This window comes from Wolffia australiana, chromosome 6 (assembly GCF_029677425.1).
Source record: "Wolffia australiana isolate 7733 chromosome 6, ASM2967742v1".
In the NCBI taxonomy this organism is placed as follows: domain Eukaryota; kingdom Viridiplantae; phylum Streptophyta; class Magnoliopsida; order Alismatales; family Araceae; genus Wolffia; species Wolffia australiana.
In genome coordinates this window covers 6,509,805-6,577,455 of record NC_135840.1, presented here as the reverse complement: position 1 = coordinate 6,577,455, position 67,651 = coordinate 6,509,805, and the positions used below count along the sequence as shown (strand labels likewise).

The window sequence follows — 67,651 nt, the reverse complement described above, 5'->3', positions numbered from 1 at the left end:
TGCATATAATACGATAAACACCTTTCATGATACAGACATTTGTGTTTTTTATCTATAATTAATGCATTAAAATCACATATCTACTTTTTTATAACTTCATATAAATTGTGTTTTCAGCATCATCTGTCTTACACATTGATTACGGTTCACTAGACTTTTCAGCTTTCAATTTGTCCCCCATCTCGTTGCCACTAGATGATTCTTGGACATTGTTAAGCACAAGCATATATAACATAATGTTTGGATATGTTGGCATAATGCATATGTTTAATATGACTTCATATTGATCTCAATATCATCAAAATTGAGATGTCACATACCGGTAATGGTGCTCAAAATGAATGAATTATTGTATGAGCTGGGTTCTAGAGGCATAGATCTAGATGAAGAAATCAAAATGACTCGTAGCGGAAGACAAATGGAGTTGAACGACATCATTAAAATCATTAAACAAAGTACATGTGCACAGATCACATCCATGATTTATTGGGTCCCTGAGCGAGACGAGTCGAGTTGTTCAAGTGTGCAGCCTCTAGAAATATCCGTGCGGTCCTCGGCAAATTGGATTTCCTCCTTCTCGTTGACGAGATGTGTTCAATCTCTTTCGGCATCTTTAAGCTATCCCGATCTCATTGGGATTGTAGAAGAGTCATGGCGAGAAGGGAGAAGGAGGGGAAGGCCCTTGAAAAATTCTGGCCTATGTGAATTTCATTCACTGCCATCCCCTATTTATACTAAATGGGTGTTTTTCAAAAAATTCCTCAAAACTTAAGTATATCTTCTAACGTCCAATAATCAATGTGTGTGACCCTCTAGGCACATGTATTAGTCTAGTTAACGACTCAAGCGGCCCAATAACCTTTATTGGTCTTCAAAATTAATTAAATATATCATCATATAAATTAATTACTATCGAATCAAGTTAACCCAATCGATAGGTTGAGTCTCCAACACGTGGGGAGCCAAGCGACACCTCGTGCTCTAAAAGATACAAATGAGTTTGTATCGACTCACTCATGGAACCTGTTCGTCATCAGTTATCGTGTACGTATAGTCTCTCATTCACTTGACGCTCCTAGGATGACTTAGGGTATGGTCAACTGTCAAACCCTAATCGGTCATCCGAGTTAATATTGATGCGTTTAGAAATCATCATAAAACTCTTCTCCGATATTTCACTGCATTGGCCAAGAACTTCATCGCATCATCTTCCTTGAGAGTGGACAATCCCATCTTAACCACTCAATCATTTTTGTGAACTTCTTGATGCACCCGAACTAAGACCATTTGGAATCCCATGATTAGAGACTCATTGGCCATAATCAAAGTACAACCGTCTATCCATAAGACGTCTTTGGTGTCTCAGGTCTAAGGACCACTTACACAACCGTGACGTGAATAAACCTGATTGATAGTTTGATATAATATCATTCAGGGATTCGTACGGATCAATTCAGTGAACTCTTTCCACTAAAGAGAACCCACTATCTATCCTTAGTGTCTCCACACTAATGGCTATGGGAACGGCCATACTCATCATGTGTGTGAGGCTAAAAAATGATATTATATCTGGATACTTTAATGTCCTTCTCGAGTATCATTTGAATATGAATATTTAGAAAAATGCTTAAAGACCAGTGATCTACGTATAATGATCTCATCATAAATCACTAAGTTCGATTATGTATTCATGCACTTTATTATAAGCATCACACGTGCACTATAATGAATATGTTCTATTAATGAACATGGAATGAGATATGTAATGTGTGATTGACTTGCCAAACACATACATTTCCATCACTATGCTCTATGGATATGTTCGAATTAAATCTTACATCTTGATTTATTTGATTTCAACCTACTCCTGAGCGTCAGTTTTGAATTTTAAATTCTCAAGTTATGATGGGATCCATGGTCCCGATTGACTATTTCCAAGGTGTACGACCTTTCAATGTATCCATGAAAGCATTGGAGCATCAAATCTCTTCATTGTGCTGCCATAAATTTGATTTTTTGCCATCTAATCTCATTAAAAGCAACACTTCAGAAAAAGGAAGAGCAATGGAAAGAGGGGAGGGCATTTGAATTTGTTAGGCTGAGTTCTCAAACCATGGGGTACCAAGCTACACCGAGCATTCTGAAAGATATAGAATATGTCGATTCTTACATGGAACGTTTTTCATTGTTAGTTATTTTGTACATCCTTTCATTTGTGTGACATTCCCAAATGACTTAGGGTGTGATTAATCATCAAACCATAATTCATCATTCTACTTACTACTTATGCCCAATGGAAATCATTGTATAACATCTTCTATAATATTTCCACTACCCTAGATAAGGATTTCCCCTACGTCTCCTTCATTGAGTCAATTTCCTCTTCTATTGAGGGCATACAAGCCCTTCTATATCACGTAATTATGTTCGTAGACTTGTTGATGCATTTGAGCCAAGACTGATTTGACTCTCGTGGTTAGAGACTCGTAGGTCATAGTCAAAAAACAACCTTCCATCCACAATGAATATTTGGTGTCTCAAATCTAAAGACCACTCACTCAATAGTGACATGAACCAACCTGATTGATACTTCGGCATAACATCATTCAGGGATCTATACATTTCAATTCAGCAACTATATACATCCTTAGTATGATACCTGAAAAGCACCAACTACATGTCTTTAATGACTCTATGCTAATGGTTTGGAGATCAGATGTACGCATCATATGATGACTCAAAAATGCAATTAATTCTGGATATTTTGATATCTTTCTCAAGCATCATTTAAATAAGGGCATTGCATCAAATATAAGTAAATAATGTATTACATTTTTTCATAATTCACTTATTCATAATGTATTCATGAACTTTATTTATAATCATCGCAGATGTATTATATTTTTATATTTTATCAATATAAAAATGGACATTAAACAATATGTGGAATGTGTAATTGGATTGTAAAACACATATATTTTAAATTTTTTTACGACTATAGTTTATTAATGATTATATTGAACGGGATGTGGAATGTATATAAAAAAATATAATACATAGAACACGATCATATATTACTATCAATTCTAAATTTTCGACATATTCTATATCGTTACACGCCACTTATATATTCATTTTTATATTTCATAGTCATTGTTATACCATTATTGACATTTTCAAGAACACGAGTTATTTTTAAGAGCCTCGCATTTTTTTTGGTTGAAACATGTCTTAGTAGGAAGTATACCATTTTTGGTTATTTTTCATAAATTTTGTGAGAATACATGCCTTATATTCAATGCAACTATCACACATGGTGTCTGCTCAAGCCCGAACAATAGCACTACATGTGACAATGATCATATATTAATATTAATTATAGAGTTAGTATCAACTTATGTTGACATAATTTTTATATTGTCAACTTAGGTTCAATAATCCCACCATAATCAAATCTCAGTGGCTTTAAAACTCAACAATAACATAGTTTTTGTTGGATACATGAAATTAAATGCAAACATACGTACATGAAATATATAGTTATTTGAAATTTACTTCCTTTAATCATGAGGTGAAAAAATCCTCATTTTATTCATGGGCATTCCAGTTATTAAGAATAATTATATCCCAATGTATTCTAATAATTGTTAGGTCATAATCCTCGAGATTTCAGTATAATATTCTATCATGATCAAGTCTGCACTGCACTTTTTGAGACATAAATAGCCTTTGAAATATAAATAATGAGCTATTTGAAAACCTATTAAACGATGCTACAAATATTTAATTTAATTCAACATCCAACGTAATGCAATGCATGAGTTACCCAATGTTCTAGACGAGTTTCTTAATTTAATGAAAAGAAGTGATTTTTTTTTTCCAAAATTTGAACGTATACTTATTTTTTATAGTTGAATCTGATCTCCAAAATATGTTATCGACACATCTTGATGCCCTCAAAAAGCACTTCCCTTACTGTAATAAAAAAAGGAGGATGATAGGGCTGTGAAAAATGAATGACTCTATAAAGTTTAAACAAGCCAAGTTAACTGTAATATTTTAGACCAAGAGAATGGAGTATGGATCATCTTACTTTAGGGTCCAGGTATCATCCAAATCTAAATTCAGATAATATTAAGGGGTTTATCAAGTCCTAAATACATGATTTGACTTGTTCAGCGTACTGTCAAACCAAGTAGCCTTTTAATATATCTAAGGCTCCTATTTTATCTTCACATATAATCAGTCAACTACTTGAATAAGGGCCTAGTGCGCTCTGATCACAACCCATACTGAGGCATGCATCACTTTGAATATTCATTAAAACACACATTAAAAGCATTGTACTCAAAATGCCCTTAAAACTTTATCTTCACAAATAACAAGATAGTGAGCACAGTCACTATAAAAGTAGTTTCAAGAGACTAATGTCACACAATTACTTATACTATTCTGCACTAATAATGAATCATACATTTGTTGTAGTTCACTTATAAATAAATTTTCTTGAAAAAATTGTCCATAATTCTTAGTAAGTAAAAACATCAAATAATCAGTTACAAACACTCGTGTGCTACTTAGGATTTTGTCACTTTCAATAAATCACACAACACATGATAATGGACTTCCCTCATTTCTGTAAGAATATCTCTCACAGACTGGTATATATTGATGCCAGATTTAAGCATATTTCCAAAAATTAAAAGAAGAGATCATTGATCGGAATCATCTTAGCTGGGGAAAATTTAGGATGCCACCAAAAAAATGCATCATAATTCTGGTAAGTGATCTGAAGCCATCGGCGACCCCCAAACAGCGAGGAATTCTGGTAAGTGATCAAAATTTCAGTATGCTTAATTGATAAAGATAGGACATGAAAGAAATATTTAGGAATCATCTCTTTTATCCACCTCCTAAAAATCGAACTAACTCGATTTCAAGCAAAAGGCAGAGTTTTAAAAAACATAGCCATTGAGGCATTTCAACAAACATTTAGTGTGCATGTGTTTTAAACGATCTTTAAACGACCACTTTAAATATTTTTAAACCAATTAAAAATTCATAAAAATATATAATAAAATCTAGGAAGATAAACTTCCTATTCTACATACATACTTTAATAAAATTACATAAAAAATCGATTTCGTTCCTTATAAAAAAATACATATAAATCCATTTTGTTCTCTTAGGCATTTCATCGAACCCTTTGCTTTCCATATTTGACCCTGCATTTTCTCGTATCGACTTCTAAAAATTCCCTAAAAATTTACTAAAATCATTAATCAACCTCTAATACTATATATAATTGGAAGTCCAAATAAAATACATAGGGGAATTCTCTTCACAAAAACATAGATAAAATTCATAATATTCATCATTCTTTTAAATACCTTTTAGTATTATCCTATCAGATCCTTCCTTTGTTTACTCTCCTACTCACTAGTTGAATTCTATCTCTAAGAGCCAATCCCTATGGAGACGACCTTACTCAACACTATACATATCTTAGTAAGATTACAAATTAAAAAAATTTATTTGATTGAAGCAAAAATAACAACGACAAAATTACACCCCATTTTCGCCTTTGTTATTTAGAAATGAGTTATAGGGGTTTAAAGTCAGACATTGAGGGATCGGGGGTAAACTTAGGATGTGGAAAGATTGATCTCTAGATATTTATCAGATTTTTTTTTGAACTCATTCTGAGATAATAGTTGTGTGAAATTGTGTTACAAAACCGTTCTAGGTGGAATCGTTGTATTTTGTGCATGTTTGAAAATGATATTTGAGTTTTAAGCATCAAAGGTCAAACACGAATCAATAATTTCATCCAAAGAAAACCGTGGAGTGATGGAGGACCATCCAGTCGATCACGCCCTGATCCGTCGCCAGCCACATCGTGAAGCCCGAGTGGACGTGAATAAGTTCCACTACCAAGCTTGAGAAGCAACATCATCTTTTTGCTTAGCGTCGTGTATCTTTTCGTTCTTTTTTTCATTCGTCGTCTTTGGATTATCGGGAGGCCCCTCCTGCGTGAGTACCGGCCTTCCCTCGTACGTGTTTATTTTAATTGTGTTTAAGTGTCATCTTTAGGGGGAGGAAATCCATGTTAGGCTTCTTCTCCCCCAAAAGAACACTTTTAAGGGGAAAGCCCAATAGGCCTTCTCCTTAAAAGGGGGCCCAACTGAGCCTCCACAACTGCCACTTCACCTCTATAAAATAGAGGGAGGAGTGGACGTGGAGGCCAAGACTTGTCCAATTGGGGGAAAGAAACCAGATCTCGTTTCCAGTTTTAATTGGCAGTTATCATTCTTTGTTCTCGTTGTAGAAGAAAGCGTTCTATTTCCATCGTGGTCGTCGGTCATCCCAATTTGGTAGTACTGGACTTCTCCAGAATCTCAGATATATCAGTATTTCTGATCGATCCTCGACCTTCTACCGCGTTTTGGAGGTCAGCCCCCAGAATGTGGGAACTGCTCTCCGCTATCTCATCCACGACGGTGTGTTGTGGTCATTCCACCGTGAAGTGGTTAAGGAGCTATTTTCCAGTCGCCGGTGTTGATCTGATTTGAACTCCAAGCATATTGCCGCATCTCCTGCCCATTTGCCCATTTTCTTCTATCGTTGACGCAATCAACTATCACCGACGATGACGGTGATTGCTCGGCTCATGAAAGTGAATCAAGACCACGCTCTCCTCTTGCCTCGCTTGTGAACGTGAGTCAAGTTTATTGCCGTTTTCTCCTCGCCCAGCAATCCTCAATTCCGTCTATAATTCTCAACGCCGCGGGAACAACGTCGAAGTTGCTCTCCAATTCCCAAGGATTACCTCAGATGTTCGACAAATCCTCGTCTCAATGTTCTGAGTTATCCACCTCGACTGATCCGAGCCCTCAGGTCACTGTATCTTCTCCCCTTCATTCATCGTGTTGATTATTTCTCTCAGTGCCGATTTCTAGATTGCTCATCGCCTATGAGTGAATTTGCATGCGAAAGTGAGGACTAGCCACCTTACTGTGTTAGAGAATTCCTTTGACGGTATCTGATCAGCTCGTACCCGTCGACGGTGTGGACCTCAATGGACGAAGAACGTCCCCCACCACGTTGGCTCCCTCGATCTGGTTACGCGGGTCATTGGGAGTTTGGTCGTGACTAAACCCGTCTTGTGTCGTCCAATTGATTTGCGTCTCAATTTATCGACGACCAACGTATTTCTCGTTAAAACTTTTTCAAATCATATATGTAAATTCTTATCATTTCATTGCATTTAGATTCTACCTTAAGCACGTAACACGAAGTGTCGATCCCGACCATCCTACTACATCAAGGAGAAGAGGACTGAAGAAAAAACAACTACAAACAAGGAGGTATTATTGAAGGGATGCCATAGTTATATTTATGAATCTTTGTCTCTTAATTAATAAAATTTTGAGATAAAAGTATTATTGTTGAAATACATATAATTGGTCCTTGTCTCGAATACTATTTTAAGTAGCCATCAATACTAAGTGCTGTTGATGTGAAGACATTATTCAGAAATATATTGTTATTGCTAGATCTTTGTGATCACTCGGGTTAAGGATTTGGGGGCCATAAGAAGACGGATTTGGGGGCCAAATTGAAGTAGATAAAGCAACATCATTCTGTGGAAGCCTTTGAGGGTTGAGGACAACAAAACTCAATCGACTTTTTCTTTTTCTTGGTATCCTAGTTCAGCCCTATTTCCAAGTGATTTGCTTGGGGGGCATTCACACAAACTCGGTTGGGGCGCATCATCACCTAGGGACGGATACCCCAAAACAACATTAAGGATTAGCCTAAGTTGTCTAAAAAAAAAATTTTGTCTCCCATTTTCCCTACCTCATTTCTTAGGTAGAAAAATCCTAGTTAATTAAAAATACAAATATAATATAAATAGAGAACCTAATTCATTCACCTTCCCCCACCTAAAGTAACAATTTGCAACTATTCTTATCACTTACAAGATCAACCTAATTAGTTGATCCCGTTTTAATTCAGACGTGATGACATAGTAGAGCAAGTTCAATTTAGAAAGCTTAAAGGCCAACTACTTGGTACTGGGTCAAATTAAGGAAATCTTAAACTAACTCCAATTATTCCTAAGTCGAGAGAAGTAGAGTTAATTAATGACAGCAAAAGAGTTAGAAAAATGCTGCTCTTATTTCATAGGTGATTAGATTTTAAAAATTGTAATTATCCGGTAGAATTGAACTGAACAAAACAAGCAGTTATCGACTTAAGCAATTGATCTCAAAGCTCTTATGTTCTAATGTGCTAGCTAAATGAATGGGTTAACGATAAAAGTTGGATAGCATTTATGAGATCAGTTGATAGGGTCACTATTGGCATTTCTAAAAGAATATCCACAAAAAAGATTTACAAATCCACATATTTAAGATAATATTTGTTTCTTCCTGAATTTATCATCAAGGAAACTCACCCCTCCATCTAGAAACATTATTAGTTGGCACAAATAACAGTACACTAAGATAATAATACTAATACCATACTATAACTATAACTAACATTTGGCAAAAATAAACTTCGCAAATAAACAACAATCACATCTTAAATAAATTACATCAAGTTATGCAAGAGTGATAGCAAGTGTCTTACACCAATCATAATTATATTCGTCACATATAAAGGCAATATATCAATTTATATATATATATAAAATAATTCTTTCTTTCAATATCTTCCACTTACGAAGTTAAATACATTTATAAAGCTCCATATATTTATATCAACACGAGACATTGGAAAATAGAACCGCTCTCCTCTATCGTCCACTCGTCGGCTAGAGGTCGACGAACGCGATCGATTGCTGGGAAGAGCTTCAACCAATGGTTAGAGAGGGCGTTGATCGTCGTATACAAGGCAGAAATCTTGGTTTTTGAGGTACTGAAGTCGGAATTCAAGCTCGAGGATGCCTCTCCTGTTCGTTCCTTCGGTGTTGCCCGCGATTCCCGCCAAATTCAAACCATATCTGCATCGTTCTTCGCGGAAATCTTTCCAATTGGATGGGCAGAGCAATCATCGTTGGCGTCGGCGAAGGGGGTTGGCGAGGGTGTCCTTCAATGGAGAGGAATTGGACGCCTTCACGAAGTACTCTGGTTATCTCTTTGAGGGCGGCAGATCCGAGGCGGACTTTCTGGAAGAGTACGACCCGGAGGTCATCGGTTCTATCTACCGGCGGAAGCCGATTTTGGTGCTCCGTAGGTTGTTGCAGATTGGGACTATGATGGGGAATTGGTTTGGTGTTAGATTCATCGATGGTCTCTTGGAGCGGTCCGATGAGACTTTCAAGGTATATACATACATACATGAATGATCGCCGTGCCCTTCATCAATAATTTTCGGCATTGTCTTCTATGAAAGGAATGATTTTTCCTTTTTCTTCGTCGAGTTGAATTGAACTCATGTTCTTCCCTGTCTTCTATTGAATGATGAGTATTGCTATATGAGGTTTCTGCAAAATCATCGTACTCGCTGTCTTCTTTGTGGTGTTATGCTAAAGGAGTTTCTTCATTGTCTTCTACTGAATGAGGAGCTCCGGTTTTGTATGATATTCTATGAAATCATATTCCAAAACATTCCCTTTAATCCATCTTTACAGGGAGCCACTATTGTTTCCAATCCATTGGTCCTCCATCGGATTAGTCTTTTTTTGATTAATGAAGATTGTTGGTTCTGTTCATTGAATTTTCCTCTTTCTCAAGTATGTATTTAACAAGAACAACACGATTCTATCGAGTTGGCTTGTTCCTTCTGTTGGTCATTGACGTCTGAATTTCTTGACTATTGTTCTTGAAGACCCTTGAAGCGGTAGATTTTGAATTCATTTCTTTTTGTTACGGTCGAGGTTGCAAATTCCTCAGAGGATTTTGTTTCGAACTCATATGACACTAGTGGGATTTTTCAAAAAATGTCACTCGTGGGATGGAAGCTGAATTAGAAGATGATATAGCAGCAGAAGAATCAGATAGCTTGTGACCATTGCTCTTATATAACAGAATTTTGCATCTTTGTATGGTGCATCATACAGTAATTGTATATAGGCTACTCTCTGGCGATTACTTAAGTTTTGGTGGTTGAGAATCTAATATGATCCCCTCTTAATGGGGCTTCTCAACTCCTGCTATCTTCCAGCGAACATAAAAGTGACGGAGAGATATAGAGAGGTTATAGAGAGAGAACATATCACGAGCGAACAAAGAGGAAATACAGAAAAACAGTAACAACTTCACCTTCAACATCCTAGCTGTCCCCTTCCTCCTTTCCTCTGTTTTCTGAAGTATCTCTTCACCACAGAAATGACTAAATTTCACCCCACATCTACGAGCGCTGTCGCCAATCTAGCAAACATACTATTGTTCCATACTTAATGTAGTATTGTGGTAAGGTCCTGTAATTTTCTGTTGTTTTGCATTCCCTCTCTGTTTACATTTTGGTGTGTCAGCCTATTTTTATTCTCTATTTTATTGCTCATTCTTGCAGTATCCACTTATATTCTGTCGCTCACTGCTGGCATAAAATCATTTCGAAGATTTTTTTTCATGTATTTGTATTTTAGCTGAACTTCATTTTAACGAAATTCTCATTCTGTGCAGATTAGAGCTGCTGAACTTCGTTTGATATTGCTGAAGCTTGGTCCAGTATGTGCCTATAATACTCTCACACTGTGTTAAAAATGTACTTTTTGATCCGATTTTAAACACCGTCAATGTTTTCCAACATCTTATTCTTTACTCCCAGGCTTGCAAACGGTTCATTTTTTCATTCCATTCATTCCAGAAAACGGTTTATTTTAGCTGAACTTCATCTTATTCGGTTTATTGTGGAACTCCCTATCCATTCCAGAAATTCATTTTTTCTATCTGAAATATTGATTTATTTAACGCTTTAGAAAACATGACACTATCTGAATCACAATTAGATTTCTGTGCATACTATACTTTTTTGATATATAATGACCGATATAGGCTGAAGCCCATCAGGAACTTTCTACTTCTTGTTCTCTCTCCATCTTCTTTTCAATATCCTCTCTCAATGTATCTTTTTTTCAGGTTTTATCAAGTCTCTCTTCTTTACATAATTCATTGCTAGAAATACTTTCTTTGGCCTTTTACATTAATATCATTTAATTTTCTTGGAAGAGGAGTTACTTGTAGACGTTTTCTAAAATCCAGTGAACTTTTGTTTTGATTAAGAGGCATGTACTAGTGTCTTCTCTTGCTTTTGATCATGTGATTAGATTTGAGCTTTCTTACTCTTTTTGTAGAACTTTTTTTTGGTAAGGATTAACAAAGATCACTGGAGATCGGTAATCAGCAAGAACATTTTTTTTCGTAGAACATAAAAACATTTCTGTACTCAAATATATGTATTTCGGATGTTGAATTATTGTGTTATCCGTTAATAAGTGTAACAGTGAGAAATTTTCATGGTTGCTTTTATTTTATTTTATATTCAAAATATTGACTTTTTTCTTGGCTTTCTGACAGGCATATATTAAAATTGCCCAAGCTGTCTCTTCTCGACCGGTAACCTCATCTCCACTTACGTTTTCTATCTGTTGTTGTTTGGTTTCTTGGGTACCAAATAAATGCTAGTAAAAAATTTGATGATGCTTTCACTTGAGAATCAATCTTTACCTTTGTTTGTGTTTGCCATGTACTCTGCCAATTTACAAAAAGCAAGTTGGTCTTTAATATATTTATGCAAGGTACCAACGGTTGATATTACATTGGTACACTAACGTACATTACTTTAAAATCATAGTGGCATGATCTCATGAAACCCTCCAGAGGTATTTGATAAAATATTATTGTTATGTACTTACTCTGATATTATTGACTTTTAAAGTGAGGAATAACCACTGGTTATTTTCTTGAGATGGCTAGAAGCGTGTGAACGTCGCTGGACAAAGAAGAATGGAACGGGTTCATTATACCTAAAATGACTCTCCACAGTTAAATGTTTGTATGATGCGACAAATTCTACGAGTGAGAAAGTATGGTCCTCTTGGGAAACCTACAAAAGAGAAAAGGGAAAGGTGAATTGGTCATGCCGTGGAATTTCTCTTTGATACCTTTAGAGAAAGCCTGCAATTATGATGGATTCCAAATTGATACCTATCGAGAATCAAGAAAAAGAGAGAAGAGATTTCTTCAAAAAAAAAGAGAGAAGAGAAGAACAATATGAGAAGACTGAATGGCCTAAGCCTCAAGAATTTCCGATTATGGACACAATTGCCCTCAATAACCTCAAAGATTATTCTGCTGATAGGTTGGTACATTCTTCAAATTTATAACTGTCAGGTAAAGCCTGACAGTTACAAATTCACCTGATAGTTATAAATTTTCTGATATGGACAATTATTAAGTTGGCGCTTATTGGCATGTTTGGGCCTTCTATGACAAGTCCTTAACATGACTCTAAATTAGTGATTGAAAAAAGTGGCCCAGGACTTTATGTACTCTGACAGATAATCCCAAGTTATGGTTGGTAGAACAGATCGAATTTTGGATTTTGGAAACGCAGTGGTTACATATGATGATCTATTGTGTTGTTGTGTGCAATGATGATCCCACAGCATTTGAGTCATAGAAACTACTATATATGCATGGCCCTTGCAATAAAAAAAATATCCATCTCTTCTTCTTCAAAGAATAAAAAATCTATCTAGGGATTCAATCTTTGGAGACAGGAGGCCGATGGAAGAATCTTGATGACATATCATTTTCACTGACAATGTGTATCATGGGGATAATCAGTGCAAATGCTTTAGAATATGGTTATGGTGCATGCTTTATAGCAGGAGCTCAACCTTTTTTTTGAAAATAATGTATGATCGAAACTTATGTTTTTAGGATATTATCCCCCCGGCATATTTGGAAGAGCTATCACTTCTGCAAGACCGTATAGCACCTTTCTCTTCTGAAGTAGCCTTCAATATCATTGAAGAAGAGCTTGGTGCCCCAATTGATATGATTTTCTCTGAAATTTCTCCCGAACCTGTTGCTGCAGCATCTCTTGGGCAGGTTTGTTGTTAATGTCAGTGTAATATTTGTTCTTTCTCCATCTATCTGTATACAATGTTTCCGAATTTTGTCTACGTTTAGGTTTATCAAGCCAGGCTTTTACAAAATGGGAAACTAGTTGCTGTCAAAGTACAGAGGCCTGGGGTTCAAGCAGCTATTTCACTTGATATTTTCATCCTTAGATTTCTAGCTGGGTTGGTAAAGAAAGCAGCCAAATTGAACACTAATCTTCAGGTGATTAGCCTGAGGGGCAAACGATGCATTGGGCATACCACTTTTCAGTCTATTAGATGAAGATTTCAGTACCGGTACTTTTTTTTTGCAGGCCGTTGTTGATGAATGGGCATCCAGCCTTTTTAGGGTACTTATCTTTTTCTTCTTTTCCTTTTTAACTGATTCATAATTTACTTTCATACTGTTATCCTTTATGCTCTATATGCCTATTTTCTTATGGCATCCTCATGCACGAAGAAGATGACTTCCATGTTGAGGCTATTGGCATATTATGTAATCCAATTTAAATCATGCTCTCTAAGATACATCTTATTTTAAGTATATTTCTGCTTTATGGGTGACTCTTTCAGTGTTCCACTCCACAATGATAATGATATGATCAAGTTAAGTCGGATATCAATGAAAATAGAAGCAGAAGGGCCAAAGCCAGTCAAACCAAGCACATACAATAGTCGGCCCAACTCTATTAAGTAATGAAAAGGAAGGAACGGTATTTGGTCGGAAATGGGAAATAATTGCAAATAGGGTTGGACGGTCCAAGTCCAATCCCAGTTTTTTGCAAATAGAGACCAAAACCTTACCTATAGTTTGGTCCGCTTCTGGTTCGGTCTTATTCACCCTTGGTCTGGTGCCGGTCCACTCAGGTCAACTAGTTTATATCAAAGTCAAAGTAGAAAAATCATGTTGATGGTTATGTTGGCCATCAACATAATCAGCTTTTGAAGCATTGATAATGAATACGCCTTTCCTTCCTTTACTTTTCCGCTCTCTCTCTCTCCATCTCCCTCTCTGGTTTTTTCTCTTTCCACGCCTCTCTTTCTTTATGGAGAAAGCAGGAAGACTTTTACTCAAAATATAGAAAAGAAATATTAAATAATTTACTTTGGGTCCCAGTCCAGTTTGACCCTCGGACATAAACCTGCTCAACCAACCAGTCTACCTAAACTGGCTGTCCTGTGATCCCCGTTTGGTCCTGTCCGACCGGCCCCCACTCCTAAATGTCCAAACCTATTGGGACATGGGCGATGATTGGCCCATTTAGAAATGGTACATATAAGGAGCATGGGCAGGAAAATCAGTTATTTGCTCAGATTGTTTTAGATTTGGGAGTAAGAGACATCTGAGAGGGAATTGTCTGCATATAGTCAATAACTCTTCAAGCTTGGGCTGTATTAGAGCTTTTGCGAATGGAAGATGGTAATTCCAGCTCAAGGCCAGTAAGCCAACAACAGAGTTCATTTTGTTGGCAATGTGCTTTGTCATTGCTATGTTGGCTTCCCCACAGGTCTGATCATTTTGTTGGCGGAGGACTCAGACGATCTAATTCTTTCCTGGAAAGGTCCATCATTGCTCACTGCTGCTTATATTATTCCATGGAAGCAATCTTCTCCTTAATTGTACCACATGAGCTTTCAGACCCTCCATCATGGTTATGTTTAACCCCTCCACATCAAATTGGCAAATGCTGGGATTTCTCTGATACCATAATGTTGCGGATTTAATATTCTGAGATGATTAAAAATAGAATGTCAATAAGCCAGGGATTATGTTCCTTAGACATTTGGGGGAAGGTGAGTGGTAGGTACCAGAGATGACATGATAGGGGAGGGAAGCAGTGGGGATGAGGAGAAAGGAGAGGAATGGCCTAACGGTACAAGAGAGAGAGAGAGGGAGATTCAATTACTTCAAAAAGACAAAAAACTCATCTCCAGAAGAAATAGGCCCTTGCATAGTCTTAAATCTTGGGTTGGGAATGACATGAATCTGATCAATTTTTTTTGGAAGAAAATAAGGAAAACCACCCAGAACGATGGTCAACCTGATGCCATTAAAATATATAGCTGTGTACAATCCTTTACAAAACGAAAAAAATGGTCTGCCGTTCACCTCCCTCAACCAAAAAATATTAGTGCCTTAACGTCCTGAATGACATTTTCCATGAAAGCCATCTCCTCGTAGAATAGCACCTCGTTACGATGCAGCCATATCGCCAGAGCACCGCAAGGAGTCTCCTCCAATCCAGCTTGCTCCTGTATCTATCGTCACTAACTGAGGCCCAAACTGCCTCGTCGGAGGACACAATCATCCCCGTCACCTGCTGCGATGCCCATATTCCCTGGCAAAGGGACATGTGAAGAATAGGTGGGAGCAGCCTTCATCGTCCCTGAAGCACATAGGACACTCTGTGGAAGCCATGGGGACCCATCTTTTGCTCAAGACTCTTGTAACCAATCGTCACCGCCTCAACAACCAGCTGAAGAACCTCACCTTGAGAGGGACTTTTTGTTTCATCAACATGGAGCTTGTGGTACTGATTGTTGAATCCTCCATCGCTTCCCCTCTGATCTTCATTTAGGCATCCTTTACAGAAAAAGATGTCCCTCGCCACACCCAACCATCACGTGACTCACTTGTCGGGCTGAGATGTAGGAGGGCCTGTTACATCCCCATTAGCTCCAGAAACCATGGCTCTGATAAGGCCCCTGCCTGGGTTGGGGTCCAAGCTCCGTCGCAACACTCACAAGCCATAGCGTACGGGTTCTGCGCTAGAGCAAAGAGTTTAAGGAATTATAGTTTTAGAATGCCTTTATTGGACCAGTTATCAGTCCAGAAATGACAACCATCTCCCAATTTGGCATAAAAAACCCGTGGATATGAGGTATGGCTTGACGTAGACCTCGCCAGAGTGGAGACTCCCCTCGAGCTCTTGCCCAGTGCCTCTTCCAATCAATCTCTGAGCCATATCTGTCTCTCAGGACATTCAAGACCAGGTCCTCCTCTGCTGACGCAAGTCTTACCACCCATTTGGCCAACAATGCAAAATTCATGGATTCCAGGTGGAGGATCCACAAACCCCCCTGCTTCGTGGGTCTGCATACTACGTTCCATGAGATCAGTTGCAACCCCTTGCGTTCGTCGTGTTCATTGACTCCCCAAAAAAACATTCTCATCAATCCCTCCAAGTGTTTTTCTACACCTGTTGGCATCTTAAAGACAGAGAGATAGAAAACGGAGATTGCTGCGAGCACCGATCTCAGAAGCACTGGTCGACCCTTTTTTGATAGCGCTCTGTTCTGCCAGCCCTCCAATCTCCTCTCCACCTTCTCAATCACTGGCTGCCATTCTGCATTTAAAATACATCTCCGTCAACAGAAGACCCAAGTAGCTCATCGGGATTGACCATCGAGGTGTGACAAGAGTGCTAGCGCATTGTGTCTCTTCCTCGGCAGAAAGTCCAAATCCCACAAATGCCGACTTGGCTCGATTCAATTGTACGCCTGAGAAGTCTGCGAATAAATCTAGTAATGTAGATAGAGTACGGGCTTCTCTGCCGATCCGTCCGTGAAAAACGTTGTGTTGTCTGCATACTGAAGTAAGGGAATGCCCTCCGGATAAATCTCGGTTTGGAAGCCCCTTGAGAGGTCGTGTTCGCAGGCTTTAAGGGCGCAAGTGGCCAAGTTATCCTCTGCTAGGACAAAAAGTAGTGGTGCAAACGGGCAGCCCTGTCTGACTCCCCCTTGTGGGTGGATCCAACTTCCTTCCGCACTGATCTTATATTAGGTCCAACATGCAGCTTTGAATGTTTCAGCCTCGATCCTCACGTAAAACGCAAACTTGTAACCCATAAGGTTGAGTATAAGGCCTTATAGGGAAGTAACTTTGGGCCCAACAACCATCTCAGATTAGGGCTTTCCCATCTATTGTTGAGCAAGAAATATTGTTTTTGCCGTATCTTTGTTTCTAAGTCATGGAATGGACGAGCATTAACGACAAGTGGCAACCCAAAACACATCATGCATCTAAGCAAACCAGCCACAGCTTATTTCATTGACTATCTTCTCTCACTCCAATCTTCGCTGGTTCAGAATAGAACAGATTCCTGGTATCTTCATGATATAATACATCTGCAACTTTGGAGGTTCATGCCTTAAGGAAGAGCTTTTTGGAAAATTCAACTCCGTTCTCAACTTGACCTCTTTGGCATGTACCTCAAGTAAGTTTTCTCTATATTTTGCCATTAACCAAACTACTGCATATCTGATTGGATACTGGACTGGGGACGGCAGACCATATGACTCCATTAACTACAAAACGTTTCTCATACACACGGTGTACTGCAAGCCGGAAGGTTTTTTCTGCAGGGGGAAACTCTTTCAGTCACAGGCATTGGGATTGACATGATTAAAAGTTTAGGAGCTATTAAAATGTTCTTCATGTGCTTGATCTCAAATCTCAACAAATCTCTCCTTAGAAGTTAGTAGTTCATATTAATTACTCAGTAACAACGAGTTGTAATGATTGCTTTATTTTTGACATGATTATGAACTTGCATCTTGGACCAATTAAGAAGAGGAACAGGCTTTTGTACATGGGGGAAGGCATGAATTCTGTACTAGCTATGGATGAGATGTTCAGCTGAAGGCAACACAAAAGGAGGAGGAAATGATTAGTTGAGCTGGGTCACCTATCATTTGAAGTTTCGGGGTAGATATTCCTGGCTTTTCTTAAAAACCATGATCTCTCAGATATTGTATGTGATGCTTGTCATTTTGGTACGCATGGAGGCTCCTCATACATTTTGGAGAATGCCAGAAATCTCATCCATTCCAGATTTTTTATATTTCTGTATGGGGTCTGCTTCATACAAAGGTTGTCACCAGGGGAAAATATTTTATGGTATTGGTAGACAACAGCACAAAAATGACGTGGGTGCTCCTGCTGAAGATTAAGTCAGAGATTTCAGATTGTCAGTATGCGCTTTCCTGTTTCTTTTATTTGTTTTTTGTCTGTCAACCCTGTATTTTCTCTATTGCATAAGTACCCTTATGAGGTCGGATCCACCATGTTGGGCCTGAGTGGACCCAATAGATGTAATCCAGTATAAGTACTGGAGAACCTCTTTTCATTAGGTTAAGTCATATTTTCGATTTGTCCTCTCTCTCTTGGCGGCTAGGGTTAGAACAGGTGGAGAAGACAGCAAGGAGAAGATCTGTTCTCCTCATTGAGCAGCTGGAAGCTGACACAGATATTACCCCTAATTTCTGTCAGACAATATTCCCCCAATTGGGGACACCAGTCAAGGCATTCAATTCTGATAATGTCAAGAGCTCTTTTAATGAACATCGGGTTCTGTACTTCTCTGGGAGGAAATATAATTACTTGGCAAAGAAAAAAACACAAAAATGGTTACGATGTCAAATTCAGTTCAATTATGATACCAATCTATCTGTGGCTCTACCCTGTATGGAAACTGGGATGCCCACAAGCCTTCCACATCTTCCTTGAAACCCTGCTCCCTCAACCAAGATCTGTCCATCTTGAAATATGTAGACTGTCCATACCCTCTTATGTCTGCCACATGATTGCGATTTGATCGAACAGGGGCTGTGGGAGTGAACACACATTCGCCATGGAGAATGATTCCAACAGCTCCACTGAGCAGAGAAATCTGTCAAATGGGGAACAAATGTTGTTGGTCTTCATGCTCCACCACATGTAAATGAAATCTCTAAGTCCCATTCCCAGCAGCCCCGCATCTGAGATGAAAACCCAAAACTCCTCTGACACGGGCCTCGGCCACCACAACCGTTAGGGTGGTCCCATGTCTGTAGTGTGATGTTGAAGAAGGCCCAAAAAAACAACAGATGCTTTGGGAAAATGGCTATCATTCTATATAACTCTCCCTAAAATGAAGCTCTTAGATTGTTTGAGATGGAACTGTTCATTGATATGGCCACCCATCAGTGACCATCACTCGGTTGTTGCAGCTTCACCCCGGCCACTAATTGGTTCGTCCACTCATCCTCTTTAGATAAAACCATCTCGTTCCATGCAACTACCTGAACCCTGGATTGTTTGACCCTGTTCACTGCCATGAAGCCATCCAGAAAGCCTCACTCCACCATCCTCCACTCCCTTGCCTGTTAGCATTCCATCATGGACTCTTGCAGGCATAACATTGTAGCCCCCCACTCTCGCAAGTACTGCCCCACAATGCTATGTCTTCTCACATCCCAGAGTTTGTGTACTTTCCAAGATATTCATTTCATTTATGACCTTCATGACCCCTGTATCTGCCTCTTCTGCAGTTCTGCATCCTCAGCCAACTTGCATGCACTTTGGATCATTACCGGGTTGCATTACTCCCTGTTGTTTCTCTCCTGTACTGTCTCCTTTCCCTCTAATGTGACTTCGGCATACATTGTTGCCTTCCCTTTCAGGCACTGAAATATGGGCCTCGTCTTCTCTCCACCTCTACTTGTCACTGTGAATCTCTTGTCTTCCACCTATCTGTCTCTGTTTCCACGAGCTTGAGTTTGCCGTTCTTTCCCACCTTGATCCATGCCCTTCCTCCTGCATCGTCCCATAAGAGCATCTTTCCCTTCTTGTAGATCACACCTTAGTAGCATCATATATCCCCTAGGGTGAGTCTCTTCAACCTCTGCGATGCCCCAAGTTGCCAGAGCGTATTGCTTCCGTCGCTTCTTAGATCTGATTGTGACAGAATAATCATCTTTAACGCCTACTGCTCTTTGCTTTGTATCCACTATGGGCTCCCTACCACTACAGACCATAACGATTGGATGTTCCCGTTTGTTGCTGGCCATGGTTGGACACGTGGAGTGTTTACATCCTCCTTTGGTAATGATGATTTTGGTGTCGACTGTCCCCTTTTCTCCCTTATGTTTGGATTCTTGTTGTCACTGTCTAAGGACTGTCTTTGCCTGTCATAAGTTTACTAGTAGGCTCCCTTTTTATAAGCCTATCTTTAATCTTCCATTTTCTCTTTTGGTGGTGGACGCTTGACCACCTGACTCTTCGGCTGGGCCAGCCTCCCATTGTAATGCAGTCTTGAATTGTTGCGTGGCGGAAGACAAGGAAGTAATTCATGTCTCATGTTCCGCTTGCCTCGCCATGTTGTCAGACTTTGCTTGTTCTCCAGACCATGCAACCGACCTCCCCACGGTCCTTGGCGCTATCGGTGGGGGTCTCTCCTTCAGGTAGATCATGACATTTCAGGTTAGGCCTTGGAGCCTAGTCTGCCCTGGCATCTAAGATCCCTCTGTGGCCTCCACCTCCATTATTACCTCATTGGGGTCCCCAGATACCAATCCTGTCAAAATGATACTGTGCAACCGGCCAAACGATTGGACCATGGTCTCCATTTTTTGCCATGTTTTGGTATCCCATCGGGACTCCTCTGGTTTCTATTATGATTGGCCTTTTACCCGCCCTCCGGCCCTATCCTCGGGGAGAACCCGTCGCCACCTCACCGCTGCTTCCCCATTGAGACATTGGAGCAAGCAGCAGGAGACGACAGGAATGGGGCCCACACAAGGCTCGAGGGGAAACCACGCAGTGGTGGGGGGAGAAGAGCCAGGCTGCATACTCCTCTGTGGGTGCCTGACTGGGGAACGTGGACGAGGGTGACTGCCACATTGGAGAACTTGAAGGTCAGAATGAGCTAGGGGAGGCGGTACATCCACAGCCACAGCGAGTCACAGTGGCAGCCTAGGCAGATTCACAATGTCTCGAGGTAGAGTTGTAGTAAACACGGTATCACGTCGGCGCTTGAGGGGATGGTATGTGGTGGCGCTTGGCTATAAGAGTTTGGTGTCGCTCGAGACGAGAGCAAACATGACAAGGGTTGTGGCACAATGACATGAAGGGGGAGCAGAGGATGGGAGTTTACATGGGAAAGAGACCAGTCACCAGTGCAAATTTCCTTATCAGGCACCCACGAGAGGAGTATGCAGCCTGGACCCTACGGAGGACTGTAAGTTCTCCAATGTGGCAGTCGTTGTTCTCCATCCTCTTCTGCTGTTCACCGTCCTCCACTATCATTTGTCATCCTCTGCTTGCCGCTGACCTCCGTTCACTATCTGTCGCCAGCCTATCAGTCTGACATTCCATCGGCACGACAGCCCGTCAGCCTGTTGTTCACTGCCGTCAGCCCTTCCATCTCCATCCAGATGGGGTCTTGCTGCTGCCGCAAGCTCCCACCAGTTCTCAGTCCATGTCCTTCAAGGTCCCTGGGGTGGTAGCTGTCTGCTGCCACCACTTGCCGTTCCCCGTCCGCTATTCCCAATCGCAGCCTTTTCTCAGCACCGGCTATTATCACGGTCTGCCAGCTCTGTTTGCCCCTACCCCCAAGATAGCAGCTAGATCTACAATCAACCTTGAGAAAGAATACCTTGCCATTGAAGCCCTTCTCACCAGGCGCCGCTCGCTGTCTACCAGCAGAGCTCGCTCGTTGATCACTCCACTGTTTTCGATCACCCTAGGGCTCTGCTGCTCTTGGACTCTGTTGTCACCCGATCATTGCCAATCACTTTGCCGCTCCGCCGTCTTCCTCTGCCCCGAGGGCTCGACTATCACTCTCTTGACGTCAACAGCCGTCGACTGCGATTCTTCGAAATGTGTCAAACATCACTATGTGAAGAGTGTCAAATATTTGTCCTTGTGATGCTATATTCTGCACTGCATGTGCCTCAAAAGGTCTTTTGGACCTGGCTCATAACCTTTATCTGTTACTTCTATTAATTCTGGTTTTAGAGCAGTAATAAAATATCTTTTCGTGGAGTGTTGTTGTTGACAGTGCTGGAGTTAGCTGTTGGCACGTTTCTTAGATTTGTGCGTTATCCCAATATTTGAGAAATAAAGGTTTTTTTTGAAAGAAAAAAACTTTTTAATATTTTAATGAGATTATTGTTCTTGTATTTTTTTTTGGTAAAGAAGCTACTGGAGTTTTTGAATTATGCTTTTCTCTAATTTTCTTCCCCAACTTGTTGGGTGCATTCTTAGAACTTCAAATTGAATACAGGTAAATCACATTGAATGCAGGAGATGGATTACCGGGAAGAAGGAAAAAATGGACTAAAGTTCAGGTACCCAACGGGTTTGAAGTTATGTCAAATCACTTACTGAGCCATTGCAATTCAGTTGTCACTTGATTCATCAAAGTTGGCAAATCAGAAATTTAATTTCATTCATCAAAGTTGTCTCTTATTTGAATATAAAAACCTGATATCTGTTTTCATGAATATAATGGCGCTACTCGTTGAGATACTTGTGTCCTCTTGCTGTGTTCAAAGTCAAACAAGCTTGTCTTTAAAAGGTCCTTTCCTTTTATCTTCTCTGAATTTTATGTGATCATTCGATTTCTTTATGTGTAAACATCTCATGGGATCTGATCTGCTTATAAAGGATAGTCATATTGGGACCTTGAATCAGCAATATCTGTTATGGGATATCCAATTGTAGAGACACAAAACCCTTTCATGAATTGAGCCATTTTGTTTTTATTCTTTCTTCTCCCAACTTCCATCTCTTGCAGTTGTATTTCAGATACGGATCCAAGAAATGGGATTGAAAAATCATCATCATTATGGCCACTAGTGAAAGCTTTAGAATTTTTCTGTTGTGCGCCTCTAAACCATGCCTGGATGGTGCATGTTTCTCCTTTCAGCTATCTCAAGATTACATAAATTTGGTGTACTTGATCTTTCCATTTGAGCTGAACCATAACGGCTAACTCTTACAGAAGTAGATCATTTATTTCCTGTTGTAGTAGCAAAGCAAAATAGGTAGAAAAATGTTCTAAAAAGGTTTTGGGTTGAAGGGGATGTATATTTTCTCTTACTGAATTTGACATTTTGTATATGTCATCAAGTTCGTTCTTGATGAGGAAAACTGTAGTACCGTTTCATACATTGCTGTGGTTCCACCTGCCAAAGCTTTTTTTCTTTTGGGAAATCATTTTATCCCAGTATTTTGAAATTACACCAGTTTTTTCAGTTGATGCAATTTTCCATCGTATTTACTGGTGATCACCCCCGCTTTGCCATTTTTTAGTGTGACGCATGACAAGGTCCTCTCAAGACCAGAATGGATCTCCTTTTAAATACATTTAGATAATGCAGATCGATAACTTGTTCCAACTGAGGAAGGAAGAGAGGAGAGGATGAAGAAGTTCCTGGGGATAGAGGAAAGAACGGAAATGATAGGAGGGCGAAGGATCGCGGATGAAGCGGTTGCGGCTCGAAGGGAAGATGAAGCCAGGCCTACGAGCACAATGGAGGGAATTACAACAAAGTGAGGAAGGGAAGGAGGTTGCGTAGAGTGACTTAGTTCCTGCCATAGCCTCTTCCAAGGCAGGGCTTAAGTGGGTTGGGAATCGGCTGGGCCATCATGTCCTGGCCTTGCCTCTGTTGGGGCTTCTTAATGCTCATATACCCGTCGCCGAATCATATCAGCATGACCCATATTTGTCTTTTATTTATTAACACTCCATTTCTAGCCACCATGAAATTATAATCTTTTCCCGAATGAAATTGGTTTTTATATAATATCAAGGTGTCCATGAATCTTGTTACAAATATGTCATTTAACAGTTATCCACTGCATTGTTTACTTAAGTTTAGTATGTTTTGTCTCCTCTTGTCAATTTTTTTTCAATGCCAAGTATATCCTTTTGAGGAAGAGGATCTACTTTTACAATTCCTTGTCAAAAAAATTGTAGAGAACTCTACGGGAGCCTACAAGACGTTTTTGTGCCAGACATATATCTGGACATAAGCAGCCGCCGCGTTCTTATCATGGAATGGGTGGAAGTATGTTCTTATTTCACTTGTTACATACTTGACATTCTCTTTGATTGTGAAGAATTATTCTCTTTGATTGTGGGATACTGTTAGATTATGTTTTGGTGCTTGCTTATTTATCTTGCTTTGTTTGTGCAGGGAAATAAGCTATCTGAAGTAAACGACCTTTATTTAGTTGAGGTTGGATCATCTATCTAAAATGATAAAATATCATGCTGCACTAATTTTATTTTTCACTCATGCAAATAATTCATTTTATTCACGAGAAATATGAAAATAAAAACTACGTTAATGGTCTCGTATTCTTGACACTCTGTGCAACTTTGAAATTTGTCAGGTTGGGGTCTATTGTTCCCTTTCTCAGCTTCTCGATTATGGTTTCTATCATGCTGATCCACACCCTGGAAACCTTCTTCGGACAACAGATGGAAAACTGGCCTATCTAGGTATTTCTTCAAAATCAAAGTCTTTTTGGGTTTGTTGCATTGATTCTATTTCATAAATTCCATCTTCGTCATTTTTTCTCTTGTTGTATTTTTAGTCTTTTCAAGATTATCCACTCCCAATTGAAAGAGAAAATTATGAACATAAAATCATTATCTGCAATTTGTGTAGTTTCTCATTTTGGTCATTTCAGTCTCTGCTGGTCCCACAGCTGCAGCTTTGCTGTGATAAGCTTGGTGCATATGATCTCTACGGTCTAACACGAGGGTTTTAAATGCATCTGTCACAAATGGGCCTAGGTCCATATTCCCTTTCACTCTCATACATCTAATAACGCGAGACATCATTAGAATGTGAGTGAAACAGCTGTTTTTCTTGCCTTGCATTCATAATAGTGTAGGCCCAATATGCTATACCATTAAATATGTGTTGGATTATCTAAACTCATAAACCTATCATCCAATATCAATGTGGAGAAGATTTCTTTGAAAGATTATTAAAAGAGGGATGCACTTCATTTTATGGTTCGTTTATCCTTCATTGGACATAGATGAAAGACAGTGACTCAAAGAATTTGTCATGGAACTGAGAGCTTTGACATTGAAAGAACTGTGTATCTTTTTGTGACAACGTCAAATTATGTGAAGTAGAATGAGAGCATTCATCCCACACCTTTCACCATTGAGGGCAGTGATATCGTATATGCTTTCTCTGCAGGAGCACAAGATTGAATGCATAGGTGCAGAGTGAAGAATCAGAAAGAAGAAAGAGAAGACACAGTAGAGCAGATATAAATGGGGAAGCACCCCCATGTTTGTAATAGGGAAACGTGACTTCTTTAAGTTTACACCATGAGGAGTCTTTTGTTACAAGGATAAATTCATACGGTTTACAACGGTAAAATATGTAATTGTAAAGAAAGTGACCTATTTCTAACTAAAAGAAGTACAAAGTGAGAGCATTTTATTCTTAACTATCCCAATAGGACTTTTCATTTTAAAAAAAAAACTATCCCGATAGGCCTGTGAAGTGTTGGACTATGCAGTCCTTTATTTAACAGGTTCGTGGACTGATCCTCAGACTTCCCATAGGGCACATAAATTATCCCACTCGATATAATGTCTCTTTTTACCTTAACGTGTTTTGTTTTTGTCATGGGGCACTGGGTTTTGTGCGATTTCAATTGGGAATTTTTTGTCACACTGCAATATGGTTGGCTCAGTTGACTGAACCTTGAGTTCTTCTAGAATAATTTTGATCTACAATGGTTGGCACACCTAATGCAATGGCCTGAACCCTGCCTCAGCAATGCATCTTGACAGAACCACCTGCTTCTTGCTTCTCCATTTAATTAAATTCCCTCGCGCAAAGGAGCAGTAACCTTGATTAGAGGGCCAATCCACAAAGTTACTGATAGACCCCTGGTATTGATATAGGGGCCAGGAGGAAGGGCCGAGCCCGGTCTATTGATATGGGTGAGGATAATGGGCCTGATCCTGGCTTGTCAGACAGGCCCAACGCTGGTGTTAGGAACGAAGACCCAATATTAGGGATTGGCGAGGAGGAAAATGCATTCGAGAGGAGAAAGGAACCAGAGGCAGGATGAAGCTGAAGGAGGCGATCCACAGATGTCTCTCCTCTCTTTATCTCTCTCCCTCTCCCTCTCTTTTCCCATCCCTACTGACGGGGATTTCGTCATTCTGACAGACCCTTTCTTGCTCTTGATTACTGTGAGTCGTGAACCTTATGTTTTGGTCTTTTGTTGGAACTGGGAATAGGTCAGAACTTTCCTCTCTTCTGGCTGAGTTGGGTTTATCAGTTACCTGCACAATCTGCATCTGTGAAATTTCAAGGTGGTTGTAGTTGCTTTTGTAGTATCTAGATGATCCCATATCAAAATGTTCCTTTTAAGTATCTCAGCATGCAATTCACTGCCTTGTCATATGCTCCTCTTGGATCTTGCATGAATTGACTGACCAACCCAACAGCAAATGCAATGTCTGGTCTGGTGTGAGTGATAGGTGACTAGCCTCTTGTACCTTCCTTTATATGTCAGTAAACTATCCTCAAGCCCCAACTTACGGTTTGAATCATAGGGGTGGGAGCCGGACTGCATCCCAATATTCCAGTCTCTTTCAGCAGGTCTAGGGTGTACTTCATCTGAGCCATCACTGGTCTCTCTTTAGAGTGAGCAACTCCTATTTTCAAGTAGTGTTTTAATTTTCTCTCTTATTCTTGAATTCCTTGGACAACTGTTCATGAGACTTCTCAATTTCTCCAAGATCATCACAGGTGACAACCATGTCATTCACTTGTGCTTGTAATATAGCTACTCCTTGATTATGTTTTTTGAATAAGATAAGGTCACTATCACCATGTTAAAAGCTCATATTTTCCCTGGCCTTATTTATTTCTCCAAACCAAGGCCCTGGTGACTGTTCAAGTCCATTTTGTGATTTATGTAACTTGCTTGCGAGGTTCTCATTTTGGGTTGCATTGAAAGCTGCAGCTATATACATGTAGATCTCTTTTTCTGGTTTACCATGTAAGAAGGCAATTTTTACATCTAGTTGATGCAATGTCAAAAGATGGATATCCAACGCAAATACTTGAATTGTCGTGAACAAATGTAAAAGATTTTAAAACAATAGAAGAAATATGGGATGTGTCATTTCTTTTATAGCCTGCTTAATGTACATGCTCCCACATTTCTCGGATGGACAGGACTTGCAACTGAGGCCTCCCTATGGAAATGCATTGATCTCAATAACCATGCATTAATGAGTACGTCTGCCTCCCTCCAACTCTCTACATGGGGGTTATTGGTGGTTAGGGCTTAAGCAGTCAGGTATTTCAACTTCCTCCGAAATATCATTTTCACAGAGCCCATTCCAGAATATTCGAAGCTTTCAGCCTATAGGCTACTGGAATTTTAGGAAGCCTCAAATATGTTACACCATTGTCAGTAGCAGAAGCAACTGGTACAGGAGACATCTTAAGAGTGGTCTTCGCCCAGGATCCACACCAGGAGTTGTCGTTAGAGCCTGATCTATCTTCAACGCTTAAAAGGCAAATCAACAAATAACATCATGTACCCAAAGCTATGGCTCAGTGATCATGATTGGATCCTTGAGAGGATCCTCAACCTATCTAGGGGTTGTTTCGTCATGTTAGGCCACAGGGGCATTTCAGTCATTTGGCTATTATGTATTTCCTTTAAATAGGGATGCCCTCCCTTTAGGAGGGCAGCCAAGAAGAAGTAGATTGAAGTAAGGTCTTCTTGTCTCCCCTCTCCTCGTCTAGGTCTGGTCTCCCTCTCTCCCTCAACGATCCCCGGACCTCGTGATCGTCTCTACCTTGCCGCATCTTCAGGCGGCTTGTCCTCGGCGGATCCCTACCCCCTTCTGCTCGGCCTCCTCTCGGATCCCTCCCATTTCACCTCTCTACCCCGGGAACTTCTACCTCACCTCGTCCTCTTCCCTCCTTCCGATACGAGCCTAGATCCAGGTTCGTATCAACAGATATGCCCACAAAAGCTATTTGTGAGTATAATACGCTTCACATTCAGCACCAATAAAGGATGGCGAAATAAAAGTACAGTGATCCTGTATGACCGCCCATAAGATCTATTTTTACCAACCCTCTGAAAGGAGAAATCACATACAGTTCAAATCGTAGAGCATAAAACAGCGGAAAGAACAATAGTGTGTAGGCGTGCACACCTTATGCAGGTTCTGATATCATGAAGGATAAGGAGAACATTCAACCCACATCATCTGCAATCGACGCGCAGCATGATCGTATAAGTTTGGCCGCAGGAACATTCAAGATAGAAGGCTTAGGTGCAGAGTGAAGAAGCAGAGAGAAGAGAGATAAGGCACAGTATCTCATAAAAAATAGGGTAAAACCTAGTGGTTGTATTAGGGAAGCCTGCCTCTAATATTTAAGGTTACACCATATCTGCTCTTCTGCCCAAGACTGCTTCCAACCACACAAAATATATGGGTAAAGAAAATGACTTATTCCTAAATACTTAAACTTTTAAGGACGGAGAGTATTCAATTCTTAAAAAAATGAGATTTTTTGTGTTATAAAGTGTCTTGGAAAAGTCAGCATGGAAAAGTCTTCAACACGATTAGGCACCTAGTCCAGCTTGGATAGTTGAAGATTTTTTATTATTATAATGAATATCATTCTTATTATATCAATACCCATGACAGTTTTATTTTACAGATTTCGGAATGATGGGCGAGTTTAAGCAAGAACTAAGAGATGGTATCGTTCAAGCCTGTGTTCATCTTGTTAATCGAGATTTTGATGAACTGGCAAACGATTTTGTTACTCTGGGGTAAGTTCTGTAAAAGGAATAGATGTATTTTTAAGCAAAGATTCACTGGAGGGGGATCATAAAGATTATCACCTAAGATCTAATTGACTTGTCAAACTCACAACCAGGAAATAATACCTTAGAAATCGATCTATTATATTGTTTTGAAGAAAATCTCAATATATTTAATTTGTTAATGATTTCTTTTTGACAATGACTTTTGGATCTTTTAATTAGGTAAAGTTTTTGGGAATTTGTATACATCCTAGGACGAGCTATTTCTTCTTTGAATCTGGTTGTGTTTTTTTGATTAATCACCAAGGTCAAATTTTATTGTCCATGATATACTATGTTCTCTTGCAGACTGGTGGAAACCAATGTTCTTATTGTGCCAGTCAGTCTATAAGGATAATTCTGTGACCAGACGAGTTCCCTCTCGGAAGGGGGAGGGAAGTGAGAGTGTGATTGAGAGAGTTAGAAGGATAGGACGAGAGCGAGAGAGACTCAGCGGAGTAGTTGGCACCGAGTGATAGTGACCTTTGCTCCTTGCGTGCAGTGATCAACTATGAGAGGAGGTGATGAGTTTGAGTGTGAGGTGACGGAGATGCCAGGGGCACTCACCGGGAAACCAAAAGCTGTCCCCCCTTTGGTGTTGGTGGGCTTAAAAACTACTGAGGCCTGGCCTGTCGTGGGCCGGACCGCTCACTCTGTTTGGGCTGAGGTCGTCGTTCATATATGCGCCTCTGTATCACATCATAGACCTGTATTATCATTATGGTGTTGTATCGCGATTAGGTCGGTCACCTGTCTCTGAGCTGTATTTGAATACTTTTGGATACAGTAATCCTCCAAGAGAAGAATATCACATAAAGGAACATACTTTATAAAAGAATCACGTAAAGGAACATAAGTTTTGATCTTCCTAATTCATGAAAAAGACGTTTAATTTGCAGTTTTGCGGTTTTCTTTGACATATTTGTATTTACAGCCCTAATTTCGACTACTTCGTTCATTTATGAAAAACTGGGATTCCGTTGATTTATTTCAGGTTTCTCCCTCCCACAGCACAGAAAACTGAAGTCACTCAAGCACTGACAGGTACTTTAAAACTACTTCTCAGTCCGTGGCTGTGATATTATATTCCTCTAAATTATTATAAGTTATTTTTAGGCGTCTTTCAAAATGCTGTGAATAAAGGAGTTCGCAACGTTAGCTTTGGAGATCTCTCTGGAAATCTCGGGCGAACAATGTAAGTCAGTTGTATGAAACAGATGTTTCTTCTTTGAACGTAAAGCACTGAAAAATGTATGATTTATTACTGGAAATTATATGCGAGCCTGGATCATGATACAGTTTTTTTTATAGGAGAGACAGACTCGTTCATAATGCTTTCATTTACTTAATCACATTCAGACGGACAATGATACTGAAAATGTTTCCCATTGGAAACCTTTTTAAGTGCGATCCACGGTTCCTCAACATTTTCTGATCATTAGATTAGTTTAGGAGATTGCTTATTCTTTTCAACATTTCCAGCCATAAATTGATAGATACTGTTTATGGTTTCATCATTTTTTCTAAAGTGAGAACTCTTGGATTTCAGGTACAAGTTCAAATTTCAAATACCTTCGTATTTTTCTTTGGTTGTCAGAAGGTAAAGATTTATGAAACCAAAGGCCCAGTCTTCGTCCTCAATAAATAAAATAAAAAACACAATTTTTGGTTACATCTTTAAATACTTACCTCTGGTTATTTATTTATTTATTATTACTATTATGTTTTCAACATTCCAGCCTTGCAGTTTTGGAGGGCATTGCAATCAGCTTTGATCCGAATTACAAAGTTTTGAGCAGCTCGTACCCTTGGATTGCAAGAAAAGTACTAACTGACAAGTCTCCAAACCTTCGGTCAACACTGCAGACACTGCTTTACAGCGTAAGTTGTTGGGCTCTCATCTTGGACGGTACCTGGAAACTGAAATGATCATTTCCATTGCAGAATGGGGTATTTCGGATTGATCGCCTAGAATCCCTGCTAAGTGAGGTGAGCGTCCTAAGCTGTTGGTCTGTGGTTCAATATTTTACCTTTTATTATTCTTTATCTCTAGTTTATTTAAAGCAAATACAGTCAAGAAATATAGGTCACTAAATAGTTTTACAATTCTGAAATAATTTACGATGATGCAAATCGTGAAATTTGTTGTTATAGAGATTAAGTGGACATGGAGAAGATACTTCCCATTATAATCTCTCTACCTTAGATAGGCAGATGGAAATATTCAAGTTTTCAAACAAGCCTCTAACAAGAACAAAATAACCAAACTCCCTCTAAATTCCAACAAAACCCATGGATAAAATACACAATGATTCCTCTGCTTTAAATAGGCAGATGGGCACACAAACATTTGCATACGAACCCATGACAAAGACACTATAAGAAAGTTATATTATTTACTACAAAACCTGTGGATAACATGCCAAAAATACCTTTTTCTTTTATCTCCTAGTCACTTCGTGCTAAGACAGAGCAAACACTGGTGAGAAGAGATGAAGCAGAAGATGCTAGTTCCAGAAAGGTTGCGAAGCAGATTATGTCCTTCACTCTCTCTGACTCGGTTGGTATTCTCTAGATGACCGTCATTACAACTATTTACTATTTTTTCTTACCCATAGAAGCATCGGCTAATTTATCTTATTTCAGGGTGCTTTTGTGAGGGAAATAGTTCTCGAGGAAACTGTCAAGGTACGACCTGGCAGCTGTAACTGCTGTTCTACAATTCTATAAATTTTCTGACCTTCTGAAGTTCAAACTTTGAAAGAAGAAGGACCTCGATATGTTGTTTATGTTCAGGGGCTCGATGCACTTGGGGTTGCCACAGTGGCTTCTCTCACGAACACAGCAGCTGCAAGACTGCCTTTTGTGGCACCTTTTCCCTCGTCTCTGGTCTCTGAAGAAGATGCTGAAAACTTGGTAACTCTAAGGCGACTTCTCCTCCTGCTGTCACGGCTTCAGAAGAACGAAACTCCTCCCACCGTAAGGACCCTGAAAATTGAGCAGTTTGGTCAAGCAGCAGACCCTACATGAGTCATATTCATTACCCTATTTTAATCGCTTCAGGATGAGAGAGTGGCAAATGCAAGGGAGATGGGGAAAGCAGACCCAGAAGAGCCTCGCTTCATTCTTAACCGGCTGGCATCCACCCAGGAGATTCTCCCCATACTTTCCCTTGTTTCTGAGGTGAGGATTAAGATAGAAGACGGGCATAGACCTGGCACTTTCCTTGCAGAAACCAGGATTGGACCATTACTCGACCAAATCTCTAATCTCAAGCTATGAACTTGCAGCTTCCTTGGGAATGCCAGCAGCAGCTACTGCGCATGCCAGCGGAGTTGGCGGCCAAGCTGATCTCCCGAACCATCGCCAGGACCCTCCGAAGGCTGTTCACTTGATAGTCTTTCCATGGAGTTTCATGATGATGATTGTATATGAAACATCCTAATGACAATTCACCACAGTTTGTGTTCGTTACTGGAGCTCTTCTAAGTCGGAACTCCCTCAAACTGACAAATCTGAGGACAGTGACAAATCTGAGGACACACAGTGACATGTCTTCTTCTAGAGATCTACCCTTTAAACTGCTGCTCCACTTTCTCTTCATGATCCACTGCCCTTTGTCCTGGACCACACAACTTATCTTCATCTTCATGGTCTAGACGGTTGTTGACTGTCTCCACCACTTGCAATTTGTTTGTCCCATGATCAAACCCTTCCAACTTTGCACAATAGTTGTGGAAGTAGACTCTGCCGTCCACAGCAGTAGAGATGCACCTACAGCCACAGCTCATATATGCCAAGATGGGACACACCGCTCCTACCGCCGGAGGCATAAATTGAAAAGCTGTGGAGAATGAACATTCATCAAAACATATTTTTATGTGAATTGATCTAAAAGATAATGAGACTTATCAAAAAACTAAAGCAAGGATAATACCTGAGATGTTGTCAGTAAGTTTTGTCAAGAGAACACCCTTTGCTCCAATGGAAATACAGATAAAGAAGGAAGGGAGAAGAGGTGGAGATGCCCCATATTCTATGAAAAACCTCCAAACAAGTCACCAAAAACAGGATAAAAAACAAGAAGTAAGGCCTTGGTCAAGATCATCAAAATCATCAAGATCATCAATATCATCAAGATCAAAGGTGATATCTCTCACCATCCAACTGGAATTGAAAAAGTCGTCGCACTGCCAGCCTTCATTTGCTTCTGGTTTGCAGTCAACATGATGGGGTCTAGGGCCAAGCATATTAGTCCTAGACCCCATTGTGTTGATTTCAAAACATTGGCTGGCGCATGATAGATCTGTACAGCTGCCCATAGGGACCACTAATCATGTATACTGTGGCCTTTAGGCTTGATTGACAGTCTAGAAATGGTTCTTGCAGTAGAAATCATAGAAATTGAATCAGATTAAAATTATAAAATATGGGATGATTATAACGCCTTGTGTGGAACTGATTCCAATATCACTTTGTTCCCTAGAAGTGTACCTTCAAGTTCATGTGTTTGACTTTGACAGGTTTAGTTTTCAGCCTGTGGGGGATCTTATATTAACTCTCTCCTTGAACCTAACCCTCATCAGTTACTGTATACACACAATCCTTCAACTGTGCGAGATTTTTGAATGTTTTATGTCATGGTTAACCATCAAATCCTGATCCATCTTTTGAACTAGTATTGATCCATGATAGAGATCATCAAAAAACCTTTTCTCAGGCATCTTCAACACCTTAAGTAGAGAATTTAATGTATCTTCTTCCTTTAGTTAATCTTGTCTAATACTAAGGGCAGATGATCTCATCTTGACCATTCAGCCATATTTTATACTTTTACTATATATGAATGAAGACTAATTTGAATGTTGTGATTAAGGATGCGTAAGTCATACCCAAAACATAGCCATCCATTTGCAGTATTCCTTTGGTGTCCAGGTTCTAGGACTACTCACATGACCATGACATGAATTGACCTGATCAATAATTAGGTATAATATCATCCTGGCATTTATACATATCAATTTGGTGAACTCTTTCTTTAAAGAACATCTGCCATCCATCTGTATTGTCTATAAATTAATAGCCACAAAATAACCCATGCTTGCCATATAAGTAGAATCAGAAGTTGTTATTCTTTCTAGTTATTTCTATGTCTATTTCAAGTATCCTTTGAATATGCATACTTAAAATATATGTTTAGAGACTACTCATCACTGTCTTACAGTCTCATCATAATTCACTTAATGACTTCAGTATAAACATCACATGAGAATGATATTGAATAAGCATGTCTCTAAATGAAATTAAGCACGACATAGAAGTGTGACTGGCATGACAGTTATATGATATCTACTATAAACAAAGTAAGAAGATGACGCTTATGGGGGAGAAAACTACATGATTGATTTGGATGACTGATGATAATGAAATTTACTCATTAATCGACCCAATAAGAGATGTTATAAATATTTCTGTCAAATGATAAAAACTATGTTTCTAACTCCATCCGCTTCTCTTTATGCCCATCTCTCTCTATGTACGCGCGTTTATTTGCATCTAATCCTCTCTCTCTGTCCCTATCTATACATATGTTTTTCCCCATATATGTCAATAACTCTAATAATGTCTCTCTCTGTCTCTCTCTATATATATTCAATATCACTTTAGTAGCATCAATATGACTTTATATATATAGAAATATATATATGTATCACCATCCCCCTCTCTGTCTGTCCATTTATCTCGCTCGAATTCTGTCTCTCCCTCTCCATGTATAAATCTATTTCTGTCTGTCTCCACTCTATAAATCTATTTCTCTATCTATAGACACATTATGGTATATTTATTTATCTCTTTATATTTATCTACATAGCATCTATTTCTTTACCAATATCCTGCTGTATCTCTATCTAGTTATCTATTTATATTTCTATAACTTTTTATACATCTCTATATGTATATAATTCTCTCTTCATCTTTATCCATATGTTTATTTCTCTAATTTCTATTCTTCTTTATCCATATGTATATTTCTCTATTTCTCTATATTTATATGTCTATCAATCTCTCTCTACAATATCTATTTAGATACTTTTTCTCCATCTTTATATATATCTCTCTGAATATATCTCCATCTTTGCATGTGCATATACTTGGATATTTTTCTCTCTGTCTCTCTCAATATTATAAATCTCGTTCACCCTCTCTCCCTCCATCTCTCTCTCTCTCTCTATATATATATATATCTCTATATATGCCTATATTTCTATATATCTGTGTAGTAGCTAAATGCATGATTTTCTATCTATAAATCAGCATCTTGGCATGTGCATATATTTGGATATGTTTCTCTGTCTATCTATCTATTATACTTTCTCTATCCTTTAAACATGTATGGATTTTTGTATATTTTATCTATATCTCTTCTAACGTCTATTTCTATCTCTATCAATATCTTTATATATCTCTATATATATTTATATTTATCCTATTATGCATTAGTATACCTCTACTTTATTCTTATCTATCACCATATCACCATATCTATTTATTCATCTATCTATAAGTATATATCTTTATATCTCATTATCCATTTGCATCCATATTATATTCTCCGTTTTTATCTATTGCCCCATATTTATTTCATACTTACCTTTATAACTATCTTTATCTTTGTCTAGATATGTCTCTCTCTGTCTATTGCTATATTTGTATGCACATCTATCTCTATCTTACTATATATATTTGCAGGATTATTTGTAGCATCACATTGCATATATATACCTCCTTAACTTTCTCTTTATAAAACTCTTTGCCTATGTTTTATAAAGATATCTATTTTTTTATAGCCATTAATGTCATATATGTACATCGATCTATGTATATCTCTACCTAGACCTCAGACTCTGTCCATTTCTAAGGTTCGATAATTTAATGACACCATAGAAGTTACTTTCCTTAGAAAGTAAAGAAAAATCTAACTTCTTTGGTTAATGAATATAATTTATAGTAAGGAGCCTGATGCCGAGCTTCCCTGAATGACAAAGTTTGAGAGAATAAAAAAATGTTAATATAAAGGGCTCACGCTTCTAATTTATTTGATAAAAAAATTATTCCATGTCTTTTTCAGAATGCACCTAAAATGCTTATAGTGAAGTACAAAGTTATATACAAGGATAGATGAATTATGATTATGTTTTTTTTTGTTGGCAAAAAATACGGTGCCGGGTACAACCCCTGCGGTTGTGCCCGTAGACCGATCCAGCCGTGCCCTGGACGCCACCCAGGGGGATTTTATTTATAAAGTGAAGTGTTCATCAATGTTTACAGATGTGGAGCGAGTATAAATATCCCAATTACACTTGGATCCCACTCGTCCACGCCCATGTGCAGGAAAGGAAATGATACATAAGTGATACCTTGCAGGTGCTCGGAGAAGTGCTCACGTTGATGCCTCACATGAGCCCCACGCATGATGATGGTGGAGAGATAGTGGAGGTGTCCCCGCCTTTAACAAGTGCATCGATGAAGTGCGTGGTGAGGACCTCATCCGAGGTGGGCTCAATCCACCCCGCTATCGTGATCGTCAGATCAGGCGTGAGCGCTCCCACCTCGAGTGCTCCACGCGATCCGCCACTCTCGTGGGGCCTCCTTCAAAAGTGTGTGGTGCGTGTGGAGGTTTGGCAAGCCAAGACATTCAACGTGATAGCATCCCCTAGCGGTCGGAGGGAGCGCCTGCCAAGAAAGGAAAAGGGAGAAAGGGAGTCGTGTGTGTACTGCATGGTTGGTGAGGGCATCTGCTGTCTGGTTGCCTTCTCACAGCTGATGACGAACGCTAGTTATGCAAGGGCGGCACCGCATGATGTCCTACCATACACGGTGTAGTCGCCACTGGGAGTATGTACATGCATGAAGCATGTCGACTAACACCTATGAGTCCAATTCTACGATGATATTATGAAGGTTTGTTCCTCACAGAGGAGTAAACCATCACGTATCGCCATAGCTTCGGCTACTGTGTTAGTTTGTATGCCATATAAAGAGGAGAAAGCAAAGAGAATACTCCCTATATGATCCCGGAGGATACCACCTCCCCTGTTGGCCCCGGGTTCCCTTTGGACGCACCATCCACATTCAGTTTGAGGCTACCAATAGGCGATGGGTGCCAATGGATGACCTGTAGCTGAATGCGGATAGGGGCAAGGGTCACCAGAATGCCCCAGGCATGAAGGAGATCACATCTTATGATTATGTTATAACACAATGATTACTTATATTTAAATATATTTAATAAAATCATATTTATAAAAAAACTTAGAAAAATAAAAAATATCCATTTATAATAACACTATACAATCATGCTCATGTGATGAAGATGGTTGATCCCATAACCATTTTTGGAGACACAAAGGAGAAATTGGGTTCTTTTTATGAAAATAGTTTAGTACATCAGTACATTTGATTACCAGATGGTGAAAAAAAAGGTTATGAGTGTAATCAAATCCTTATCAAATCTTTACCTTATTTTAGTAAGAACTCTATATAGGTGATATACTAGTCACAATGGGATTTTCTAGCCTTGGTGGAAGATGATATTTTCTGAGGGAATAAGATGCAATGGGGTCATTGACCTAGGTAGCGGAAACACAGGAAAAAATATTTTCTAATGATTTCCTAAATGCATCTGTATTTACTATGATGCTACATTACTTTAAAATTTGACAATACCTGTAGTCATTATAAGAGTGTCCTGAAAGTGAAATATTATGCGCACTTATGTGTACCTTCTAAATCATGTATAGCTTGGGACCTCTTGTCTACTCTATTATTGATGATTAAATAAAATCATAAAAAATGTACAAAAAATTAAAACAAACCATTTTAATAAAAATGAATCATGATCTAGTCCCTTTCCCAGATTCAACGCCTCAAAAAATGATTCCTTGGATGAGGTTTTTTGAGATCCAAAGATGTATGGCCTCTAATTGTATCCATGTAGTCCTTGAAGTTAATATCCTCTTTCTCATCTTGAACGTTGCTGCCAGAGATCCATGAATATATTTTCAACATTCCAATCATGAAGAAATGGAAGGGGCATTGAAAAAGATAACAAGAAGGGGGGCACCCATGTGAAAATGTATTGTGTATTTCTCAAAATTTGTGTTTTTCATCATAATGGTATTTTTCATAAAAATCCCTACAGTTTAGTATATTATCCAAAATCCAAAAAGCTTTATGGGTGTGACCCCCTTGGCCATGAACATGTTTAATTAATAACTTAATAACCCTGATAAATACTTACTTACTAACCTAATTAATTATTGACATCAAATATATGGATGAGTTAATCATTTATCTATTTAACCCAGTTGATTGCTTGATTCACCAATACAAGAGGTGTCAAGCTACACTAGGTGCTTTAGAAATAACAAATAATTTTAGTACATCTGTCATCAAATACCATGTACATATAATCCTTCATATGTTGAGAACTCCTAGGAAGACTCATGTTGTGGTTATCTTTATTGGTCATCCTTAACGGGAATGATGCATTAGGAAATTATCTAAAAAAGTTTGCTGATATTTAGACTACCTTGGCCAAGCATTTTATTACAGAATTTGTTGAGTCTGCCTCCTCTTACACTTTGGCCAAACCATCCTATCTTGATCACTCAGTTGTCTTCATAGATGTACTGCATCATCTAAACTAAGACTGTTTATAACCCTCAAATGAGGGACTAATGATCATAATACTATTGTCCATCAACAAGATGTCTTTTGTGTCTCATTTATCAATGGATAAACTTGGTTTTAGGTATAAAACCATTTAAGGACTTAATCAAATGAGTAGAATAGAGCACTCACTATCTCCTTAGTGTCTCATAATAATGGTTAGGGTATAAAAAATACTCATCATCTGAGTGAAAGCAGATAGTGATATTCTATTAGGATATTTTCATCTCCTTGAATATCCTATGAATAGGAGTTTGTTAGAATGAATGTTTAAATATAAGTTATCACCACATTATGATCTTATTATATTCACTTTTTACTTAACATATTCTTGGACTTCACTATAAGCATCACATGTGAATGAACATAGTTTATTTTTATGAGCTTAAATAAGACATATAAGTGTGAGGGACTTGAAGGCCATTTAATTCTATCAATGTCTCACTTCTACTAAAGCCAATAACCATTAAGAAATACACCTACTATACTCTGACACTTCCAAAAACCTCTTGAGTCAAGGGATTACTTTGTAGCTGTCATACATTATTCATATCCCTCACATAATTTTCTCCCAAATCAACTGAAAGCACCTGCCAATGTTCTTTGGCTACTTATAAGACCGTGGCTATTTCTCTTGTGCCCTCTCATCATCATTATAAAATATAATGGAGTATGTAATGAGATGGAAGGAACAACATGAAGATTTGTTATGAAGTTCTTAAGCGGGATAATCATAAATATCATACTATTTTTAATAATAATTTCATGCATTTTATATGTTTATTTTCATTGAACTGGTCATAAATACATATTATTGAAGGCCAAAATGGTTTATTCTATTTGAATGAATTTCTAATATTTCTTGATTTTAAGATATTTTAATATCATTTAATAATATTTTAGGATATTTTAATATCAATATCTGATATTAATTTCATGAAAAAAATAATATTACAACTCAGAAAATATATAGTTACATTTTAAAATATGTAACGGTTTTTATATTTTTATAATGATATTCTGATTTATCTAGATTTTCTGTTATTTTATGAAAATTTTCTGATTATTAATTCATAAAGAAAATAATTTTATAACTCAGAAAATATACAATTGAATTTATTTAAGTATTGTTAATGAGTTACTTGAGTTTTTCTTCTCCTAGAAGTACGTGTCATGCTTGCAATCTGACATACAAATAAGAGGAGAGAGAAAATCAGATGGCTAAGATTGGTCCCAATCGAATTGATGATATCTAATGATGCAGAAAGAGTTTCAAGCTGAAATTTTGAGGGTAGTTCTATCTTTCCCTCCTCTATCCATCCATTTCCTTGGATCTATAAATAAAACCCCCCATCCTTGCAAAAAAACACCTTTATTTTGCTTGTAATTAAAATTAGCAGAATGATATACTCTTCAAAATGCCGTTTGTGTCTGTTCTTGTAATCAAGAGTGAAAGATTGAAGGCGTGACGTTTAGATCAAGACACATGGAGAAAAAGCAACACTTGGCCCCTTGGGCATGTGACAACGAGGTTGGTGTGATCTTCGTCTTTTTTTAACTTCTTTGCCATTTTTTCTAGGTCACCACCTGTAGCCTAGATTTGGACTCTCACACACACCACCTTCAACTCGGCTACTCATTGGTGTGTATCTGCTTCCATCTTCATCACACCAGTGATGGTAAATTCATCATCACTCTCCCCCCCTCTGCCGCTCGTCAATGCACATGCATTGTCATCTCCATCATAAATAAGACAATATCTCTTTCATTCGCTCCACTCCACTCATGTCCATCTCTGTCTACTATCACCTGGCGCTCCCAAAGTGCCAGTTAAGGTATTTAAATTATAATGAATAAGTATTTTTCTGCTATAAAATTATAGTAACATGCTCAAAATATTTCAATAAACATTGAATAAATTAAGTTATAGGATTAATATTTTTCTGACCATCCTATAAATATTTTGAAACTCCTTTCCCTACTTTGCTTTATTTAAGTTAAATTTCAATTTTAAAGTAAATATAAAATCCAAAAAATATAAGTAAATATAAAATTTAGTTATTTAATACTTGCTCCCTGTGGATTCAACTTTTGCACTATGGTCTTAAGGAAATCACAAATATTTTTGTATAAACCAGAAGCCTTAAATGACAAGTTGAAACCTAATTTCTGGTTCATCAAATGGTGTCTTTGCCGGGGATCAGAGTGTCATTGAGTTAATGAATTTATTATTTTCATTATTCATTGTCATAATTTTGGGTACATAAACTCTTCAAAGGCAGACTTCAGAGGTAATCCTTAATCCTTTCATTTTTATTTTATGGTCAGTAATAGGTCGAAGAAACCTATTTCTGAATCAGAAAAAGAAATAATTGCTTTTGAAGATAAAAAAATTTGAAATGGGGGACTACGATGAGAAAGCACAGCCTCAAAATACTAAACAGAGAAGAATCAAAATGAGAGAGCATTATGATCTATGCTTGTAAGGAAATTAAAAATATCACTTTATAAACCAGAAGCCTTTATGGACATATTTAACCCTAATTTATGATCCATGAGGCATCAATTGTAGTAATATAATAAATAAGCCTTCATTTTTGATTTTGTAATATGACTTTTCTAAGACTAAAGCTTTGATGTATCAAAATTTAGATATGTACTTAAACCCATTTTACATGTTTTTGTGAAGTTTTATGAAATCAGAATTGGCAAAATTTTGGGTTTTGATCTACATTATCTGAACTCCATTACGTAGTTGAATATGTGAATAAAAAATGGATCCAAAGCCATCCTTTCTTGGTTCCACATGCAAGCATCTTCAAGCTGTTCAGATGTTTGGTCTCTTGACATATCCACATGATCTTCAGAGCATTGGATCTCCTCATATTTTCACAAACTCTGCTTCTGGAAATCTGATTTCTTATCCATCTAATCCCCACTAGAAGTATCACTCAGTGAAGAGAAGACATACGGGGACAATCAAACTGACTCGTATGGGTAACAAATGGGCATACCCTTATCTATTGACTATTTTAGGTAAAAATGCATAAAAGTCCCTATTCTCGGGAACTGTTAATAAAACCTTCACTTTGACTATATCCACTAAATTCCAAAATCCATGTGTGTGACTCATAAGCTCATATATTATTCTAGTTAATAACTTCGATGTCCCAATAACCATTCTTTGGTCGTCCTTATTAATTAAGTATATTACAAATAAATTAATAAATCAAGGATCGACTTAGTCCAATCAATTAGTTAAGTCAACGGCCAATAGGGTGCTAAGCTACACCTCGTGTCCTATAAGGTACAAACGAGTTTACCAATTCTCTCATGAAACCTTTATAGTCATCAGTTACAGCATATACATAATCCCTTATCCACATGAGACTCTTGAATGACAGAGGGTACGGTGAATCACCAAACCCTAATCAGTCATTCTAGTTAGTATTGATGCTTTGCGAAATCTTGAGGAATGCCTTCTCTGATATTTCCACTACCTTGGCCAGGGATTTTACTGGATCATATTTCTTGAGTAAATGTACTCTAATATCGAGCACACAATCCCAACTTGACCACTCCACTTTTGTGGGCTTGTTGCTACGTCCAATTTAGGACATTTTGGAATCCCCAGATTAGAGACTAGTAGGTCATTGTCAAAACACATGCGTCCATTCACAAGATATCTTTGGTGTCTCAGGTCTGAGGACCACTTACACTACTGTGACATGAATCAACCTGATTCATGATAGGTCTAATACAATTCAGGGATTGATGTGAACCAATTTCTTGAAATCTTTTCCCAAGGAACACTGAGTATATGTCCTTATTGTCTCCTCACTCATGTCTATGAGATTATGATACTACTCATCATATCAGTGAGACTAGACAATGCTATTCTATCCAGATATTTTGATGTCCTTGTTGGGTATCCTTAAAAAAGGAATGTTTAGAACACATTTAAGGACCAGTGATTTTTATACTTTGATCTCATCATAATTCACTTAATCATGGCATGTATTCATGGACTTCAATTATAAGCATCACACACGCATTATAATGAAAACATATTATATCAATAAATATGAAACCAGGCCTGCACATCACCGCCCAGCCCCGCCTAGGCCCGCCCCAGCACCACCCAGCCCTGCGCAGGCCCGCGTGCAGCGCCACACATCCCCGCATGGTCCCCCCAGCCCCGTGAGCACTTGCCATAAAAGAAAAGAGAACTACTTCCAACAGAGTAAGAGAAGAGCATAAAAGAAAAAATACATAATACTACTTCGAATAAGAATAAGTGCTAAGCACCAGTGGCCATTAGGTATAGAGCTCAAGTATTGTGGCTAGATGCATAACACACAAGAAGTTGGGACTGTTAGGCCCAGGCGCTTAATCAGCCAGCCATTTTATGTACCACTCAAGCACCACATCCAGTAGGAACAACACTCAAGAAGCTAGGACTTGTGGGCATTGTGCTCAAGCAACCTCAGCTAGAAAGTGATAACATGCATTTATAGTAGCTTAATCTGACCATATTTACATGTTTATTTGCATTAAATTAATTATATATGCATGATATCAAGCTTAAAATGATTACATTTATCTTTAGAATGATATTCTGATTTTTGCATTTTATGTATTTTTGGGGATTTCTCTGAGATCAAATTCTGAAAGGATATAAAATTTTGAGTCAGAATATAATTTTTTTGTAATTTTTGAAGATTAAATTTGTAAAGATATGATTTTTCTAATTCGAAATTCATATTTATTCATATGTTTGTGCCTTTATTTAATAAAATATGAATTTTAGAACATATCTTAGAGCCTTTATTTTTGTGACACCACGTATTGATGTTCGATTCATCAAACGGCGACCAACCATGATGTAGGATAATAATTGGTGACAATCAATGATTAAGCCCAATTAAGGATTGGCATCAGCCAATCATTTAGCTAAGCCATAATGGCATCGCGATTACCGATGCCACTATGGCATTTATGGCAAACGAATTACTTTTTTATTTTTTTGGCATAGGGTGACATGGCCCAATAGAAAAAAAGAGCACACTTTTTCACAATTAATGAAATGCGTGGGTTGATCATATTACTTTCTCTCTCTCTCTCTCTCTCTCTCTCTCTCTCCTCTGATCGATCAACAATAGAGGCTATGTTGACGTGTCACGCGACACATGGTGTCACGTGTACACGTGGCACACACGTGTACACATGGTGCACATGTGTCATTTTATAATAGGTTTTTAGGGAGAACGAGATGACATGGGGCACGCCGACATGCTTTGAATTAGATATTTGTTTATTCCTTTAGTCCATATTTTGTCTTTTTCCCCAGGGTGACACATGGCACGACAAGAGCCGTTGATCACGGATGACGAGGAAGAATCTCAACCAATCATCGCATGAAATGCTACGATGAGACAAAACCCCAACCGAAGGATGTGACGGCATTGACGAGGACAAGGAGAGAGAAACTTTTGGATTAAATCAATGGCTAGGAATTGTGAAACTTCCAGGCTTGATGTCTGACAATCCAAAACTCGAATTGAGCTGTAATTGTAAGGATAGCTTTTTCTTTATGTCCTTTATTCATGAATTTGGTGGATCTATAAATTGAGCCCCCAATCTCTGTAAAAAACATCTTTAAGATCACTTCCTCCTAGAGAGGCAAATTGAAAGAAAGTAAAGTTTTGAAGGTCCATCAAGGGTTTCTTGGTGTCTCTGGTGCTTAGAAAGGTTCAACAGAGAAGTGGGGCGGTTAATCTGTACTAAGAAGATGCCTTGATACCAAAAAAATATAAGGATATAAGGTTAGTCTCTTGCCTTACATTGAGTATTCTCCGACACATGGGTAGTCCATTCTTCATCATCATCCATCACCTCTATCTATCACCATCACTCATCCACCTACATCATCATCTATTATCATCCCTATCTAACATCCACCATCATCCATATAGCATTCCTCCCTACATCCTTACTATCTCGTCACCTATCTCTCCTCCCGTTTAAGCAAACACATATAACTATCTATCCCGTTTTAATCACCATTCTACCTTTTTTTCACTACCTCTATCACCGCATCCACTACCGTCCACATCACTACCACCGTCGTCATCACAATCCTGTCTCATCTACCCACACTCTTATATTACAAAGCCTCATTCATAAACCCTAAGTTGGATATCTCTTATCCTTCATTTCCATCTCATATCACTTCACCATTTCCTGCCACCATTCACATCTCCCTTTATCCTCACATCTTACTCCATAATCCACTACTAGTACTACCATGCTACTTGTCCTTCTTAAATTCTTTCCAACCTCTATCATAATCACTATCATTACCCAATCACTAGCACGTACACTATACTCAACTACTCTCATCTTCTCGACTTCACCCGATCAAAAGATTTGCTTTTCTAATATCTGTTTCCTGTGGAGATGACCATTACTCGTCTCTATCTAACTAAATTATTTTATAAATATTATTTTTTAAACTCAATTTCACAATGATGTAATTTCACCCCTAGTTTTGAGTTTATTATCAAGCGTTCAAAATAAGGCATGGCTAGTAGTCATAATGCTCAAGCAACCACAGCTAGCGAGCATTCAAGAAGCCATGGCTGGTAGGCATAGTGCTCAAGCAACCACATCTATCAAGTGTTCAAAAGAAGTCACAGCTAATAGGCATAGGGCTCAAGAAGTTGTGACCAGAAGGTGAAATGCACATCACAAATGCCATTATAACCAGAAAAAAACTTCTAAAAAATTGTCACAATAATATATATGACTACTGCTCAATGATCCTAGGCATGTCATAGTAAGTGGGCGCTTAGAGATAATCCCACATGCACATGGGAGATTTTTTTTCATTTAATTATATTTGAATAAGGTTTCAAATATTATATGGGCCATCCAAGTTCATATTTTAATCAGACTAACATATATGTATCGTAAATGATGTTGGGCTGGGCTGATTCACAAGATAAAGATTGTAGCGAAGGGGCTTTAACTAAAATGGAGTACATATGAAATTGAGATTGGACTTCTGGACATTGTTGTCAAAATTCCATCTAGAAATGAGGTTATTTTAATAGATACATTTTAATCTTGGCAGTCCATTCTTCTTTTAAGAAGATCAGATGGACTATATTCAAGTTTTAACCTAACTGGATTTCTATTTAATTCAGGCCGATAGCAGTTGACAAGGATGCTGAAGCTCACCAATTTGAAGGTGACATGTAGCAGTGGCAGCTGCTGGTATGAGGAATAGGGTGCACCATAATGTAGGAAGCTCTGATTATAATTTAGCTGCAACAATTCATTTCCACAAAGGAAGAATATCCTTAGCCTCTTCCATATGCCATTTTTTCAATTGTCTGGACAACAATCTTTGTGTAGGATGAACATATATAAGATGGTGAAATGATATCAAGAGATTAATGTAGGGATTGATAAATTCAATGGCATCTGGCCGCCCATCCTGTAATACGAATATCTTTTATTTCTTTTTTGACATCCGTTTTGAGTTTGCATTTTCCTGAAATCTTTGCTTTGTGTCTTCTTTCTTACTTTTTATGATTTCTAAAGTTTTCTTTCCACCTAATTTTACATCTTAGAGTTCTCCAATTCCTAATGATAAACTAGTGAATTATCTAGGTTATGCGATTCAAGGATCTGATTTATGCAATGATATTTAATACATTTCCCTTAATAAGTAGAGGGAAAGAATTTTCAAATCTATTGGGAAAAGGTGATGAAAAAGTAAAATTTTCTGTTTTATATTATGATCACCTACATGAAATGACACTAATTACCCCCATGATCAGCCATATTTATCATATAAATAGGAGTAGATGTATTTTCACTGTCACCATCTTCTAATTATGTACTTTTCTACATTAGTCACCATGAATAACACAGTAAATCAGAGCCCAGTAATCCAGTAAATCCCATCTTATGGTCCTTTTCTTTCTAGAAAATTTGATGTCCATCTTAGTATCCTTTCAATAGGAATATTCAAACTATGTTTTTAAAGCCTATGAATCACAGTATTATGATTGCATCATAATTTACTTAGTTATTAGATATATTCAAGCACCTTCGAAATCTGAACATCACACAAGAATAATAATGAATGAGTATTTATATCAATGAACTTAAACATGACATCGATGTGTGATTGGCTTGAAGTCTAGAACATCTATCAAGTCCATCATTGATCCATTGTACTTAAAATAAATAATATCAAAAAAATTGTATGATGGATACCTGATTCAATGATTCTAGTGATTGGAGAATGATATTCACAAAATTAGGGTTTAAAACTCGTCGTTAGTAGTTTTGTTACTTAGTAATCTTAGCTAGAGATCAGTATGGATCATCTCCACAGGGAATATTGATTAAGTATTTAATATTCTATACATGGTCATTATTTGAGATGGGAAGATATATTTATGAAATGCAAAATCAAGTGACGAGAAAATACAAAGCAATATAGTGATATTAAGTTGAGGAGAGTAATTAGTAGAGAGTGATAATACAGGATTGAGATATGCGAGTGAATGCGAGAGTGAAATAATAAATGACACAAAGAGCGACGGGAATGGTTTAGCGAACGAGTAGATTACGTTAATTAACAAATAAGTTAACGGTGTTACGATGATATGGAGGTGGTAAGATGTGATGTGGAGAATGCGTGGAGGTGATGGAATGGCAATGTAGTGAAATCAAAATAAGCGACTGATAATGTAGAGAAAGAGCAATGTAAAGCAAAGATGCTTAGGGCGGATCCTTACGTTCTGCAAGGAACACAGAAATCTGTCAGTGCAGGTAAGCTCCCCCTCTACTAATTACTCTCTTCAACTTGATGGATCTCAAAAGCTCACTGTCTTTCAATCAGCCCACTTGAGTAGGAAGCAAGTTTAAGGATGGTTTTTACAGTGGTCCACACCTCTATTTATATATCAGATGGTATGGATGGAAAGAGGAGGGGGGAGAAGAAACACCCTGAAAATTGCAGTTCAATCGGACTTATGGATCATCATATATCACATTTTAAATTTGGAGAAATCCTAGCCGTTCATTTTTCTCTCTCCCCGTCATTGACACTCATATTTCCTTTTTTTAAATTTTTTGTTAAGTCCTCCAATTGACAAGATTAATCATGGTCACGATCGGCTCGCCTTCCGCCAATCACGTGCTCTGAGAATGCCACATGTACTTGTAGTAGAAAAGACAAAAAATACCTTTTTTCATCTTTATTTAAACATGACATGACGACATGTCACTATGCGCCACATCACTTTCTCTTTATAATTTTCTCTTTCTTGATGAATGACACATTGATGCGTGTCATTGACGTCAGAAAGAGGGGAATAGTCCTAGATGGTTGCCTGATGTGGTGTGCATTTTTGTGCACCACGTCAGGGTTGAAATCCCTTTTTATCAATCGTGGTGCTACACGTGCACGCCACATATACCGCCACTTTTTTGACATTTCTTTTAATAATTTTATATTATAAATATTCTCGATCTGAGAATCATAATTATTGTGATTTATATCGTTTAGTTTATTTCATTGGTCCGTGTCGCCTCTGGCAAAAAAGTGTGTTAGATTGTCCAATAATGATTGGTGCATTATGGCATCGCGATTCACGATGCTATAATTGTGCTTTTTTGCAAGGATGAGCTCAGCTAATCATTGTGGATACTCTTGATTGGTTGCTATTCGACGAATCGAATGGTGATATGTGGCGGGGTTATATTAAAGTAAAAAAATAGACTAATAAATCATTATAAAATAAATACTAAGTCATAAAAATATAATAAATATATTTTTTGACTTAGAAAATCCATACCTCTCTGAAATAAGTTCAAAAAATTCATGATATATGCCGACTCAGAAAATTAAAATCCATTAAAATCTGACTTAATAAAAAAATCAGAATATCAATTTAAAATTGGTACAATCATTTAAAGGTTGACACACACATATATATATATATTCATTTTAATGCATAAACAAGTGTAACTTTCCCATGGTTAACCCCTTAATTTACGTGCTATCAGAGAACTGGCTAGATATGAAGCAAGTTTCAAATCTTCTCTGTGATAAAACACACGGAAAATTCTCAAACATGTCGTAAGAATCTAAAATCTATGATCTAGTCTCGCTCACTTAAATGACCAAATTGGGAAACAAAGTATTACAATACTCAAATTAATTGGTGATAATTTGGAAGGAGCTGGATCATTATAGAACCCCTACCTAAAACTCATTGTATAAATGATACAGATTTAGAGACATTTATCTGTTTTCTACTTGAATTGAACCTTTAATTCAAATCATTTACAGGATGTTGTTGCAGTATAGTAAATGAATGAATAATAGAAAATATTTTTTTTTCTATTCACACAATACACAAGAATTCCTAAATAAAATAGTTCAATATATTGTTCATACATTCTAATAGAAACATAAAGCATAGAACTTTAATCATTTATTTCTTTTTAATATCTCTTCATTTCTCCCATTGTTGATGCATATTCTCAATTATTGTTTTGACATCCTATTTTACTCAGGCAGGGTTTGAATACTGACTTTAACTAGATGATGGAGTGGGATGGGTTCCACTCTCTTCTATTAACTACATGTTTTGCTGACATTTATGGTTTTTCATCCTTTGTGTTCCTTTTTATCTGTCCTAACCTAAATATGGGTGACAACATGATATATGGTTTATTGAGGACTAATAATACAATGTCATAGTAGGGATGGTATGCGCACAGTCCTTGGGGTGGTTGCATGGCTTGTCATTCCCATTTTCCAGCTTGTCATTCCATCCTGATTTACCCCAATACATACTTACCTTCACGCCCCATTGCCAATGTTCCATCCCTCTAAGTCTTATCCATACTGACCTATTTTAAAGAGTCGATTTTTAGTATGTAGTTCCTTTTTTGAGCTTTTTGTATGGTTTTTTTTACAGTTTCTCATAAACCTGGAGGTGAATTGGTGAGCGCTTCACAATTTTACCGTGACTCTTTTTTTTAGGAATTTGCATTAGTTTCTTCATTTCATCTTTTGTTCTAAGCCCATTTTATAAATTCATACTCAATTAATATCATTCATTCAATAATGCATCTTTAAAGGGTTTCATGAATATTTGAAAGTCTGGAGAATTTGGAGGAATTCCAAACATGTTTATCTTTTATATTTTCCTAAGCATGAATTCTCAAGGAAGAGGAATTGCTTTGTCGGAGTAGGGGTCCCAACAAATAAATTTCTATTGAATGGTTTTGTGGAGGTATAAAATGAATCATTTGTGATCGGTTTCCTCAACTGTAAAAGAAATCAAAATTTGAAGAATATTCCTCTTACAATATTTATCCCTTTAGGGGATAATAATTTTTACAAAAATAGTACATTAAAGAATCACATATTCCCGATTCTATCCGTCCTGTATAAGTCATATCAAATTACAAGTTTGCTCACTCTCATAAGAACTATATAATTACAACACATGCCTCAGAACATCATGAAGGGTGCACAATTTCTTCACTTTTTTCATTAACCCTACTTTGTGGTGTCAGCTTTGTCGACTGTTATCTTTGTGACCCCCTTCAATACATCATTCTGAGACCCATGTCGGGTCTTGCAGTAAGAAATAAACGAATGCAATGATGTTGAATAATACTTAATTAAATCTCATATCTCAAATCATATGCAATTGGTTAACCTTGGTCTTTCTTTCTCCCCATCGGGATAGATAGTCCACCACTAATTTACTTTTTGTAGAGAACCTGTGTAGTTAAATTTTGGCTAACAATTCATTTCCTTAATTGAGTTATTATTTATATACAGCCATACTACTTATGCCATGTCTAGAGCTTTCAACATCAACATCAAAACCTAGATATAACTTTTAACTGCATATCTGGATGGGCACTGATCATTTGAAGCAAATTAATTATCTAAAAAACTGGGTTTGACTGATTATAAATTAAATAGCTGATTAGTGGCAGCAGAACTAACAGAATTTGGAGATAAGATAGAGTCGACCAAAATGTTATTGACAACATCATGTGAAGTACGCAAGATGAGGATCACATGTGCCTAAGTTTTATCTGGACTCACAAAGTCAAAGAACTCATCTTCAAGGAAAGAAAATGGGAGAAGTAGAAGCCTGAAGTTAAGAACAAGATATAGACCAAGAATGAATAAAGAAGAAACTACAACCACGAACTAATGCCCCACTTGTGGCCTAATGAGAAATGTTAGAGCCAATAATGAAGAAAATTGTAGACCCAAGTGAAAAACCTCGAGTTTCAACAAGGTTAAGAAGCAGATCCTATCATATAACAGATCCTATCGCACCCTTCTCTTTTCCTTTCTTGGCAGGCACTCCCGCCGACAGCTAGGGGCTGCCATCGCGTCGACCGTCTCGACTTGCCGACTGTCCGCACTCGTCGCATACTCTCGCCAACAGGCCCGCGGGATTTGCGGATTGCGTGGAACACTCGAGGTGGGAACGCTCATCCTTCTGCCTAATCCGAAGCCGTATCATCTCACACTAGCGGGGTGAACTAAGCCCACCTCGAATGGAGCCTCGCCACGCACCCCATCGTTGCCACTTGTCAGAGGCGAGGACAGCTCTCACACTGCTCCACCATTGTCACTAGGGGGGCTCTGGTGAGACGTCGATGCGAGCACTTCCCCGAGCACCTGCCAGGTATCACTTATCTATCATTTTCTTTTCTGCACATGGGCGTGGACGAGTGTGATCCGAGTGTAATTGGGATATTTATACTCGCTCCACGCTTATAAACGTTGATAAACACTTCACTTTATAAACAAAATCCCCATGGGTGGCGTCCAAGGCACGACTGGATCGGTCTACGGGCACAACCCCAGGGTTTGCCGTACCCGGCACCATGTTTTTTGCTCAAAAAAAAAAACTTCAAAGAATATATAAAAGATGCGGAGATTTATGGTAGGTAGGTCGATAGTGAGAGATAGGTAGAGATATAGATAATAGATTTGTTGATATATCATCTGATAAGTACTTCAAAAAAAGTACATTTGGTCAGGTTGACAGTTTGTAAAATGTTTTCTCGCACATCATCAAGCAGTACATCAATCTTTCACTCTCCCCTCTATCAGCTTCTTATCATCAATCCATCTGCCTAAAATTTCTGCACCAGAAACTTATCTGTAACATCAATCTTCCTTTGAAAATCTCAATCCTTCTCTTGCCATCCTCTTCAGCTGCATCCATGGGAAAGATAAGGATGGTGACGCGATAATGAAGTGAATTTTTGCCAAGTCTTTGAGAGGAAATTTAAGCGGGACGGCTGCGGCTCTTCTTCTCTTCGATTCCTGATTGGGCGAATCTCTTCCGAAGAAGCTCGAGCACTTGCTCCATTTCAACGCCCTTCACAGCCAGCAATACCATGGCATGGTACATTAGGTCACCCATTTCGGATACAGTTCGGGACTGGTCCTCATTTCCCAGCAAAGTCTGCACCAGTTCCTCCGCCTCTTCCCTGGGAAGAAGACGAAGAAGAATATCAAGAAGAAGAAGAAGAAGAAGAAGAAGAAGAAGAAGAAGAAGAAGAAGAAGAAGAAGAAGAAGATGATGAAGATGATTATAATCATCAAGATGATGATGATGATGATCCTATAAAGAAGAAGAAGACAAAGAGGATGATGATAGTGGAAAAAATTGTGGGTCTCTTTCCCAGTCCAAGAGGAACAACCTTCAATGTGCATGAAACTTGGACTTTGCGCTGTTCAAAATTCATTACTAAAGAGTGGTAGACCGAAATTCCAGATAATGGGTTGATAGAATTTTGTGGAATTACCGGACTTTGTTGCACAGGAGATCATGATCGACAAGAAGCTTCTTCGTCCAGGAAGGCTTTCCATCGACTCCATTGGCTATCTCATCCCTGCGTTGACGGATGGTGTCCTCGAGAGAATACAGAGAGGTCAGGGCCAGCCCATGGCTGTGTTCCTGAAAAAAAACACATTCGAAGAACAACACAACACCTGAGAATTGACATCTTTCTACTCTATCCCCGCAAAAAAAGAGATTTTAAGCCATCTGATTAGCAAAAATTCCAACCTTTTCGCCTTTGAGGATGTCGGTAACTGATGAAAAGTAGCAGGTTTCTGCACCCGTGTGGCAGGTCGGGCCATCAGGCTTTCCAAGGTATATAATCTACATTAAGAGTAATTCAGAAGGGGAAAAAATAGCAGAAAAAACCCACAGTTTAAAGGAACATACAGAATCTCGATCACAGTCGAGGAAGATGTCGTGGACATTGATGAAGTTCATGGAGGTCTCCCCTTTTGTCCATAAGGACGATCTCGATCTACTGTAGAAGGTCGCCTTCTTGGAGGAGATAGTCTTGACAAGGGCTTCCCTGTTAGCAAAACCCTGCATCAAGATCGCTCCAGTGTCCACGTTCTGAGCTATGGCCACAGCAAGACCCTTCTCGTCCCATTTGACGCTGTTCAGCAGATCATCCACCTGAGAGAGACGATCAGAGTCTATCAATGAACATTTTGCGAGGTGGGTTTCCGAAAAATCGGCCGGATTCGATGAATCAGAGGCAGTAGAGCAGTAGACAGAAATCTGATGCGAAGAACACAGCTAGAATTTGCTTCGATTACGATCCTTCCGCGGAGTGATAAGAATGTAATGCTTGATGCGAGAGATTAACGTTACTTGGTTGCTCATGTTTGAAGAAAATGTTAATCATGTCTCTGCGCGGAGGATTTCTAAAGATCAAGTTGAATCCGATGAATGAGACGTACTCGAGTAGCAGTCTGGACTCAACCGGAATACATGAATCTGATGTGAAGTAAAAACCAATAATTTGCCACGATCAGGACCCTTCCGCAGAGTAATATGAAAGAAATTTTGATACGAGATCAAGTCTCTGCGCGGAGGATTTCTAAAGATCAAGTTGAATCCGATGAATGAGACGTACCCGAGTAGCAGTCTGGACTCAACCAGAACACAGGAATCTGATGTGAAGTAAAAACCAATAATTTGCTACGATCAGGACCCTTCCGCAGAGTAATATGAATGATAAATTAATACGAGATTCGCCCTACCGAGTTCAACTTTGCGCAGAAGGGAAACTCTGATCCCTTCGTCGCCGCAGTCACCGGACAAGCCTAGGGTTCCAAGAACAGTACGCGCGGTACCAAACCATGGAAGAAGATCTACAATCAATGCAACGACGCCGTACCTTATCTTCGTCGATCAAAGACGCCGGCGAACTTTCGATAGCAGCGGCCGCGATGATGCGAGATCCAATCATCTTTCCCCGTTGATCTCTCCGAACTCTGCCCGCTCCGATCTTCCCCGCCACAGATCTCGCGCAAAATCTAGAGTTAGACAGCCGCGCGAAGGCCGGAGATAGAGCAGCACTCGCCGCCATAGCCATGGCGGAGAAGAAGCTCAGCGAAGAGCTCCGCCCCGTTCTATACCAGCCTGCGAGGATAACTTGGTCAAAATCACTGTTCACTGATAAGAAGACGATAACAGGTTCAGGGACGGATGCCGGATGACGAAATAGGACGCCGGAAACTGCCACTTGATCAGAGAGGGGACGAATGGGACGAATTTTAGAATGATGACGGTAAGGGACGGAACGGAAGACAAATCGTCAACCGTTGCCAAATTTTGCAAACAGAAAGCTTCACTTTGTTTCGGATCGTCCGGACGAGACAAATGACGGGACGGGACGAATTTCGCCACGTCATAAGTCCGATATTAGCTCTGCGGTAAAGTAAGGGACGAAAAAAACACATCTTATTTTTAATAGATTATAATATCTCAACTATAGTGCAGGGACGCGGACGGGACGGTTTCTTCGTCCCGGGACGAAAAAAATTGTCCCAGGGACCATCGGACGGGACGGTTTTCGTTCCGTGGGACGAAACAATCGTCCGTCCAGAGGCTCCGAAAGATTGACGGACGAATCTGGACAGAAAACCGCCGGATTCACATCCGACGGTTGAGATGTTGCCACGTGGCCTCGCTATGACAATTGCATCAAAATCCCTGTATTTAATCTATATTAATATATTTAAAATATAAAATATATTTTTTTCGTCCGGGACGAATTTTAGGACGAAAATTCGTCCGGGAGGACTGGACGGGACAAAAAACCGTCCCTAGATTATTGGACGGGACGGTCTTTTGTCGGTGGACGAAAAACCGTCCCGTCCTTGTCCCTACGCTAACATTGGACGTAGACGGGGCAAATTTCGTCTCGAATTGTCCACGTCCCGTCCGTGTGCGTCCCTGCACTATAATCTCAACCGTCGGAGGTAAATCTGGCGGTTTTCCGTCCAGATTCGTCTGTCCCTCGTCCCGAGACCTCCGGACGGACGTTTTTTTCGTCCCACGGACGAAATCCGTCCCGTCCATGGTCCCGGGACGAATTTTCGGCACAAGGTTTGTCCGTATCGCCGGACGGGACGATTTTTCGTCAGAAGACGAAAAAATCGTCCCGTCCGCGTCCCTGCACAAGACGAAAGAAGAATAAGAAGATTATCTTACTGCAGTGCAGTAAGATAATCTTCTTATAAGAACAGAGGGGGAATTCTCTCCCAAATCTTGGAGGTGGGGGGCGATGGAGGAGGCGAGATGGAGATCGGAGAGGGAGACGCCGATCCCAGGGCTTCCAGCTGACCTAGCCATGGAGTGCATAGCAAGAATCCCCTTCTTCTTCCACCCCGAGCTCGCCCTCGTCTCCCGATCATGGCGATCCGCTCTGCAATCGCCGGATCTCTTCGCGATTAGGGTTCTAGCCGGCGCCACCAAGCCCTTCCTCTGCGTCGACGTTCGAACCCGATCAAATCCGACGAACTGGTTCCTCCTCGATCCGAGCAGCTCCTCCGTCGTCCCCCTCCCTCCGCCTCCGATCCGAGCCGCGGGATCCGCCTGCGCATCGATCGGGCACCTCCTCTTCGTCCTCGGCGGCGCAACCGGCGGGATCGCCACCCCCGCCGTGCAGATCTATGACGCTCGAGCCAATCGGTGGCGGCGAGGGCCAAAAATGCGAGCCGCGAGGGAGTTCGCCGCCGCGGGAGCCGTCGGGGGGCGAGTCTACGTCGCCGGAGGCTGCCTCCCGTCGACGGAGCCATGGGCGGAGGTTCTGGACATGGAGGAAGGAAGATGGAGGCCGCTGGCGAGCCCGATCGCGATCCGGGAGAAGTGGATTCACGGGAGCGCTGTTCTCGGTGGGAAGCTTCTGGCTATGGCGGATCGCGGGGGTTTGCAGTTCGATCCCGAGAAGGGGAGGTGGAGCGCCGTCTCTGAAGTGCTCGACCGGGGCTGGAAGGGGCGCGCCGCGGCCGTCGACAGGGTGATCTACTCGTACGATTTCCTGGGGAAGGTGAAGGGGTTCGATCCGGAGATGGGGGAATGGAGAGAAGTGGAGGGGGTGGACCAGCGCCTGCCCAAGTTCTTGGCTGGCGCCATGATCGCCGACCTTGGCGGGGTTCTGTGCCTGGCCTGGGAGGGCGGCCGGGGAGGAGGGAAGATGATGTGCGCTGCCGTTAAGGTGGAGAAGAAGGAGCGGCGATTGATGGGAGAGATCCTCTGGAAGGAGATGGTTGAACTTGGGGCGCCTGCAGATTCTTCATTGTCCCACTGCCTTTCCCTTCATGTTTGAGGGAATTCCGCCATGGAAAAGCTCTTGGCTCTGAGGATGATGATGGATAGCTACTCTGATCATTGGATACTTGATCTGAGCCAACTTCTTGGAGGAGTTGGTGAGCTCAGTTTTCATGGAGGAATGATACTTTTATGCCCAAGAAATGAATGATGAAGATGATGGTTGATCTTGGGGCGCCTGCAGATTCTTCCCTGTCCCACTGCCTTTCCCTTCATGTTTGAGGGAATTCCGCCATGGAAAAGCTCTTGGCTCGGAGGATGATGATGTGTAGCTATTCTGATAATTGGATACTTGATCTGAGCCAAATTCTTGTAGGAGTTGGTGAGCTCAGTTTTCATGGAGAAATGAAACTTTTATGCCCAAGAAATGAATGATGAAGTACTGCAGATTAGATGTAAAATCAAGTAAGAAAATGTGGTGCGGGAGGTAGTGGTGCTGGCGACGTGCGGTTGCGAATCAGGAAGAATGGGGGGGGAGGGGACAGTCATTTGTCCAGGAGACGGCCAATGGATAGGTGATGGTGCAATGGTGGATGGCGGGTGCTGTGGTTGCTACATGCTATTCACGAGAGGTGGAGTGTGGTTGAAGTGCTCGCCGGAACCACAAGAATCCTTAATGGGATTCCGACTCAGCACCTTGTGATATTTTGAGAAGAGTTGCTCTTTGGAGAGCACAGGCAAACGGCGTGCAGGTGGAGGTGGGGTAACATACTCATTACAGACAAGCGATGCGCATGATAGACAGGAGCCCACTACAGGTAGGCTGTGTGCAGTTGGCTGTCTTAGTCTGGTGGCGGCAAAGATCCATAATTAACTCCCAAGCAATCTACATCAAGGGAGGGACATTTCAATATTTCAAGGGATGAGTTCGTGATACCTGGTCTCAAGATCAAGGTCACAAACATTTGTGTTAGTACAAACATTTGACAGCATGTCAATATCAATCGACATTTTTGTTATTGATTGTGGTTAATCATCAGCCATGTCATCGTCACCTCAATGTCAGTGTCATCTCCTAATTGAAGTTCCGACAATTTTTGAAGTTCTTGACGTGTGTCATTGAGGATGAGGCTGTTTATGATTGGATGACAAATGATGAATCACGAGGGAGAGGGTGAGATGAAACGATAAGTGGTCAGGTGATCAGGTAGGTACCTGATGCAATGGTGGGGCAGTGGCCGAAGTGGTAGCAGCGATGGTTGAAGGCTAGAGCAGGGGAGGGAGGGAGTGACATAGAAAGAGATGAAGTGAGAAAGAGAGCGTAATGGAGAGAGGGAGCCATTCCTCTCCTTTTCATCATCAGTTCTGTTTGTCACGGATGAATGACTGACCTGGACTAATGACAGAATGGTGACAATGAAAAATGTGGAGGAATGACGGAGGAATAAATCAATATACATTCATCCCCATTTTTCTATAACCGTCATTCATCATCCTTCCACCACGGGAGAAAATGTATTGAATTCCATGGCCAATGTAGTGAAAATATTGGAGAAGAAGTTCTCCAATCATATCTATTACACATTAATCATATCCTAAATCATTTGAGAGTCTCGTGCATATGAAAGATAATATGGATACAATATCAACTGATGGCAACAATTCCATGATAGTATCGTATACTCCCATTTATATTATAGAGCATGAGGTGTAGCTTAAAACCACACATGCTGGCATCTAACTTATTGATTGGGTTAAATTGATAATTAATTAACATATATGTCGATATAAATAGTTTAAGGTTGGTTATAAATTCTATCAGACCATTTAAGTTATTAAAGAGACTGATACATGATCCTAAAAGGCCACACACATGCAATCTATGGACGTTGGTGCCCTACAAGCTACACTTGAGTGCTCTGGATTTTCTTCTGTACCTCTCTAAGTCTATATCATTCTACTGTAATTCGAGTGTGAGAAGATCAGCCAGATCTTCAAGAAGAGTTCAATATATCCAAGAGGAAACCTATCGTTCAAGTGATATTGTGGATACTCTTAGAGGTTAATCTTCCAAGGAACAAAGTGAAAGTTTAATCTGTTCCACAATGGTGATATGATCATCCTTTTAACCATAGCTTAAATTTGATTTGATTTGTCCCATCCTCTGGATAATTAATCATCAGATAGTCAACCAGCCATAAGAACCCTATAGCCCTATTAATTAATATCTTATTTGAGGTAGGGTTGGTCATCTCTTCAAGTGTTAAGTACCTGATTACTCTTCTTTGAGCCACCTAAAGCTATCATTCAAAGCTATATATGTATACATCCTATCCAATCCCTTTCGTAGCTTATCTTATGCCATTTTATTCATTTTTTGCTTATCCCTATAGGGACGCCAATATCCCATTATCCATAACTAATTATGATAAAATTTACTCTCAATTTTTATAATCTCCCCATTTTTTATATCATTATTTAGTGAAATATTTTATTTCTCATCTCCTCTTAATTTTTGTTATCTCTCTCTTAATTATTTTATTTTGCTTACATTTTCAGTCCTCATGAATACCAGCCCTTTCCAAAATCAGGAGGGAGTTTATCATGGGTGAGCTGGTATTTCATGATGATATTCATACTTAGATGTATTATATTTTATTTTGAAGGCTGCATACTCTTTTACAGGGTCCCAAGGGGGACGATCAATCAAAGGTATTGCTAAGTGACTAGAAATGAGTTAAGTTGGAGGTCTGAGAACACAGAAATTATTATATAATATCATGAATTTTAAATGATATTAAACACTTAATATCTATTTTATTAAGCTTAAATGTATTTTTAGAATGATACTCTATAACTATACATTTTTTGTATTTTATGGAATTTTATGGCATCTGATTCGTGTAGAAATTAATTTAAGTTGGAATGTCGCAAATTGCCTTCATCCTTGCTGTGTCTAAGAATCTATAGCGAGTCTCCTTGAAATTATGTAATCATCTTCTTATCAACATCTACCCATTTACATCCTGGTCATAGATCTATATTTAATTTACCTGTCACCACCATTCACCATACCCACTTATTCACTCTAATAAACATTGATTATTGCACATCTATATATTTCCTTATAATCCTTCTCCTCTCAACTATTTCTTGTTTTCTAAAATATCTTTTCTCATCCCTATTAGCACTTTAAAAGGCTTTAAATACCTAAGAACATCCCCTTGCTCATCAATTGCTAGTCTTATCTTTTATGAGTCAAGGTATTATAAATTTTATTCATTAATTTATGAGTCAAGGTCTGATATTGAACCTCCAAATGTGATTCGACAGAAGTGCACTTACCCTTGAGAATAGGAGCATGTGTAGAGAAGTTGGGCTTCTAAAGCAGACCAAGAACATGTTTTAAATGACACAACTATGATTTTAGAAGGTACACGATTGATTCCTAAATGACAAGGGTATCTGGTAGGGTTATAGAACACATGGAAATTAAAATTGAAAAACTATAAGTTTTGGATAGAGTGTTGGGTGCAATTTGTGAAACCCACATCACAGCCCCCTTTCATGAGCCAACCTTACTTTTGTGTCTTGGCTAACTACTAGCTGAATCTTATTTTGTATAGGGGTACTCATCTTTTCAAATCCTAATGCACATAATCACATTTCTTTGGGCCACCAAAAGTCATCCTCAAAACCTCATATATATATATATATGTATATATGTATATATGAGGAGCGTTCAGATTAAGATTCAGACGATGGAGCGGTGGATAAGAAGTCGTGTATCATATTATGGAAAGATGGCCGTCATGGTCCTTTGATATGCGGAATCCACCTCTCCCTTATTTTCCTCATGTAATGGCATTTATTAGTTATTATATCAATACAAGAATATGTTTTTTTTGACAAATTTACAAAAAAATTCAAGTGTAAAACTAAAAAGCAAATTATTATGGGGTTTCTTATTTTGGAAGCACTTTATTCGCATTATTTTCTCTAAATATTTTTTTATCATTATATTTATAATCCCTTGGTTATAATCCACTCTTTTGGAGAGTTTCTTATCCTTATATTGCTTTGCACACATCTGGTATATTCTGCTCATTAGCCTATTCTTGGGAATAAGCTATGTAAGTATTAGTTATCTAGAAATTACCCTTTATCCTACCCTACAACTTTTAAGCCATCCATTATTCTCCTCTTTATTTAACCATAGTTAGAGAGAAGCCTCATAACCAGTGTTTCATTAATACACAACTCATATTATGTGCCTAAACAACAAGAGAAGATGGGTAGGTCGTATTTTCAGGCAGGAAGAAAGTTAGTGGGAACCCCAAATACCAAGTAGCTGCCACCTGTGTGAGAGCGACCTTTATTTTGAGAGGTGTGAGGCTACCACTTAAAAGAGAAAAGTGAGTAGATTAAAGAGTTTTAGTATCATATACAGCAATAATTACACTTCCCTCATGATCGCCAGCTCGTCCCAAACCAAGACGAATCATACCACAAATTCCTTAAAAAACCATTTTCTAAATTGTTTCCAGGAGAATTCTTTCTAAGCATGTGATAGATATTTTCCTAACACTTCATGTACATGTCTTATTTTATTTGAAGGTCAATGGGTATTCCTAAGGGGCTAACAATGATTAAGTTGGAGGGAATTTGATAAATAACAAATAACATGCTAAATACAGTTCTAAAATAACATGTTTACATTGTTTGCATTAAAATGTTCATAAATGCATGTTATTTAATTTTAAATATTTGTCCAATTTTAAGAATGATATAGTGATGTTTTCCAATTTTCTCATATTTTACAGAATTTTTTAACATTAAATTCATGAAAAATTAATTTTATAAGTCAAAAATATTTTTTATGGATTTGAATTAATGACTACTTTCACTATTACTATAATGACTTTATTAATAATGCAATAATGCAACAAGAGAATATATTTAATTTAAAATAATGCAATCTGACGTGCAGGAAATGTGGCTCGTGGAGAAAAATCATAGATTAAATTTGAAATAAAGTGCACCTAACTTTTTAAAATGTGCCTACACATGTGGATTCCATAGACTCATAAAATATTTTCCACTTTAGAGGTGAATCTTCCCGTCTCTTTCTAAATCCACATCGGTATATCTAGCCGTAATTTGAAAATATCTCTTTCTTGGTGAAAACCCCATTATAAAGAGTAATCCTCGAATCACGACTTTTGGAGAAATGTACCAGCTATTTTTTAGAAAACTTCCATCCCAGATTTATATTACTTGGAATCATGGTTTTTGGTGCATGGTTGAATAAGTTATAAGGAGATTGAAACTATTCCCTACAATATATGTCATTGGTAACCCTCATCTAAAGATCATCATTTGGAGATTTATGGTAATATATTTGAATTTTATAATTATAAATATTGATTTAAAATCCAAATAATCCACAGGCTCTAGAATTTTTTATTTACTACAGGTTCAAGAAATTTTGAAGATAATAGTGTGACCCAAGATACACATGGTCAACGCCATGGGTTTGAATATCATCATTTAGATATTTGTAGTAATCTGCTTTGTAATTTTATTGATATAATTGTTATTTGAAACATTCATTCAAATCCATGTAATGTATAATCATGCCATGTGATACAGAAATAAAGATACTGCCGGGGAGAAAAGTAGAGCATTTATAAATCAAGTTAAAAAGGAAATGAATGATGATGCAATAATTGGAGAAGATTTTATATTAATTAAAAAATATACTCGTGCTAAATTTAAACTTCTATACAACTCTCAGGTTTCCAGAAAGGGAGAAACCAACATCATCCTTGTGTGGATCAGAATCTCAATAACTTGTATTGAAACTTCGTGACAGCACAAAAAATCATACAAAATTATTTAACACCCATATAATAGGAGTAGCATCTTGAAATATTTCACCATTTCATGGAACTTGCAACATTTACTAGACTTATGGCAGGACAACAAAGCTACACCTTTCCTCTACGCCAGCCTTGTATATATTTTTCTCTAGCCCTAGTTTCTCCTCACAACTAAGTGGTCTTTATGGAAGCAAAACAAACCCCAACTATGATCTGGATCCTACGACTACGATGATGGGGGTCCACGCTATATGTCTTGAGTCATTGTGATACAGCTCAAACTTTATGTTAGGGGTTTCAATGCATTAGTCTCTATTTCAAGTCATAATCTATTAGGGATGATTCTCAAACACATTTCATAAGTGATGTAAGGATGTGAATATAGTTTGATAGTAGGTTTCACTCAAATTTAAATTTTAAAGTGATTTTATATTGATCAACCATCTTACATCTACCTTCATTAGGCCCTTAATGTTTTTTGGTTTTTCACTCCATCCTCAATGCTCCCATAATATTGCACATTTTAAAGAAAACAAATAGTTTTAGTTCAAAGCCCACTTCAATTAAATTAATTATTTGATAAAATAATATAAATTTATGTTATTTTCATCTATGAATTGACTACACATTTCAATGATTTTTCAACTATTTATTTGAATTAGGATGAATTAATTTTGAGTTATCCAATATTTATAAACCATCAGTTTATTGATACCAATTATATATATATATATATATATATATATATATATCATTGAATGGCCTAGGGTTGGGGGATTTGTCATAGTTGAGAAGTTCTGGGTTCCAAACCTGGTTGGTCCAAAATAACTCTGGTTTGTTTTGTGCTAGCTAACATAGAACCTGGTCATGCACATGAACTGAGGCCTGACATGTTGTGCAACCATTCACATGGGTCGGCAACATAGTTTGACTGCCCATGGGACCTTGACCATATGATGAGGCCATCCAAATGGGCCTCACAAAATCGGTAGAACTAGAAATGTGGCTTATTGAGCAGCTTGGTGAAGCCTATGACATGTGTTAGTTTAGGTGGCCAAGGAATAACCTAAGAGGTGGGATGAATAAGTTATCTATTTATATTATATCTTTTTTTAATTAGCCTTGGATTTTTCTACTTAAGAAATAAGGTAGGGGAAATGGGAGACACATTTATTTTTTTTAGACAGCTTAGGCTAATCCTTAATGCTGTTCGGGCGTATCCATCCCGAGGTGATGATGTGGCCTAACCAAGTTTGTGTGAATGAACCCCAAGAAAATCACTTGGAAATAGGGCTGAACAAGGATACCAAGAAAAAAGAAAAAGTTGATGAAGCTTTGTCGTCCTCAACCCTGAAAGGTTTCCACGGAATGACGTTGCTTAATCTACTTCAACTTAGCCCCCAAAACCTTCTTCTTGTGGCCCCCAAAGCCTTTACATGGGTGATCACAAATATCTAGCAATAATAGTATATTTATGAATAATGTATTCTCCTCAACAACACTTAGTATTAATGGCAACTCAAAATAGTATTCAAGAAAATGATCAATTTTAAGTATTTCAACAAGAAAACTTTTATGTCAAAATTTTATTAATTCAGAGATAAATATTCATCAATAAAATTATGACTTCCCTTCAGTAATACCTCCTTGTTTGTGGTCGTTCTTTCTTCAGTCCTCTTCTCCTCCACGTTTTTCTTTGGATAAAATTCTCGATTCGCATTTGACCTTTGATGCTTAAAACATTAATATTTTTCAATCCTGCACCAAATGCAATGATTCTACCTGGAATGGTTTTTTAACACAATTTCACACAAATGTTATCTCACACAAAGTATTTAAAAACAAATCAGAGAAATCTCCAGAGATCAATCTTTCAACGCCCTTTGTTTACCACTCGATTCCTCCGTGTCCAACTTTAAACCACTCTAACTCTTTTTAAACTCAACCAAATGATGCGATTCAAGTTTCTTTGGGTTTTTATGGATGTTTGAAACAATTCATATGTTGAAAAAAGCTCAAAATATAAACCTATCACAGGGTCGAGGATGTGCGAGGTTCAGATCCCAGCCTTCTTTTCTTTGAATCTTGAAATACCCTGCACCAAAAACCATGATTCCAAGTTCTATGGACTTGGATTGATGTTCGAAGCAAATAATCTCTTCAAATAATACTAAAAAATGGCTTGAAAATAACTCTAGGAATTGAGAGATCTCTCTAACTTTTGGACTGCGATTTTCAAAGAGTAAGGAGAAGGGGAGTTTGAAATTAGGGCTCAAAACTGCATATATGGACTTGGAAATCTGAAAGGGCATAATGGTAATATTTTAAAAGTCCAACAGTCATATTCATTGATTATGATTAAGAAATATAAAATAATAATCATTTTAATTTTTATTTTTTATATTTACAATTTTTCCATCAATTCAAAATACATTTCAAGAGTTAAGAGCAAAAACTAGCCGTTATGCCAAGGACTTGAGATTTAAAATAATATTAAACTTTTATGTTTACCACATCATTTAAATAAAGATATCACCATTGGATAATAATATCTTCGTATAATTAATTTTCATTAAATAATCAATAAATTCAGCCTTAAATACTCAAAGGTAGTAATTAAGATTTTGAACAAGTTATTCAACAAATCAAATGAAGAAAAATTTACACAAACACATGAACAGTGGTAAAAACTATGTTTATCTTTATGTCATAAAATTACAAGTCCTAAATACATGATTTGACTTGTTCAGTGTATGGTCAAACTAAGTAACCTTTTAATATATCTAAGGCTCTTATTCTATGTTGACATACAATTAGTCAACTACTTGACTGAGGGCCTATTGTGCTTTGATCACAACCCATTTTGAGGCATGCATCACTTTGAACATTCATCAAAATACACATTAAAGCATTGCACTAAAAATACCCTGAAAGCTTATTGAGCAGCTTGGTGAAGCCTATAACATGGATCCTATCCATTTATTATGTTAGCCAAAACCAATCCATGCCATCTGGGCACACCAAATGCATGGGCCATGCTTTTTGGAGATTATGATGGGGTCAAAGCTGATTCATGCACGGTGATACATTACATAAGCTTGTCCATGGCACGGGGTGCCTGCACTTTCTGGATGGGGTCTAAACCTTTCTGGATAGGTGAGTCATCGTAGTGCATGAATACCATTCACTGATTACCAGTTAGTGTCATGGATGGTGCTCACAGTTTCATGTCAATCATGACCTAGCCCAGCTATGACTCCATTTTATTGTATTGTGATTGATGATCCAAAATGCTTTGCACATCTTAGCTCTGTATGTATTCATGCAGTCCTCATGACACCAAATTCTGGTGGGCCTCATGCACTCTTCCCAGGATTTCCAGCTTAACATTCCAAGAATTACCCTATAGTTCTCTACTTCCATTGTGCCTCTAATGTTGTTGCTCCCACTTAGAGGGGACCTCGTCTCGTGTATCTATTCTACCATTACCATGCTTCACCTTCTACAATGCACCATTTACATCATGCCACCACTTCCATGTCACGCCACCCATCCATACCATACTGCTATTCACATCACTTCCTTCCCTTGTATTTCACCATTTCCCCCACACTAATAAGCCCTCCATATCATACATGTGATGCCACACCATTTGCTTTGCCCTCCACATCATACATGTGTTTCCACGACATCATTTGTGCCACACAATGCCATCAACTCCATGCCACATTGACCTTACAATGGCTCTACACTACACCACCTACAAATGCCATACCATACCCTTCGTCTCATGTCATCCCCACCCCCTCCCCCCCCCCCCCCCCCCTCCCCCCTCCTCCTCCCCCCCCCCCCAATCCAGTAACCACACTTCTCCACCCTTCACACCATGACGTCCCGCAATATGCCATACCACTCAAGCAAATGAACCATGTTTATCAGTTAGGTTTTGGGTTGCCCAAAACCCAAGAAGTGGGCGACTTCCCCTACTACCACCTACAAACCCCCATCAAATGCCTCCCCGATTCTCTACATCACCCTACCATGCCATGCGAGCACCATAGGTTTTGTATTACTCCATCTAGTATTTTGTGCTACTTTTTCTTCTGTTGAAAAAATTAGAAGACTAAGTTAGTGAAATTAGTTTGCATCTTCACGTAATTGACCATCGGAGATTTTAGATTTGGATCTCTATTATAGATTAGTGAAATATGCTTGTGATCCTTTAGACCAATTTACTAGTCTAGTTAATACCTTCATAAGCCCAATAACTCTATATTGATTAAATAAATTACTTAACTATGTCCAATTTATATATTATTTAATCATGGATTAGTTTAACCTAATTATATAAGTAGAACTAGATAGCGCTATTCTATCCATATAATTTGATCTCTGCCTCAAGTATCCAATGAATAGGAATATTTAAACTATACGTTTAACGAGAAATATATGTGATATGGAAGCCAATCACACATTCCATATCTTGTTCCATGTTCATTACTACAACTAATTCATTATAGTCTGCATGTGATGCTTATAATGAAGTCCATGAATACATACTAGACTAAGTGAATTATAGTGAGATCATAATATGAAGATCACTAGGTTATTAAGAAAGTGTTTTAAATATTGCTAGTTGAAGGATACTGGAGAAGGCGGTTGAAGTATCCGAATAGAATAACACCATTTAGTCTCACTCATATGGATACATTAAACATAGATAATAGGTCCTCTTACTGAAAAACGTTTGTTGAATTGATTCATACGAATCTCTGAATGGTATAATACCAAAAGTTGATCAGACTGATTCATCTCAAAATTGCGCAAGTTGTTCTTAGACCTAAGACACCAAATTCTTCTTGTGGACGGACAGTTTGTATTTTGATTATGAACTTAAAGTTCCTAATCGCAGAGTTCTAAATAGTCTTAGTTTAGGTGAAACAAGAAGTTCAAGAAGATGATTGAATGGTAAAATGGGATTGATCATCATTGGTATAAGAGGAGACAACTCAAGGAAGATGATGTGATGAAGTCCATTGTCATGGCAGTGGAATATTGAAGAAGAGTTGTCCGATGATTTTATAACACATCATTACTAACTCGGATGTCTAATTGGGGTTTCATAGTTGACCATACCCTAAGTCATACTACGAGTGTCAAATGGATAATAAACTATATTTACATAGTAATCGATGACCAACTGGTTGTATGAATGAGTCAATACACATTCCTTTGTATCTTTTAGAGCACAAGGTGTAGCTTGGCATCCCACATGCTAGAGAGTCGACCTATCAATTGAGTTAAATAGATGGTAAATTATATAATCTATATGATGATATAGTTAATTAGTTAAGATGGTCAATAAAAGTTATTGCGCAACTAGATGTGTTAATTAGATTGATACATGAGCCTAAAGGGTCCCATGTAATTGGTCTTTTGGATGTTAGAAGATATACTTAAAGTTTAAGGGTTTTATGAAAAAGTTTCACTTAGTATAAATAGGGGAAGGTCCTAAACAAAATTCATCCAGGCAAGAAGTGGTTAGGGCTCTCCCCCTTCATCTCCCTTCTCCCCATAACTCCTCTCCATTCTCGATGCAATTGGGACATCGTTACATTGAGAATGTCACATGAATAGAATTCACAGA

The 67,651-nt window shown here is 38.6% G+C and overlaps 3 protein-coding genes across 3 annotated transcripts; 2 read left to right on the top strand and 1 right to left on the bottom strand.

Annotated features, from left to right (window-relative positions):
* The first annotated feature begins 8,780 nt into the window (after positions 1 to 8,780).
* Positions 8,781 to 32,204, top strand: LOC144704183 (Protein kinase superfamily protein). Its single transcript, XM_078576478.1, has 21 exons — positions 8,781 to 9,331; positions 10,635 to 10,679; positions 11,529 to 11,567; positions 12,897 to 13,067; positions 13,149 to 13,301; positions 13,393 to 13,428; positions 22,146 to 22,189; positions 23,824 to 23,914; positions 24,044 to 24,085; positions 24,243 to 24,351; positions 28,583 to 28,697; positions 29,725 to 29,774; positions 29,847 to 29,925; positions 30,280 to 30,330; positions 30,470 to 30,611; positions 30,675 to 30,719; positions 31,183 to 31,290; positions 31,377 to 31,418; positions 31,527 to 31,709; positions 31,794 to 31,913; positions 32,021 to 32,204. The coding sequence occupies exons 1-21, from the start codon at positions 8,951 to 8,953 to the stop codon at positions 32,123 to 32,125; spliced, it is 2,151 nt and encodes a 716-aa protein (XP_078432604.1). The 5' UTR covers positions 8,781 to 8,950; the 3' UTR covers positions 32,126 to 32,204.
* Positions 32,205 to 51,510: 19,306 nt separating this feature from the next.
* On the bottom strand, positions 51,511 to 54,004 carry AT-IE (histidine biosynthesis bifunctional protein (HISIE)). The gene is made up of 5 exons (XM_078577431.1): positions 53,745 to 54,004; positions 52,772 to 53,017; positions 52,610 to 52,705; positions 52,347 to 52,498; positions 51,511 to 52,028 (listed from the first exon to the last, which is right to left on the bottom strand). Exons 1-5 carry the CDS (start codon positions 53,940 to 53,942, stop codon positions 51,824 to 51,826), a joined length of 897 nt encoding a protein of 298 aa, XP_078433557.1. The 5' UTR covers positions 53,943 to 54,004; the 3' UTR covers positions 51,511 to 51,823.
* Positions 54,005 to 55,087: 1,083 nt separating this feature from the next.
* LOC144704865 (F-box/kelch-repeat protein SKIP6-like) lies at positions 55,088 to 57,143 on the top strand. Its single transcript, XM_078577429.1, has one exon. It carries the CDS (start codon positions 55,137 to 55,139, stop codon positions 56,178 to 56,180), a length of 1,044 nt encoding a protein of 347 aa, XP_078433555.1. The 5' UTR covers positions 55,088 to 55,136; the 3' UTR covers positions 56,181 to 57,143.
* The last annotated feature ends 10,508 nt before the right edge of the window (positions 57,144 to 67,651 follow it).

What these genes read in the sequence shown, in the direction of transcription:
- LOC144704183 (XM_078576478.1), top strand. Translation starts at nt 8,951, where the DNA reads ATGCCTCTCCTGTTCGTTCCTTCGGTGTTGCCCGCGATTCCCGCCAAA. An exon ending in TATTGCTGAAGCTTGGTCCA is followed by an intron (nt 10,680 to 11,528) that starts GTATGTGCCTAT and finishes GCTTTCTGACAG; the next exon opens with GCATATATTAAAATTGCCCA. An exon ending in AATTGAACACTAATCTTCAG is followed by an intron (nt 13,302 to 13,392) that starts GTGATTAGCCTG and finishes TTTTTTTTGCAG; the next exon opens with GCCGTTGTTGATGAATGGGC.
- AT-IE (XM_078577431.1), bottom strand. Translation starts at nt 53,942, where the DNA reads ATGGCTATGGCGGCGAGTGCTGCTCTATCTCCGGCCTTCGCGCGGCTG. An exon ending in CTTTGATCGACGAAGATAAG is followed by an intron (nt 53,018 to 53,744) that starts GTACGGCGTCGT and finishes CGTCTCTCTCAG; the next exon opens with GTGGATGATCTGCTGAACAG. An exon ending in TCGACTGTGATCGAGATTCT is followed by an intron (nt 52,706 to 52,771) that starts GTATGTTCCTTT and finishes CTCTTAATGTAG; the next exon opens with ATTATATACCTTGGAAAGCC.
- LOC144704865 (XM_078577429.1), top strand. Translation starts at nt 55,137, where the DNA reads ATGGAGGAGGCGAGATGGAGATCGGAGAGGGAGACGCCGATCCCAGGG.